Genomic DNA, 72089 nt, shown 5'->3' with positions numbered 1-72089 from the left:
ACCTATAGTGACTATATTTTCTATTAAGTTCGTCTCTAAAATAAAAGAAAATCTCTTAATTATTTACATGCTGAAAACGTAACTTATTAGTTATTAGTTTACGACTAATGCGATTGGAAAATTGCGATCGAGTTTGTACAAAGAAAAACTGCTTTCATTTTTATATTCTATTATTTACTAATGCTAGAACATGAGAGGGATACACAATAATATCAAAGTCGATTAACTATTCTTCAAATAATTTAAACTAGCATTATTAGATGAAGAAATCATACATATGCAGCCTCATTACTCATTAATTAATCGACTACATTTTTATACAAAGAGAGGAAAATTAATATTCAAACACAGATCCAAACAAAAGAATTCAACAGGAACAGGAGCCTGATTAATATTTCATTTTTCGCTTCAAGCCAAGAGTGTACAAATGTGTACCTGGAAACAGCAGTACAAGAACAAAAGAAGTAGGAGTCAGCAACAGTAATAACGCGGCAACAGCAGGTTCAGCAACACCGCAAAACCAGTAACAACCAGTAGAATGACCCAGTAACAGATTGAAAACTCAGCAGTGCAAAAGTACAATCACAATCAAAGCAGAAGAGAGAACAGATGCAAGAGGCAGTAGTTTCGGATTTTGAATAACCCTCGAGAAAAGCAAACGGAAATTATTCGAGTGAAAATTCAAATTGCATTTCTCTTTTACTCTCAAAATATTTCAAGTATGTCCGCTCTCAAAATGTAGAAAAATGTTTTATGTTCTACCTCACGTATTAAAACTCTCTCCCCAAAAATCCTCTCAATAAAATGAATTAAATTTGTTTTAAGCAACACACATGACAGATTCTAACGATTCAAACAACATTAATATTTTCTGGAAACAACATGAAACAAATTGAAGAAATAATTAATTAAATTTCAATTTGAATCTAACAAACATAACACTAACAAATATTCACTTAAACAACAATACAAACATGAAATAAACATGAAAAATAACTAATTAACTTCCATTTGAAATCTGAAAAATTAATTTAACAAACAACACATGAACATGAACTAAAAATTAATTCAAACGATAAACAAAACAAACATTTGCCGATTTTAGATTCGAAAATATCAAAACAAAATACGGACAAACATAAAATTCAAAAACTACTAACCGGATCAACACGACATATGTATGAACTGTTTTGACAAAACTCAAATGGGAATAAATCTGTCCGGACTCAACGACGAACTCACCTCCCTTGTAAACTTGACGAACTCAAAACGACGCTCGACGACCTCGACTAAAACTCAAACGAGCAGCTCGTCTGAAGATACAACAGCTGGGCGAAGGAGAAGTGATGAACAACAGCAGCTCGGAGGAACTGGACGTCGAGCAGCAGCAGTCCGGCGACAGCCTGGCCATGGTGATGCCCAAGCTCGGAGAAGCGAAGCAGTAACGGAGGTCGTTTGGCCATGGGGAAGATGAAGCCGTGAAGCTGGTCGACGCAGCAAGTAGAAGCAACTAGTCGACGACGTCCATGGCAAAACAGTACTGGACCCGATGGCAGCGTGCGAGCTTGGCCGTGACGAGCAGCGGCGATGGGAGCTTCGAACAACAGTTGACTCGTCGAGGCTGTGGTCGTTTGGTTGTTTGGACGATGAAGTAGAAGTCAGGAGTAGCAGGTTTTTTGGTTTGAAACAGAAGCAGCAGCGACATGGACGTCGAGCTCAAGCTTGAGCTCGACGAGCTTCATCAATGACGGATAAGGCTGGGGTCGTTTGAACGCGAAGGAGGTTGTGTCGTTTGGTGGTGTTTGGGACGGGAAGCTGGGCAATCATGGATGCTTGGTTGGAGCTTTGGAGGAGTTTTTTGAGTTTGGGGAAGAAGAAGATAGGGAAGGGGTGGATGGGTTAGTTTAGGTTTTTAGGGTTTTTGTTTTTTTTTTTTTATTTTTTTGTTTTGTTTTGTGTTTTGACAAAATGAAAAAGGGGTGTTGGGTATTTGGGTCATGGGGCGTACCGGGTCGACCCGGTCTGAAGTGGACTGGGTCGTGGAGAAGATTGGGCAATTTTTTTTGGGCCTTTGGCTTACAATTGAAGAAGTGGCCCAATCCGATTTTCTTTTGTATTTTTGTTCTCTTTTCTTCTTTTATTTTCTAAAACTAAATTATAAAAGTACTTAAATTATTATTAAGAACTAAATTAAGTTATAAAAGTGCAAATTAGCTCCCAATAACAATTAACGCACAATTAAGTAATAATTAAGCATAAAATTGTATATTTGGACATTAAATGCTAAAAATGCAAAAGGTGCCTATTTTTGTAATTTTTAATTTTTGTAAAACTAATTTAATTACTAACAATTGTAGAATTAAATTCTACATGCAAAATGCGACATATTTTTATATTTTTTATTAATTTAACAAATAAGCAAACACAAACAAATACAAATAATTATCCAAAAATATCACAAAAATACTCAAAATTGCACACCAAGGAAAATCATTTTATTTTGCATGTTTTTGGGAGTATTTCTCATATAGGGCAAAAATCACGTGCTTACAGCTGCCCCTCTTTGTCCGGAAACACGAAGGGTTTTTGTGCAAAGATAAAGCGAGCGATTTTTGCCCATCCGAGTACTCCGTGTGAAGCATTTTTTTTGAAAAAGATTTAACCGAACCTTTGCTTCAAAGGTTTCCTACATATCCCTGGCTAAAGAGGAATCAGGTTAATGTAGTTCGGGAAGTTTTGGTAGCTGGGACTACCGTGGGACTGCGATGTTACTGCTGTTGCATGTTGTTATCACTACTTACCGATCTCCTTGTTACACCGTGCTTAAAAGAAAACAAGAAGCTAGGCTAGATTGAAATTTGTTCTTGTTGCCTTGCTTTCTTGTCGACTTGTGTTTCCTCCGGTGCTTTTCTTCCGTGAATTTTGGAATGATACTGGCCATCTGCTTTTCTGAATACCAGTTTTCATCATTTTGCTCGGTCCGCTGGGGACATGGCTTTCTTCATTAAGCTTTTGGCGGTTCCTCTGGTGGGTACGACTTTCTTCATCAGACTTGTTATGCTGGGCATGATTTAATGTTCACCAGCTGCTTCTTTCAAGACGCGTCTTTTCTTCCTTTTGAGTCATGCGCCTGAATTTGTGCTGGGACCTCTTTGTTGCAACCTTCTGTTTCCGGTGCTGAGATTTTATTGTTTCCTGCTGGAGATTCTTGTTGTAACCCTCTGTTTTATTGTCTTCTGACTTGATCTTGAAATGTATGCCTCTGTTATTATGGGCGGGCTCCCAACTTCAACACTTGAAAAGTAAAGACTGGAATGTATGCCTCTGTTATCTGGGCGGGCTCCCAACTTCAACACTTGAAAAGTAAAGACTGGAATGTATGCCTCTGTTATCTGGGCGGACTCCCAACTTCACTACTTGAAAATTAAAGACTGAAATGTATGCCTCTGTTATCTGGGCGGGCTCCCAACTTCAACACTTGAAAAGTAAAGACTGGAATATATTCTTCTGTTATTATGGGCAGGCGCCTGGCTTCATCATCTTGAATTTAACAACCTCTATTCTCCAGGTGGGATCCTACAACCAAAACAAACAAAACAAACGAGAATTTCCTAACCCAGTTTGCACTGGGAAGATCTGTAAGTCGTTAGCAAAATTGTAACCTATTTATACTACTGATGCAATGACGAGAGTAAACTAAAGACTAGGCTAGGATGTGCATCTCCTACGAGTAAAACCAAAACTCTTGCTAGCAAATGTGTCTGCTAAAAAACCTCAATGACTCAAACTAGAAAGTGCTTCTTCTATGGTTGAATCGGAATGAGCTAAACTAGGAAGTGCGTCTCCTAAGGGTGAAAACTTCAAAGAACTAGACTAGGAATTGTGTTTCCTATGGTCGAACTCAAAATGAATCAAACTACGAAGTGCATCTCCTAAGGGTGAAATCTCAATTCTGGAAGTGCGTCTCCTGAAATAAAGTATAACCTGAAAAAGCCAAACTAGGAAGTGCATCTCCTAAAGTAAAAGTATAACCTGAAAAAGCCAAACTAGGAAGTGCGTCTCCTAAAGTAAACTTAATTCAGGAAGTGCGTTTCCTATGCACGAAATTAAACTTAGGAAGTGCGTCTCCTAGGGGTTAAATAGTCTTAGGAAGTGCGTCTCCTATGGGTGAAACCTTAATGATTTTGAACTAGGAAGTGTGTCTCCTATGAATGAAAATAATTTAGGAAATGCGTCTCCTATGCGTGAAATCTTAATTTAGGAAGTGCGTCTCCTATGGGATAAAAGTAAACTTAGGAAGTGCGTCTCCTATGGGCAAAACTAAACTTTAAGGAAGTGCGTCTCCTATTGGGTACAATAAACTTAGGAAGTGCGTCTCCTGTGGGTACAATAAACTTAGGAAGTGCGTCTCCTATTGGTAGAACTGAACTTGGGAAGTGCGTCTCCTATGGTAAAACTGAACTTAGGAAGTGCGTCTCCTATTGGTAGAACTGAACTTAGGAAGTGCGTCTCCTATGGTAAAACTGAACTTAGGAAGTGCGTCTCCTATGGTAAAACTGAACTTTAGGAAGTGCGTCTCCTATGGTAAAACTGAACTTAGGAAGTGCGTCTCCTATTGGGTACAATAAACTTAGGAAGTGCGTCTCCTATTGGGAAAAACTAAACTTAGGAAGTGCATCTCCTATTGGTAAAACTTACTTAGGAAGTGCATCTCCTATGGGTACAACTATACTTAGGAAGTGCGTCTCCTGTTGGTGAAATAAACTTAGGAAGTGCGTCTCCTATTGGTGAAATAAACTTAGGAAGTGCGTCTCCTATTGGTGAAACTTTTCTTAGGAAGTGCGTCTCCTATTGGGTAAAACTAACTTAGGAAGTGCGTCTCCTATTGGGTGAAATAACTTAGGATGTGCGTCTCCTATTGGGTGAAATAACTTAGGAAGTGCGTCTCCTATTGGTACAACTAAACTTAGGAAGTACGTCTCCTATTGGTGAAACTATTCTTAGGAAGTGCGTCTCCTATTGGTAAAACTTGGCTTAGGAAGTGCGTCTCCTACTGGTGAAACTATTCTTAGGAAGTGCGTCTCCTATAGGTGAAACTATTCTTAGGAAGTGCGTCTCCTCTTGGTGAAACTTATCTTAGGACTAACTTAGGATGTGCGTCTCCTCTTGGTGAAACTATTCTTAGGAAGTGCGTCTCCTCTTGGTGAAACTATTCTTAGGAAGTGCGTCTCCTTAGGATGTGCGTCTCCTATTGGTGAAACTTAGCTTAGGAAGTGCGTCTCCTATTGGTGAAACTTAGCTTAGGAAGTGCGTCTCCTATTGGTGAAACTATTCTTAGGAAGTGCGTCTCCTATTGATGAAACTATTCTTAGGATGTGCGTCTCCTATTGGTGAAACTGACTTAGGATGTGCGTCTCCTCTTGGTGAAACTTACTTAGGAAGTGCGTCTCCTCTTGGTGAAACTTAACTTAGGATGTGCGTCTCCTGTTGGTGAAACTAACTTAGGATGTGCGTCTCCTGTTGGTGAAACTAACTTAGGATGTGCGTCTCCTCTTGGTGAAACTATTTTTAGGAAGTGCGTCTCCTTAGGACGTGCGTCTCCTATTGGTGAAACTTTTCTTAGGAAGTGCATCTCCTCTTGGTGAAACTAACTTAGGATGTGCGTCTCCTCTTGGTGAAACTATTTTTAGGAAGTGCGTCTCCTTAGGACGTGCGTCTCCTATTGGTGAAACTTTTCTTAGGAAGTGCGTCTCCTCTTGGTGAAACTAACTTAGGATGTGCGTCTCCTCTTGGTGGAACTTACTTAGGATGTGCGTCTCCTATTGGTGAAATTGACTTAGGAAGTGCGTCTACTAATGGTGAAACTTATCTTAGGATGTGCGTCTCCTATTGGTGAAACTTAACTTAGGATGTGCGTCTCCTATTGGTAAAAATAAACTTTAGGAGGAAATACATCTCCTATGGGTAAAAAACAAACTTAAGAGGAAATGCATCTCCTAAGGGTGAAACTAAAACAAACTTAGGAGGAAATGCATCTCCTATGGGTGGACCAAAACAAACTTAGGAGGAAATGCATCTCCAATGGGTGGAACTAAAACAAACTTAGGAGGAAATGCATCTCCTATGGGTGGACTAAAACAAACTTAGGAGGAAATGCATCTCCTATGGGTGAAACTAAAACAAACTTAGGAGGAAATGCATCTCCTATGGGTGGACTAAAACAAACTTAGGAGGAAATGCATCTCCTATGGGTGAAACTAAAACAAACTTAGGAGGAAATGCATCTCCTATGGGTGGACTAAAACAAACTTAGGAGGAAATGCATCTCCTATGGGTGGACTAAAACAAACTTAGGAGGAAATGCATCTCCTATGGGTGAAACTAAAACAAACTTAGGAGGAAATGCATCTCCTATGGGTAAAAATAAACTTAGGAGGAAATGCATCTCCTATGGGTGAAATAACTTAGGAAGTGTGTCTCCTATGGGTAAAGCTTAGGAAGTGTGTCTCCTATTGGCAAAACTAGACTTAGGAAGTGCGTCTCCTATTGGTAAAGGCTAGGCTTAGGAAGTGCGTCTCCTATTGGTAAAGGCTAGGCTTAGGAAGTGCGTCTCCTATTGGAACAGACGTGGAATGTATTCCCTTGTTATACAGGTGGGCGCCTAATGGTAAAGACATGAAATGTATTCCCTTGTTATACAGGTGGGTGCCTGAAATATGAAATGCACAGACAAAAAGTATTCCTCTCGTTATTCAGGTGGGCGCCTGTCTATACTAAGACATAAAAGTATTCCTCTCGTTATTCAGGTGGGCGCCTATCTATACTAAGACATAAAAGTATTCCTCTCGTTATTCAGGTGGGCGCCTGTCTTCGAGAAAATTTTCACAATGAGAAAATTTTCTGCCCCGGTTTGATGATTTTCTTTATGGCCTGTCTTTCCGCCATCAATAACGTTCATTTTCCCTGTTTCTAAATCAAAGAAAAATTTGTTAGTTTAAAAACATGGTAAGCGGTCATGCCACTCTTGTTGGGGATGGTTTCCTCTTTCTCCTTTCCCAGCTTTGTGTTCCATTATGCTATCAAACTTGCTGGGGATGATATTAATTGCTGATACTGGCCCATCCCTTTTATCAATCTCATCTTGATAGGGATACCCTTCTTGACACGGGTTTTGCGCCTGTTCCTTGTACCACTTGGATGTACTAGTTGATGGCCTATTTTGAAGTCATTTCCCACTGGTTCCGACCAAACAGACTCTACTAGGGAATTTTCCTATGAAAGGAAAAAAAATAAAAAGAAACAAAATAAAGACAAAGGAAAAGATGACTCTTTAACAAAAGAAACTATAAATAAAAATCTATCAAACGCAGATACCGACTCTAATGGCCATGACATGCGTATGTGGCCTATCCTTTGCCGTCAATCGTCTATCAAGACCTTCCCTTGACGATTCCCCATCTGATTCCCAATCTTATTCGACTTGTAGTGCCCGAAGGGTTTTTTCACTATCAAGCCTCTCTCATTTTGGTTTTCTCTCAGCTTTCATCGCCTTAGGATGCCTGTGAAGGTTTTCACCGATAAGACTCTCTCATTTGTATTACTTTCCAGCTGGGGATTTGGAGTGTCGCCGGTATGACTCTTTCTGTTGGAGATTAGAGTCCTTTCTGCTGTGGAACAGAATGTTATGTTCGCCGGTAAGACTCTCATTTGTCTGACTTGGCATCTTTTGAAGACTGGTCAGAAGGTCTTTCTTTGGACCGTAATGTGGGTTTTGGATAGGCTAGAAAGAAAGGGTATAAAAGGCTAAAAAAAATACATTAATTTTGGGTTATTAGTTACAACCTTCGGAATTAGATTTATTCACAATAAACGCAACCTTTGCCCCAGTTTCTTGCTTGGGGATATCCTAACTGATTTTTTTTTTCATTTTTCAAAACTATGACCGAGCCGTGAAGCGCCTACGTATCCTCTTTGAGGAATCAGGTCAAACGTAGTTCCCAATTCCTCTTTTCATTCCGACTTTCTTTTGTTTGTTTTTTTTCTTTTCTTTTTTTCTTCTTTCATTTTTCTCTTTTTTCGTTTTTTTTTCATGCCATATGCTTGCGTTTTCTAGTCATTTTTTCTGATTCCGAACGAGGGGTATGACAAAAAATAAGTAAGGCTCAAAAGGGGTAACGAAGGATAAAGTGTTAAGGTAGCAGAACAAAATGCCTTCGTCATTCCAGTCTTCAAACTATGCCAAGTGCAAACAACACAATTTAAACAACGATTTGTAGCCTCTTCCGATGGTGCTGGACTTGACAATTATATTCAACATTTGCTTTTGCATTGGTCCTTTCTAAAGAACCGTTGGGCGACACTCTCATTATCATGAACGACCCTCATGCCAATTTGGCGAATCTTGCTTTTAACGATTTTTCTTCATATTTTACTTGCCCCAGTTCCATATGACTCGAGCTCTGAATAATCTCAACCGTCCTTATATCCTTTAAATGGTCTGATCGGGGTTTTATAATTAACTTTAAGATTAGGCCCCAAACTGTGTGCGCATGTCATGTCACTAGAATCGTCGTTGAAAAAATGATAAAAGGACTAAACAAAAGAAGATTGGAAATAATAAAAGACCGGATTTTGCATTAGACTATCGGCGAAATGGTTTGAATAACAAAACAAAACAAACCAGAACAAAATCCTAAACAACCCTGACAAAACTTAAACAGACCGCTATGACAAAAACGGAAAGATAAGCGGCATGATATTGACACAAAACAATCCGAATTACAATCCTAATGATCCGAACAACAGAAATGAAAACCAAATAAGCCACCACAAGCTTCTCTCCTGTTAACCAAGTAACAGAGCGTCCTTCCACTTTATCAAGACTGACATCTTAGCCACTGAGCTTCGCATCGATACTGCCAAGACCATTACCAGCTTCAATATCATCAACATCGGTCAACAAGTTCTCAAGAGGATTTGCATGCTCTTTGTCACTGTCATCGATCACAATTGCCCCTTCCTGAATCATTCTTTCTATTTCCTTTTTCAAAGAACGACAGTCTTCAATGCTATGTCCTTGGACATTAGAGTGATACACGCATCGAACAGCAGGATCAAATCCTTTTGCATATGGGTCTGGAGTATAGCCAAGGAGCGGCTCAATCAGTCCTGAAAGCTTTAGCTTTTCAAACAAACTCGCGTAGGACTCCCCAATTGGCGTGAAATTGTTTCCTTGCCTTTGTTTTCCCCCATGCCCCTATTTTCTAGGGTCGTTGGGTGCTTGAAAACGTTGTGAAGGCAAGAATGCATCACGTGGTGCTGGCTCTCGCCAGCGGGGGTGACCTAATGGTTGACCCTGCGACCGGACCTTTTTCGGAGGATAATACTGAGGAGGATTATATGGAGCTCGGGGGCAGGCTTGGGCATGATGGTCTGAAAAGAGTGGCTCTGATGGTGGGTAGTAGGGTTGTGGAAGGTTGTATGGAGTGTGTGGATAATTTGGATGACTGGGCCTGGGCTGGTAGTGAGGGGAAGGACCTCTGAATTTGGACCCAGTACCTGCTTCGACTGATGCGACCTCGAGCGCACCTCCCGCGCCGCTCTGAATAGCCTGGGTCATTGCCTTGAGCGCTGAGTAATTTAGGATTTTGTCAGACCTTAGGCCCTCCTCTATCATGACCCCTATCTTTACCACTTCATTGAAGGATTTCCCAACCGTTGTCACCAAGTGACCAAAGTAAGTTGGATCAAGTGTTTGCAAGAAGTAGTCCACCATTTCTCCCTCTTTCATGGGAGGATCAACTCTGGCCGCTTGTTCTCTCCAGCGGAAACCGAACTCACGAAAACTTTCCCCAGGCTTCTTTCCAGTCCTCAGCAATGTGAGACGGTCAGGGACTATCTCGAGATTGTATTGAAAATGACCTGCGAAAGCCTGCGCCAGATCATCCCAAGTGTACCATCTGCTGGAATCCTGCCTGGTATACCATTCTAGTGCCGATCCACTCAGACTTTGGCCGAAATAAGCTATCAGCAGCTCATCTTTGCCACCTGCCCCTCTCATTTTGCTACAGAATCCCTGCAAATGCGCCATGGGATCACCGTGCCCTTCATATAAATCAAACTTAGGCATCTTGAACCCAGCCGGGAGTTGGACATCCGGGAAAGGGCATAGATCCTTGTAGGCCATGCTGACCTGGTTGCCCAATCCGTGTAGGTTCCTGAAGGACTGCTCCAGGCTCTTGAACTTCCTCGTCACCTCATCTTGTTCGGGGATTTTAACCGGTTTTTCAATCTCTGTCGGTACCTCTAAGTGCAGGTTGTAGGTATGGGGTTCTGGTGCATGAAATGTGGGCTCAGGGGGATAGTATTGCGTATCAGGAGCCTGAAACAATGGCTCGATGGTCGTTCTTTGCAGGGTGACTGATGTGGGTCCCACAAAAGTGGGAACATTTGGTGTCGGGAGAGGTTTATGGGATGGTGGAGCTTGGGAATCATGGGGGCTTCTCTCCTGAAGACAACGATGATTTGGGAGGCTTGTTGAAGGGCCGGAGTGGGGGTATTCGGGCACGTGCCCTAGTGGCTCAGGGCTCCTTTGTGCTTTGGCTAGAGCTAGCTGCATTGCATTCATCTCTAGTCTCATCCTTTCTATCTTTTCCATCGCTTCCTTTAACAACTGGCTCACCGGCCTTTCTTCCTTGGTACTATTCTCTGAAGTAGTCATGCTTGTTGTTATCGGTCCTTTGGATCTAGTTTGGTAAGGGTGTGTTGCCAGAATTCTTTAACAACTAACTGTTTGAGATTCGGAAAACAAACTTGTTAGCGTTTAGAGTTTAACAAATTTGATAACAACACATTGAGGATGCAATGCTCCTAGGCAGTTAACCGTTTCTAACATGTTTTGCTTCAAACAACATGCGTCATCTTGGCTTGCTTATTTGCCCCTTTGAAGTACTTTGGGAACCCCTGTATTTTATTCTATTTTGTATTTTCTTTTTCTTTCGATTTTTCATTTTTTTTTCTCTTTTTTTCTCAAATTTTTTTTGTTGTGGTCGAATCTTATGGAAATTGCCTACGTATCATGACCCCGCATGAATCAGACCTTGCGTAGTTCGGCCCAATAAAGATAAACAATACTCAACATCTTTAATTATTTTCATATTAAAACAAAGTGGGTTTCAAAGGTTTAAAGATGACCTAAAAACTTGAAAATCAAACAACCCGCATATTCTAATAAAAAGATTTACAAACTCAAAAACAAACGCTAGCTTCCTTTCCCCGTTTGTCAAATGCAACCAAACGGCTATTTTTGCAAATGTGGCCCCTTCCAAATTTCACATGAATTTTGAGGCCGAGGAGGATTATTTTATGACACTTTACAAACTTGTCCATTCTTTTACGAAAATAGCCTTTCGACAACTGAAAGATACTCTAAGGCTATTTCGGCAAGAACGGTTTAAGACGCGGCTGAAGCTGGCTTGGCTTATTTTTGACAAAACCCAAAGGTATTCACCTGACCGCTGACTTTTTTTCCAAACTACAATAAAAACGTGGTGTTGCAAACACGGCCCTTCAGCGCCTCGGGGACGAAGATTTATAAGGCTGTGTGGGTCGACTAGACCAAAAATCCTAAACATGACCCAAAGGTGGCTATTTATGCAAAGTCAGCCTTCCGGCGTCCCTTTCGGGAACATTCGGCTATTTATGACAAAACAGCATCACCTGACTTATTTATGACTCTTTTTATCATTTTTCAAATTAGAAAACTCAATATTGCAACCACGGCCCTTCAACATCTCGGGGACGAAGATTTTTAAGGCTGTGTGGGTCAACTGGACCAAATCTTAAAATATGACCCGAAGGTGGCTGTTTACGCAAAGTCAGCCTTCCGGCGTCCCTTTCGGGAACATTCGGCTATTTATGGCAAAACAACATCACCCGACTTATTTACGACAAAAATCAATATTTGACATATTATTTATTTTTTATTATTATTATTAATTAATTGTTTTTGGCTTTTTAGCAAAAGATGGGGTTGGACCCGATGAGGGTTGCCTACGTATCTCACATCCGGTGAGAATCAAACCCGCGTAGTTCGGGCTGATCATGAATAAGTAAATGAACTAACATTTTTTATTTTTTTTAATTGAAATTTGTGAAAGAACTGCTTCAAAAGAAGAAAGGAAGTATTATTTTTTTTGATTGATTTTCTTTTGAAAGAAAGACTTGTAAAAATTCCTTTTCTTTTGATTTGAACTTTGAGAATTTCAAAAGTAAAAGGAAGATATTTGTTTTTCTGAATTTTCATTTGTTTTTATTCTAAAGAAAAAAAGAAAATATTTTTGGAATTTTACTTTTAATAAAAGAAATGCTTCTAAAAAGTATTTTTTGAATTTTGAATTTTCTTTTCAATTTAAAAGAAGAATCAAAATATTTTCGGATTTTTTTTTTTAAAAAAAGAAAGCATTTTTATTATTTTTGTTTTATCAACAATGGAAAATAAAGATATTTATATTATTTTTGCAAGACATATCTTTTTGGAATTTTACTTTGAATTTTCTTGGCAAGACAAATACCCTTTGCAGCAAATAAAGATATATATATCTTTCGGAAATAAAAAAACTTTTCGGATATATATATATATATATATATATATATATATTTGCGACAAATAATGAAAGACTCTTTTTCATTTTCATTTTCATGGCAAGACAAATTATTTTCCTTTTCTATTTTTTTGAAAAACAAGACAGAACAACGACTCTTTTTTTCTATTTTTCCTTTGCTTTTAATAAAACAAACTAATAAGACATTCTTATTTTCTCAAAATTTCGGCAGAGTTTTGACAGTATTGGGATATTGGTTTTTTTCAAAAATAAACAATTAATTCCCTAACCGCTATTTTTCGATTTCACAATATTCATAATATTCAAACACCGGTCAGCGAGACAAAATTAATGCACGGAAAACTAATAGGATGCATCAGGATGGTCTTTTCATATCAGGTTGCTAGTCCTAGACAGACCCAACCCCTGTGTTGAGTCCCCTAAGTCAAATGCAACGTGATGCAAATAAGCGTTCCTACTAGGGATCCAGCATGAAGTCACGTTATTCTATGTTCAAAACCTGGGTCGGTGTTCTAGATAGTGTACCCGAGCGGACAACTCGAGTTGAGGAAGGAGCTCCTTTCCGGGAACCAAAAGGCCAGCCGACTTAGAAACTTTCCGAGCCTCTTTTATTTAGGGTATGACACTAACAGAATAGGGAGTCTCAACCAGTGAGCACATCCCCGGAGGTAAGAAGAGAAAGGTTTCGGCACAATTTATATACAGTTCAGATAATATCAAAGCGGTAAAAGCATCATTTAGCACATTAGGCTCAAAACATGTAAAAATCAGATAAAGCCAAATATAACAATTTATCTAAGCTCGAATTCTTAACCCTGAACCAGTGGTTCTGGGTTTTGTCCCCAGCAGAGTCGCCAGAGCTGTCACACCTCCTTTTTCCGCACCCGATGGGGTGCAAGGGAGTTTTTTCCAATTAAAGGACAATCGAAACGAGATTGGTTTAATTATTTCAGAGTCGCCACTTGGGAGATTTAGGGTGTCCCAAGTCACCAATTTTAATCCCGAATCGAGGAAAAGAATGACTCCATATTACAGTCTGCGTACCAGAAATCCGGATAAGGAACTCTGTTAACCCGGGAGAAGGTGTTAGGCATTCCCGAGTTCCGTGGTTCTAGCACGGTCGCTCAACTGTTATATTCGGCTTGATTATCTGATTTTATACAAGTGTGAACTTATGTGCAAAATTTAACTTTTAACCGCTTTTATCATTTACTGTTTTTATCAAGAATTGCAACGTTGTGAAAATGTATCTCGAACCGCGTTACAATCAATGTACCCGTGGTCGTCGACACACTTTGACTCCGTTGAGATTTGGATTTGGGTCACATCAATGTGCACCCGAGTTTAAGGAAATTAAATTATTAAAGGCGCGCCTAAAGCGACTAGCGTATTTATTTTGGGTAGGACCGTGGAATTTTACTAAACGGTCCATCCCGAAGTCTAAACAATTTTTAAAGCAAATATTTACTGAGGGCCCCGCAATTTGTATTTTATTTGGCGAGGCTCATCTCATTCTTATTTTTTTTAAATGAATTTGCAACGTCATGGACACGCATCTCGAACCACGTCACAATCAATGTACCCGTGATTAGAAACACATTTCGACTCCATTGAGAATTGGATTTGGGTCACATAAATGTGCACCCGAGTTTAAGAAGGTAAGATTTATTAAGGCGCGTCCTAAAGAGTCTAACGTATTGTTATTTTAGGAAGAGGCTGTGAAGGTTCATTAAACGGCCAAATCCAAAGTCTAGTCAATGGTTATGTATTTTATTGAGGGCCCCGGCGGTTTGTGATTTATTTGGCGAGGCTCGTCTCATTTTTATTTTAAAGGATAAACCTATAGTGACTATATTTTCTATTAAGTTCGTCTCTAAAATAAAAGAAAATCTCTTAATTATTTACATGCTGAAAATGTAACTTATTAGTTATTAGTTTACGGCTAATGCGATTGGAAAATTGCGATCGAGTTTGTACAAAGAAAAACTGCTTTCATTTTTATATTCTATTATTTACTAATGCTAGAACATGAGAGGGATACACAATAATATCAAAGCCGATTAACTATTCTTCAAATAATTTAAACTAGCATTATTAGATGAAGAAATCATACATATGCAGCCTCATTACTCATTAATTAATCGACTACATTTTTATACAAAGAGAGGAAAATTAATATTCAAACACAGATCCAAACAAAAGAATTCAACAGGAACAGGAGCCTGATTAATATTTCATTTTTCGCTTCAAGCCAAGAGTGTACAAATGTGTACCTGGAAACAGCAGTACAAGAACAAAAGAAGTAGGAGTCAGCAACAGTAATAACGCGGCAACAGCAGGTTCAGCAACACCGCAAAACCAATAACAACCAGTAGAATGCCCCAGTAACAGATTGAAAACTCAGCAGTGCAAAAGTACAATCACAATCAAAGCAGAAGAGAGAACAGATGCAAGAGGCAGTAGTTTCGGATTTTGAATAACCCTCGAGAAAAGCAAACGGAAATTATTCGAGTGAAAAATTCAAATTGCATTTCTCTTTTACTCTCAAAATATTTCAAGTATGTCCGCTCTCAAAATGTAGAAAAATGTTTTATGTTCTACCTCACGTATTAAAACTCTCTCCCCAAAAATCCTCTCAATAATATTCAAGTTCTCAAAACTCTCTCAAAAAATCCCCCCTATTTCAAGTCAAGAATGACTCTATATATAGCAAGACAAGTCTTCCATTCCCAACCCCAAAATTATTCCCCCAATGGCATGCTTTGACCCACTATTAAATGTCTTCTTTATTTTAAATTTTGTCCCCCATGCCTACATTAAATAAATACCACATTCCCAACCCATTACAATATGTCCCCCATGCCTACATTAAACAAGTACAAGATTCCTCCCCATTATGTTTTGTCTTGTCCCCCATTACATTAAACAAGTACATCAAAAACCCCACCCCATTATATTTGTCCCCCATGCTTAACATAAAGAATCAAAATAATGTTCAATTACCAAACTACCCCTCCGACCTTATTGCAATTACAAATCTACCCTCGAATGCAATGCAATTTACCAAATTACCCCTCTGCTCTAAACAATCAATTAATCATAACTCCACCAAAATATAGTCAAGATGACCAATTTCTCAACAATCTTCAACAACAATTTACATGAACATGATGAACAACACAAACTCCAAATTAATGGAAATAAATCAACCATATCGGGAACCAATCCTGGTTAATTTAGACCATTAATGGATGAACAAAGAGGCAATAATACAAACAACAATATGCATGATTCAAATTAAACTAACAAATCAAAACAAACATAAACTCACATTAAATCACTGGATTTAAACATGAACTTCAAACAAAGATGAACATGAATTAAATTTGTTTTAAGCAACACACATGACAGATTCTAACGATTCAAACAACATTAATATTTTCTGGAAACAACATGAAACAAATTGAAGAAATAATTAATTAAATTTCAATTTGAATCTAACAAACATAAAACTAACAAATATTCACTTAAACAACAATACAAACATGAAATAAACATGAAAAATAACTAATTAACTTCCATTTGAAATCTGAAAAATTAATTTAACAAACAACACATGAACATGAACTAAAAATTAATTCAAACGATAAACAAAACAAACATTTGCCGATTTTAGATTCGAAAATATCAAAACAAAATACGGACAAACATAAAATTCAAAAACTACTAACCGGATCAACACGACATATGTATGAACTGTTTTGACAAAACTCAAATGGGAATAAATCTGTCCGGACTCAACGACGAACTCACCTCCCTTGTAAACTTGACGAACTCAAAACGACGCTCGACGACCTCGACTAAAACTCAAACGAGCAGCTCGTCTGAAGATACAGCAGTTGGGCGAAGGAGAAGTGATGAACAACAGCAGCTCGGAGGAACTGGACGTCGAGCAGCAGCAGTCCGGCGACAGCCTGGCCATGGTGATGCCCAAGCTCGGAGAAGCGAAGCAGTAACGGAGGTCGTTTGGCCATGGGGAAGATGAAGCCGTGAAGCTGGTCGACGCAGCAAGTAGAAGCAACTGGTCGACGACGTCCATGGCAAAACAGTACTGGACCCGATGGCAGCGTGCGAGCTTAGCCGTGACGAGCAGCGGCGATGGGAGCTTCGAATAACAGCTGACTCGTCGAGGCTGTGGTCGTTTGGTTGTTTGGACGATGAAGTAGAAGGCAGGAGTAGCAGGTTGTTTGGTTTGAAACAGAAGCAGCAGCGACATGGACGTCGAGCTCAAGCTTGAGCTCGACGAGCTTCATCAATGACGGATAGGGCTGGGGTCGTTTGAACGCGAAGGAGGTTGTGTCGTTTGGTGGTGTTTGGGACGGGAAGCTGGGCAGCCATGGATGCTTGGTTGGAGCTTTGGAGGAGTTTTTTGAGTTTGGGGAAGAAGAAGATAGGGAAGGGGCGGATGGGTTAGTTTAGGTTTTTAGGGTTTTTGGGTTTTTTTATTTTTTTGTTTTGTTTTGTGTTTTGACAAAATGAAAAAGGGGTGTTGGGTATTTGGGTCATGGGGCGGACCGGGTCGACCCGGTCTGAAGTGGACTGGGTCGTGGAGAAGATTGGGCAATTTTTTTTGGGCCTTTGTCTTACAATTGAAGAAGTGGCCCAATCCGATTTTCTTTTGTATTTTTGTTCTCTTTTCTTCTTTTATTTTCTAAAACTAAATTATAAAAGTACTTAAATTATTATTAAGAACTAAATTAAGTTATAAAAGCGCAAATTAACTCCCAATAACAATTAACGCACAATTAAGTAATAATTAAGCATACAATTGTATATTTTGACATTAAATGCTAAAAATGCAAAAGGTGCCTATTTTTGTAATTTTTAATTTTTGTAAAACTAATTTAATTACTAACAATTGTAGAATTAAATCCTACATGCAAAATGCGACATATATTTTTATATTTTTTATTAATTTAACAAATAAGCAAACACAAACAAATACAAATAATTATCCAAAAATATCACAAAAATACTCAAAATTGCACACCAAGGAAAATCATTTTATTTTGCATTTTTTGGGAGTATTTCTCATATAGGGCAAAAATCACATGCTTACACTTGGTATAAGTTGGAGGGGACGGTCCTCATGGGATGTATTCACGATCGTCCTACTATAGCATTGTATTTGGTGGTCTGATCCATTATGTGGAACATTGTCTCTAGAGTTATGTTGTTGGCCAAGAGGGGGAGTGTTATTTCACCCGAAGTCCGTTCAACTACATTATTAAAACCCGTTAGTGTAATGCAGCGTGACACTATCTTGTCCCTGAGTTTCATCTGGGTGAGGACTCGGGGATAGATAATGCACGCTCCACTCCCATCATCTACTATGATGCGTTTGACATCAGTATCTAAAATTTGTAAAGTAATGACGAGAACATCCTCGTGAGGGAAAGTCAAACTGTCGGCTTCTGATCCGTAGATGATACTTTCTTCGAGTCAAACATACCGTTCGTGCGTGATAGATCTTTTGAGCTTGTGAGTGGCAATGGATTTAATGCCGTTGATGGAGGTGTCGTCACTGCCGCCGATGATCATATCGATGGTGCGAGTAGGTGATGGTGGATTTGACAAGCCTTGACGTTCATGACCTCTAGCAAAGTTGTTTCTCCCCTTGTCGCTCAACAGCTCTTTAAGGTGTCCCTAATGCAGCATGTTCACAACCTTTGCCTGAGGGCAATGCAGTTTTCTATTTTGTGTCCGCGTTCCTGATGGAATTCACATATGGCGTCAGATTTTCTGGTGCTCGGATCAGGCCTCGTCTTTGGTGGCCACTTCTCCTTCGTTCCGAGATTCTCCAAGGCGTAGACTATTTCTGTAGGTGATATAAAAATTGTGAGCAGACAGTAAGGGGTCATATCTCTCTCATTCCGGTGAGTCCTCTTCCTCAGCCTAGACGGGCCATCATCGTAGTGGAAGGAAGATGGGGCGGGGGCCCTGACATATGGATGATGTCGCTCCCTATTTGATCGTGAAATCAAGTGATCCCTCCTTATGTTATCTCTTCGTTCTTTCCTGGGCTCATCTTGTACTGAGACGAGCCACCGAGTTGGTCCGTTGAAGTCATCATCATGTGCTCGGACTTCGGCACAGTAAGCATTGTGGATTTCATCCCAAGTGGTTGAAGAATACTTCATCAACTGGTTCATCAATTTTCTGGTTGCTCTTGAACCCTCTCTACTCAACCCGTTCTGAAAGGCCGCAATGGCCATCCCTTCGGAGACATTTGGTAAGGTTATCCTTACCCTGTTGAATCGGGCGAGGAAGTCCCTCAATCCCTCTCCCAAGGACTGTTTGATAGAGAAGATATCATTTACTCATGTTTCGGTTTTCTTTTCCCCGGCATGCGCTTACAAACTTATCGGCCATTTCTTCGAAAGTTTCTGTAGAGCAGGCTGGTAGCTGTGAATACCATGTTAATGCCCTTTCCGTGCGGGTTTCGCCAAATTTCTTCAACAAAATATAGGACACCTGTTCTTTTGTGAGGTCGTTGCCCTTCATGGCAGTGACGTAGGATATATCCTGAGATACGCAGCATTTTAAAGGCCTTCGATATAGCATGTGGGGCTGCTTCCTTGTTGTATGTCTGCTCTATGAATCTGTCGGCGTCCCTCTTTGGCGGTAGCTTAGGGGCGCCCAGTATCTTGTCAACTCGTTCTTGGTATTCTTTTATTTGATCTCTAAGCGTTTTGTTTTCATTCTCCATTTCTTCCATCCTCTTTAGGACAACGGCGGGGACGCTGTCATCTGCATTGTTAGTAATATTGTGAGTTATACCTAGTGTTGGAGGGTCTGGGTGGTCGCCCTGCTCGTTGCACGGCATGGGCTCTTGTGGTCTCCATGGTCGTGCATGGAGCAGGTTTGTTGAGAATACTAACTAGTTTATCGATCAACCACGCTTCGAGGAGCTCTTTCACGGCCGGTGGCGTCCCTTCTCCTGTAGACGTGGAGGCCACTTTTCCATTTGGTTTTATTATGCTACAAAGGGGGAAGGCAACCTCTAGCACCTGGGGGAGGCAGTGGGTGTCACGTTATCGCCCAACGTTTCATAGCTCTCGTTGATAGCGTTCATGAGGTTGCCAGGGAAGTCGTCTGCCACTTTAGTCTTATCTTCTTGGTTACCTGCCATGTAAGTATCCGTACGTGCAGAGAAAGAGAAAAACTTTGTGGTTTTGTAGGTTAGCAACTCATGTGAGTTGTAGATCTAAAGGAAACTAAAAAATTAGCTAAGAAATCCCCACAAACGGCGCCAAAGTATTTGATTAGATCCGGGTTCATCCAATTAGATTTAAATAAAGTAGAGTCAATCTTAACTAATATTAATATCCAAAAGACAAATAACTGATTTTGTAATAAAATAATACGTATATGTTAGGCCGAGTGGCAATAAATGTGAACAACGTCAATAATATTTAATGGCTCAAAGGGAATAAGATAGCATTAACTAACAATTAATAACAATTGATGGTATTTAAGTAAATAAGAATATATGAGTCACCCGTAAAAGGGTGAGATATGTTGATATTCATTCTGAAATGAATGATTGATGAGCCTTCGAACATTCAGGTTGTTCTTGGATCAAGTGGAAAAGTTAGACAAGAATCTTAGTAAAAAAAATATTTTTCACATGTTTGCAATACGGACAGATTCTCTCAATAAAGTCAATATGTTCTCTTATAAGTGAATATCTTATGTCCCATATCATTGTGTCTCTTTCTATTTATAGGGAATATATTCCTAAAAACTCTAATAGTACATGTGCACAAAATATTCACCAGAATATTCTTTTTTGTGTCTTATCTTAGAACTAGCTGTTGTAACTCTGTCTAAGATGCTCGACCTCGACCTTGATCTACGACAACTTTACGACAATTTCAAGCTGGGGCAGATCTTTATTGAAATCTTACTGATAACACGTGGCGGCCTTTGAAGGATATCATGATGCTGATGCGGCTTTCCTATATCAATGGTATATTTTTGGCCCATACACCACCCACAATCCCAATTACACTAAAGATCGTCCAAATGGCAAAAATTGAAGAGCTAGTAACTAATCAGTACTTGTTATGAAATAAAAACAATTTAGTAAAACATGAACAAGAAATAAAAGCAATTTAGTAAAACATGAACAAGAAATAGAGATAGAGAAAAGGAAGAGATTTTCTTCTTCAATTGTGTGTATTTTTCTATCTATTACAAGGCCTTTATATAGGCATGAAAAGTGAAGAAAATATGTCATGGAATATGTCATTGAACATAGAAAATATGTCATTGAATATGTCATTAATCATTTGAGAGAAAGATCATGGAGGAAGAGTAGACATCCACCATATTTTGATTTTTATCATAACACTCCCCCTTGGATGTCCATAAATAATGTGCCTCGTTAAAACCTTATTAGGAAAAAACCCTATGGGAAAAAAATCCTAATGAAGGAAAAAGAGTACACATATTTAGAAATACGCATTTTGGTTGTCTCGTTAAAAACCTTGCAGGGAAAACTCAATGGGACAAAACCTTGTAAGGGAAAAAGAGTACAACGCGTATTAACTCCCCCTGATGAGATCATTAGTTCACATCGTTGAGCCTTCGTATCCCAATCTTGTACACTAGTTTCTTGAAGGTTGACGCCGATAGATATTTGGTGAACAAATCAGCCATATTATCACTTGAACGGATCCGTTGCACATTAATATCACCATTCTTTTGAAGATCATGTGTGAACAATAATTTAGGTGAAATGTGTTTTGTCCTAACTCCTTTATGAATCCTCCCTTTAATTGGGCTATGCATGTTGTATTTTCTTCATACAAAACTATGGGTAGTTTATCACACTTCAAACCACATTTGTCTCGAATAAGATGTATAGTAGACCTCAACCATACACATTCTCGACTTGCTTCATGAATAGCAATTATCTCAGCATGATTAAAAGAAGTAGCCACGATTGATTGCTTAGTCGATCGCCAAGATATGACAGTGCCACACATGTAAACACATAACATGTTTGAGATCAAGCCTTGTGTGTATAAGATAAATACCTCACATCGACATAACCAACAAATTCGGTATTGCAATCATTGCCATAAAATAAGCCCACACCGGTAATCCCCCTTAGATAACGCAATATGTGCTTGATTTCATTCCAATTTCTCCTTGAATAGAGCTATATCTTGATAAGACATTAACTGAAAAAGTTATGTCATGCCTTGTAGTGTTAGCAAGATATATTAGTGCACCAATTGCATTAAGATATAGTACTTTAGGACCAAGAAGCTCTTTATTATTTTCATGAGGTCAAAGTGGATCTTTATTTATATCGAGTAATCTCACAACCATCGGGGTACTTAATGGATGTGCTTTATCCACATAGAAGCTCTTTAAAATCTTTTTAGTGTATGCTGATTGAAGGACAAAAATTCCATCTTTCATATATTCAATTTGTAGACCAAGACAAAATTTTGTCTTTCCAAGATCTTTCATTTCAAATTCTTTCTTTAAACAGTCTACTGCTTTAGGAAGCTCTCCGGGAGTTCTAATGATATTTGAATCATCAACATACATGGCGATTATAACAAATTCAAATCCATATCCTTTTATAAGGACACAAAGACAAATTGAATTATTCTTATACTCTTCTTTCAACAAGTATTCTCTCGGGCGATTATACCACATGGGCCCTGATTGTTTCAATCCGTATAAGGATTTTTGAAGTTTATTTAATAAATTTCTTGGAAACCTTAATATGCTCCAAGACAATTCAAATCTTTCAACGATATCCACTATACGCATATCAAGTTTTTTATATATTGTCAGATTAAAATCTGAAGTGACTATATACACTATAAGAGAACATGTCTCCATATAATCAATGTGAGGATATTTACTAATTTTCTTGTGCCACGAGTCGTCTTTATGTCTATCGACTTGAACCTTTCGCACAAGAACACATTTATACCTCAATTGACTTTATACTTTCAGGTGTTGGACTATCCGTCCAACTTCACATTTTCCAAGTGAAGTCAATTTCATTGCGTATTTTTTATTTGGCCAATCTTTTATCTGTCCAAATTTCATGACAGATTTGAGCTCAAGATCCTCGTCAATATTAATAATATTGAGCGCTACATTATGTTAACAGTATCGTCGACGATCATTTTATATCGGTTCAATTATTACACAATAAAGACATAACTTATTGAGATCTCTTTATCTCATTATTTTCAGGTACCTGAGCCTCTCACATGAGGTCTTACGAAGTGTTATGCCGTGGTGCTCTTCTAGAGCACTTGCTTCCTTATTATGACCATTTTGCCCCTCTCCTTCTTCAAGGAGTTTTATCTTTGGAACTGATTGGCTTGTTACGCTTCATGCATGCCATAGACTCTGTCCCTCATGGACTTTATTCTAGTTGGAGCATTAACAGCTGAAATATGACATTTAGCTTTGGGTTAGCAAATGCTTCTGGCAATAATTTATAAATTAATTATCACTTGAACTTGAAGTTCATATTTTCTTGTACGAGGATCTATATGTATGCATAATAATTCATTTCACGTATCACTTTCTCAGCTATCCATTTTCTCCTCCTAATGTTGGGATCACCAACACATTTCCCAACCTTCTTTGGGAACTCATCTTTGTGCATTTTGGTGGCATAATTAAATCATATAGCACATCCATATTTCTATATAGAAATTATTTGGTTCCTGACCCTGAACCGATTGTGATAGGGAGAAATTTTTATAACTTGGCTAGATGCGTACAAGTGCTGCTGTATATTAAATAATAAATCTCATACCAAATTTCGTTTTTGGGAGTTTTGTTCTCATAACCAATGATTTAGCTATAATTGGAGGCATACAATTTCTGCTAAACCAACTTGGATTTAAACCAGTATTATTAAGATAAATCATCATAATTTATATTCTGGAATTTTGCTCTAATAATTTGAGCAAACAATCTTGCAAAAACCAAACTGTAAGTTGATAACAAATGCACATGTGACCATAAAATAGATGCATCTATTAAAATCATATAATAGTAAACGGTCCACATGGCAGGTGACTGGGCCTATATATATCACCTTTTATTCCTTCCAGAAATCAAAGGATTCAATCCCAACCTTTAACTGGTATATCATGAGAATAAGCAGCACAAGAGGATTCTTGAAGAATCTTCTATTCTTCAATATGTGTCAATGTAATTCTTAATTAATTTTTCGCATCATAATTGAACCGATATGGTCAACCGGTCATGCCAATTAATATTTATTTTAGTAAATCTCTAGTTTAATCGTGGCATATTATTCCAGCATCATGCTTATATTTGTGTAGTACAAATAGAAAGAAGATCGGGTAACCTTTCATATTTACCCGGTATGATTATAGAAATATGAAGATATTCAATCTTTCTTTCATTTATAGTCTCAATATGCCAATCACTTTGACTTATATATTTGAAACTCAAAAAGTTTTTTTTTTAGACTTTACAATATCAATGTCATGAATAAGTTTATTCATCCGGGTAGTAACAAATTAGTTTTTCTGGAGTTCTTAACAACTTTTGTACTACAAGATCTTTTATCATACCATTCATATGGTAAATATCTCCTTGACGGAGAAAATTATATCATAATAAATTGTCATAGTCAAAATCATCATAAGCAAAATCATTTCTTGCTTTAATTTTGCCTTTAATAACTTTTATAAGGCATGACAAAATAATATTTGGCATATCACATGTACGCGACCAATGACATATTCATGTAACCACACAATAATATTTATTCTCTTTATTTTACTCAAACCTCCCTTAGAGGTGAGTTGTGTGGTATTCATATAATCATGAATTGCATGTCTTTATTCATTGCTTTTATCACATATTGTCACATTCAACTTTAGGAATGTGTTTGCATTCTCAATGCTTATCATAAGTCACATTCTCTTCACGGAATGGATCATAATCAGCGACGTGCTTTATTATTTTCATACCAATTTGATGATAAGCATTGCCTTCACATTTTGAAGGACTATTTTGAGAACCCTTATTGTTCTCCTTTTATAATCATAGTGATGATTATTATTATTTTGATATTTGAAACGCCCACGTTCATTGTTCAACCACTTGTCTTCATTGAAACTTATTATGCATTGTTATCACATTCACTTCAAGAATGGAGCAAATCAAGTGGGACAATTTTCATGTTTTTTCATGAAAAATATATTATTTTTCTTTAGTCATCATTATATCATCAATATGGTACATTGGGACTCAAATCCAATGTCTTACCAATATAAAGGCATGTTAGGCCATAATAAATTGGGACTCAAACCCAACTCTTATCATTATGGAGCATCAGGACTTGATCCCGATGTCTATTCCTCAATTAATGGCATAATAGGCTAAACAATATTGAGATTCATTCTCAAGCCTTAATTTCAATCACATGCCAAAAAAGTTATACACAACTAATTTGCAACTTAGCAAATCAAATTTGCTTTCTTAAATAAGTGTACAAATCTCAAATCAGCGTAAAGCTTTATTAATTATTTGTAGCATCTATATGAAATACAATCGTTTGTAGTCAGAATATTTTTTCTAAATTCTATTAGAGTTTAAAAGGATCATAAAATCATTGTCATAATATTTATTGAGTCTCTCTCAAAAATATTGTTGTTTTCGGGGTATACCCTACCTATTGGATTTGATTTAACGCCATGACTTTCCTTCACTCAATTCAACCAAGCAATTAGTGAATAAATTTATCAAAAGTACACCATATAGGTAACAACACATATATAGTACTAATACATAAATTCAGCATTTATATTACCTAAAAAGTGACATTATAGGTAACAACTTACCAGTTGTAGCTTGTGCATCATTCATATAAAATACTTAAAAATTGTAAGTTAGTAGCAAACATCAAGTAGGTTATGGATACTCAAAAATACCTCTTCTAGTAGTCATACTAATCATTGTTTGCTTTCAAATGATACGACCATAAATTATGAAGTATATTTTCTCAATAGCTGGTTTGTTTTCCAAACTTCAAAGAAGTAATTAATCAACCTAGATAAAGATGTGAAGTATTTATTATTTTCTTCAAGATGATTTATGCTTTTAATCAGTATGATCAATTTTTTTTTTTTTGGTACTATATGCAAGTGTAAAAATCCAAAAGAAAAAAAAATATTCATCCAAGTAAAAGAAAATGTTAAAAGCGGCATGACAGATTGAAGATAGTTAACACATAAATATGCATAAGACAATTTATATAAAATATCATTGGTTACCATGACATGCATCATATCAACAATTAACTGCTACTATGATTTTAACATATAAAACTTCGAAAATTTTATTCCATTCATGTGATATAAAAGATGTAATATTAATATGTACTTATGCAATACATGTGTAGTACAAAGTTGTGTGCATATGAGATTTTAAAGGAATGACAAGTATAAGATAATCATACCTTCTTACATTTCATTACTTACCATATGTAGTTTCTCTTTACATTTAACTATGTGATGATATGTATGGCTTCTAATTGTAATCTTTCTGGATGTAGGAAAAATTTTGTAGATATATATATACAATTGGTTAGAGCATCGTGCTGATAACGTGTTATGAAATAAAAGCAATTTAGTAAAACATGAACAAGAAATAAAGATAGAGAGAAGGACGGGATTTTCTTCTTCAATTGTGTGTATTTTTCTATCTATTACAAGGCCTTTATATAAGCATGAAAAGTGAAGAAAATATGTCATGGAATATGTCATTGAACATAGAAAATATGTCATTGAATATGTCATTAACCATTTGAGAGAAAGATCATGGAAGAAGAGTAGACATCCACCATATTTTGATTTTTATCATAACAGTACAAATATATAAACAAGAACGAGATTAGTAAGGACTCCATTGAAAAAAAATTTGACAGCAAAACAACCTAAGGAGTCTTTAACTACTTTCTGACTCATAATTCCAATTTCCATGAAATTTGACTTGCCATCCACCAAACACAAAAATGAAAGGCTCGTACCATCAGATTCCCATAATAATACACCTTCTTTATACTCCCATTCCAGTGCACCACTACTGCTACCTGATACATCCAATATAATATTACCAACTTTGAAGAAATTATTTTTAGCAGTTGCTTGAAAATTGACAACCCAACTAGCCCACCCCCAACCCACCCCACCCCACCCTCCACCCCCTCCTCTCTTTTCCTCTCTGTTTCTTGAAGCAAATTCTTAACCCCATTTCTCTATCAGTCTCGACTCGATTCTTCTTTCTGCTTGCAAGACAAGAATCACCAAGATTTCTATTTTTTCCTCTCATTTCTTAGCTGTCTTTGAAAGAACCCCAGTATCTAGAAAATATTTAGTAATATCAACTAACTCATATAATGACATTCTAACTATTGATTCTTCCTACCCATTAATAAAAGAAAGTTCCAAACTTTCTTTTGTCACTAAGGCATACCCATTAAAGTTCTGGTCTTTTTCTTGTTTTGAGTCCATTCAGACTTATTACTTTAATTAAAGATTTGTTTCCTGAAAAAGGGAGACAAAAAAAAAATGAGGAATTGGACTTGGGGTTTTGTTGGTCTTCTTTATCTTGCTCTCTTGTTGAAGATTGAAGCCTTGAAATTTCATAGGACTGAACAAACTGAGAGAATATCAGGTACATTTCCTTTTGGGTGCTAATTGTAGTGGTTTAGGTTGAAATTATAAGCAATTTCATGTCTTATTGAGATGGGAATACTTGTTTATCATAGTAAGTTAGGTTTTACTGATTTGGCTTTAATTGCTGCATAAGGCTTCTGTTTATAGGCTGCAAAATTATTGATTTCTTCAGCTGTTCTAATTCATGAATTGTTAGTTTTGTAGGGACATAATAGTCTTTAACCTGTAAGATCATTTCGATGAGGAATAGCATTCTTGATCGCGTTGTTTGTTTCGTTTGGTTAACTTGTAAATGTATGTTGAATGAAATAGTCTGGTAATGGTTGGTGTTGCTAACTGCCTAAGTAATGGCATTATCTGTATAGTTAATGTGTTTTTGGCCTCCAAAGATGTGTATCCTTCTTTGATGATGTTCATACTGTTAGTGAGATTCAGAATCTGTAGGTGCGATAAAACAGTATACTATTATTCAGGTAAACTGACCACCCTTTGCCGAAAAATTATACTACGAATAAGGTAAAATATTGCTTGTTATTGATTAAAAATAGACTTTGAATACCCTTGCATAGCTCACTGGCGAAGGGTGTTCAAAATTTGAACACCCATATTGAATTTCCTGGCTTCACCGTTGCTGTTATTAAATCCTGACTGTCACACATGTCGATTTTGCAAGTCTGTCTCATACAAAACGTGGGGTTTAATTAGCTAGAATGTAGGATAAGATGAGGTGGAGATGAATGGGCATCGTTAGCTGAATTATTTACCTATCTGCATGTTAGTCTGAATAATTCTTGATGCTGGAGCATCCGTGATTGATACTTAGAAGTTTAAATCCAGATCTAAGTTAAGATTGATGAAAATCAACTTTCACCTTAGAGCTAAGCCTGAATACAGATAAATGAGGTATTTTTTCTTAAAAGTTCGCCTGTCAAAGTGTGGTAGTAATCTAGGAAAATGATTGGCATATTATTCTATTGTTCATGTATATTTTCTGCCACTTGATGTTGACTATAGTGGGAGAATTCTGTAGAGGCACATTGAATGCATAATTGTACAGTGAACTAATGAAATGAGGACTAAAGTGTTTAGCCCCTTATTTTCAGACTATAGACATTGAGCTCTCACATGAGCTTCATTATTGAATTTGTATCAGATTTCAGAGTTCACATTAGACTGGTATCTCAAAAAACTTAAATATGTAGACAATTGACTCATAGCACATTGTACAATTGATTATAGTAAAGGGTGGAGGACAATTTGCATAATAAAATCGAGGTGGAGAGAAGTGATTTCATAGAAACTATGTATAATGGTCTTCTGCATTTGAACTTTTAAGCTAAATGAAGAACTTGATTGAAGACTTTGGCAGGCCGTAATTTTGATGTTTCGAGGGTTATCAATAATTCCAAGGAGTGTTTTCAGACTCCCATTAGAACAGATTGGTTCTTCATACATGTATTTTTTTTAGCATCATACATGTATTTAAGTCGAAATTCAGATATTTTTTTAATATTATAAAGGAGTGGAAATTCAGATATAAATAAATGTTGCAGCATCAGATATAACTTGTTGGTGAATAATTATAATGTCATTAGTGACACCATAGAACCATTCTTGTGATCACAAAGGAGCATCTTTTTACCTTGCCGTAAAAAAAGAAAAGAAAAAGAAGAATATATTTTTAACCAACTGAATAAGTTTAACTGTAATACAAAATACTAATCAAATTCTTCTGAGCAAATAAAAATTATCTTTTCACTTGCTTACACAGTTTAGCGTATAATGACATAGGATACTTGCTTAAAACGCTTAAGTATCAACTCCTTTATTTTCCTTCTATTTTCAAAATTCAGGAAGTGCTGGTGATGTCTTGGAAGATGATCCTGTTGGGAGATTAAAAGTTTTTGTTTATGAGCTTCCCAGCAAATACAACAAGAAAATTCTGCAGAAAGACCAACGATGCCTCAACCACATGTTTGCTGCTGAAATCTATATGCATCGTTTCCTATTATCTAGCGCTGTCCGTACCTTTAATCCTGAGGAAGCAGATTGGTTCTATACCCCTGTTTACACCACTTGTGACCTGACACCGAATGGCCTTCCCTTACCGTTTAAGTCACCACGTATGATGAGGAGTGCAATACAACTTATTGCTTCTAATTGGCCGTACTGGAATAGGACAGAGGGAGCTGATCATTTCTTCATCACACCCCATGATTTTGGTGCTTGTTTTCACTATCAAGTGAGTCTCTCTCTCTCTCTCTCTCTCTCTCTCTCTCTCTCAAACACACACATCCACAGAATTAGATAGACTCCAGGGAAAGGTTGCTAATAAATATCCCTTAGGTTCGTGATTATTGTTTTTTGTTATTTTCAACTGTAACTTTCAGTCATTACTTTCAAGGTCAAATAGGTTTTGGTTACACTGTGTTATTCTGTGCGATTGCAGGAAGAAAAAGCTATTGAGAGGGGAATTCTTCCATTGCTCCAACGTGCTACCCTGGTTCAAACTTTTGGACAACGAAATCATGTTTGTTTGAAAGATGGCTCAATTACAATTCCTCCATATGCTCCCCCACAAAAAATGCAATCCCACTTGATCCCTCCAGATACTCCCCGATCTATCTTTGTTTATTTCCGAGGCTTGTTTTATGACGTCGGAAATGACCCAGAAGGTGGTTACTATGCGAGGTATAATCAAGGCTCATACCTATGAATAAATCACATTTGGTTAAGTTTCTTTAACACTTAAATAGATTGAAAATAGCTACTTATCAAAAGGCCCTAGTATTTTTTTTCCCAAGTTGATTAATACGTGAAGTTAAATACAGAATTATCAGGATCTAGAATTAATGCATAGTTGATTGATTTATTTGATTGTAATTCTGAGATTATACTGTTTCTCTTTTCTCTGAAAAGTTGGATGAATATTGTTTAAATAGATGTTAGATGAAATCACTATTACTGTAAAAAGTTGACTGAAAATATTCTCATTTAGTCTACTGACCTCCAAGACATGGAAAGAGAGTAACTAACTCTGATTACTTTTCCCTTCAGAGGCGCCCGAGCAGCGGTGTGGGAGAACTTTAAAGACAATCCTCTCTTTGATATTTCTACGGAGCATCCAACTACTTACTATGAAGATATGCAGCGAGCTATCTTTTGCTTGTGTCCACTGGGGTGGGCACCATGGAGTCCAAGATTGGTTGAAGCAGTTATATTTGGCTGCATCCCTGTTATTATAGCAGATGACATTGTCTTGCCATTTGCTGATGCAATCCCCTGGGAAGATATTGGCGTGTTTGTAGCAGAGAAAGATGTGCCAACTTTGGACACCATTCTCACTTCTATTCCACCGGAAGAAATATTGAGGAAGCAGAGATTGCTTGCCAATCCTTCAATGAAGCAGGCAATGTTATTTCCACAACCTGCTCAATCAGGTGATGCTTTTCATCAGATTTTGAATGGACTTGCACGTAAACTGCCTCACGACAAGAGCACTTACTTGAAGCCTGGAGAGAAGTTCTTAAACTGGACTGCTGGTCCAGTTGGCGACCTAAAACCTTGGTAGAGGATGGTTCGTGAGATGATTTCTTTCACTTCTTAGTCCCTGGCTCCAAACCTTTCTACTGTACCAACGTTGTTGAATTTCATCCAAAGTGTAAATTTTTACCAAGTAGTTTTGGGATACGACACATTCATTTTGGACCTATAGTGTTTGTTGTAGTTATGCATGAGTCTTATGAAAAATAGGTATGTACTGATTTCTACTCTCATACTCGTGCCAGAAACTTATTGCCTTTTTTGTTACATATAGATGTTAAGCCATTAAGCATTCTTGGAAAAGTGGCTTTTCCTGTTGCATTCACTACTTATTAGGGAGTCCCTGCCCTGGGTGCCCGCCCAGATTGGGGAATAAAGATAGAGTTGTCCTGGAATTTTCGGAAATGCCCAGACCCCACTTTGTGGGATTTTACTGGGTAGTTGTTGTTGTAGTTGATATTTTCATAATGTAGTATCAGAAATTAGAGTGTTCATCAGCTTATCATACACTGCAATAATGATTTTGCTGAAGAAACTCCCAAGCTTGTGAGCTAGTTGTTGCTTTTGGGATCCTTCAATATTGAAAGTTAGTAGTCTTAGAAATATAAGCCCTCCGGTTCATAATAAATGACTTTTTCATTTACTTATTTTAGTCCAAAATAAATACGGCGGTTCATAATAAATGACTTTTTCATTTACTTATTTTAGTCCAAAATAAGTACGTAGTATCTTTTTTCATAGTCAAGAAAAAATTAACTTTATTTTTTCAAATTTGCCCTTATTTATATATTTTAATGTGTCAAGTTAATAATATACAAATTTTAATTCATGGTAATTTAGTCAAAACACCTTTTTCTCTTCTTCTAGGAGTTAATATTTTCGTAAGTGGTATATCAAAAGCCGAAGAGTCACTTATATGGACAAGATGAGTAATAAAGATCCATAAGCATTCATACGTGAATTATGTTCTTATATTGGTAAATAATGACATCACATCCCACGTGGCCTGTGAATAATCCAATTTGTCGGAGTGCAAATTCCAATCATCTTCGGCAAACACCAATTCTTAAAACTGAACCCATGAACATCTACAGAAGACTTTTCTTCAACTTAAACACTCACCAACTTCAACTCAAAAATTGTCCAAAACGCTTACTAGGTGGAATTTGATTTCCAAAATAATTTTGCAAAAACTTTTTTTCCAAGATGGATCAACTCCTACACCATTCTTAGACCAAGAACAGAAAATTCTCATACGTAACCCAATAAAGTAATAGTAGATTCTAAACATAATGTTAAATGAGTTCAATGATTTACATTGTTATGTATGGACATGTGAATATATAACAAGAAATCACTCCTGGAGGACAAACGAACCCTCTATTCTTTTCCCCACAGGTTGGGAAGCAAAACTCAAAGGATTAAATGCATCGTCAAAACTTGAAGCAGGAGCGGGCTTGAATTCATAAGGACCTCCTTTTACACCCCAAACCTGTAATATTGGGAGAAAAATACATGTCTTGTCAGAGGCTGTCGGTTCCTCAAACAAATGAATGAATAATTGAGATACGAATCACTAGGAGGCTTTTAAGGAAAAGGCAAGTTTGAAGCATATGGAACTAACTTGATTGCCATCAACATCATAGCCTCTATCCCAGGCATGTATCTCATTGTTCTTTAACACAGCTAGTTCGGAGGTACAGCGGGTTGCACCATTCTGCTACACAGGCAAAATAGACTTGCAGTACTTAATAGGAAAGGAGAAAACATCACAGGCTATCATGACGCGAATCTCGCCAGTAAAATTGCTGGAAAACTTAAGCAAATACCCATGAATTAGGAAATCCATCTGCAGGTGTTGAACCTTCATATAAGCATCGTTTCCCACGTTCACAGCGCTTTAGATGAATGGTAGTCAAATGTTCAGCAATGTCCTGTGCATGACAATAGAATTAAAATGACTTCCCAGCAGAAACAGTAAGTTCCAAACATTTTTCAGTAGCATAAATAACAATCAAACTAGGAATATATTAAACAGTTTGTCATGGTTGGCTTGGTTATTTTAAGCAGCAGAGACATGGAATGAGGGAGAACGTATGTATAAAGTTACACACCTGAGCCTATACTCAAGAGTAAAGCACACTAAAAGAAAAAAGAGATCCGATCTTAATGTGTTCAAATGTTTACCCCAATAACTTCTTCAGGTTCCGGACGTTGGTCCCTAGGGCGATCGCAGAAGTTCTTGTACTCCTCTGCATCTCTGATGGCATATGTGCCTACCTAGAATTTGGCACAGGTATAATGAAAACTGAATTTGGCACAGGTACAATGAAAACTTATTTGCGACGAAGAATGAAAATAAGGCTGCAAGGCTTGGTTTCTATCACCAACAATCAAAAAAACGTATCACCAACAATTAAAAGTAAGGATACTGAGAGTAGAGATGTTAAAGGAACTAGAATGTATTAGCATGAATACTAGACAAAAGGTATATCATTCCCACTACCATCAGCGCAAGTATTTTCCTAAACAACCAGCAGACCACCTTCATGCTACTTTTAAAGACACCCAAACATCCTCTCACCCACACCCATCATAGAGTTGAAACGAGTAATAATTCATGAGAACAGGCATGTAAGGGAAGTAGAACTGTGTCCAATCACATTATTATACATAATGCAAAAAGAAATGGTGATGGTTCTACATTAATTAGTACTAGATTACTAGTAAGTGTTATGCCACTCGTGCCAAACAAAAAGAAGAAGCTTAGCAAGGGGAGTAGAATATTAGAATTTAGAGAAAATTCCGGCCACAGAAAATATGAATCGGGACCAACCTCAACATCACATTTCAGCTCCTTTGCACAAGGCTTGACCATGAAAAACCTCTGCAACAGAATGTTATATTAGAATTGATTGAGCTCGAGTGCTCTTAACTATAAGAGCAGCTAAAATAAAATAGCTACTGCAATGTCATCTTATATGATTATCTGGGTTTTAGCAACCAAAGCAACAGAACAAAGAAAACTTAAATTAAGGTAGCAGGTCTATAATGCAACAGTCTTGATTATAACAAGAACAAAAAGAAAATAATATTGGATGTTACTCACCTGTCGGAAGGGTTTATGGGGAGTCCGCCAAAATGCCTACAAAAGAAGATCCATCATAAAACCGACTTTCATGAGTCCAAACCAAAAGCATGGAGGAAGAAAATAAAGCAAGATATAGACATACCTGTTCAAAATATAGAACTTTAGAGCCATCTACCATGTCGGCAGCAGGACAGGAAAGCCATCTATACATGGAAAACATGAATTTTGAATAAAAGATTTAAATAACAGAACTTCCACCAATTTTTTTACTACATCAAGAAATGATCATATGCTTCCAGAAGCAAAACTTCTGGAGAGAAACATGCTTACATGCCCGACGCGGTCATTGGAAGATTGCTATCCAAATTATCGAAAGGTATGCTGCATCCTAAAGATTGTAACTTCGCAGGCCAATCAAGCAACAGCATACAAATTGGACAATATATAAACATTTAATACGTAATGTTTTTTTTTTCCTTCTACACCTCCATTTATCAATCTACTAAGCCTCAACTCAGACTAGCTCGGGCTAATTTCGTCTTAAGAAAGTCAAATTAATAAGATTCAACACATATTACAGTTTTTAGCTAAACCTTCTCCCTGATAAGCTAATTTGGCAGCAATATCTCAACTCAATTCCAAAATCAAAACATGTAGCAGTGAAAATTATAAACGGAAAACATAATACCTGAAATTAAAATAATTATCAGGATCCCTAACAGCTTGCTCCTTGGAAAACTACAATAAAACTCGAAAAAAATCAGTTAACCTCACTTTCTTCACATTTCCAGGGGAGCAAAAGTAGCAGAAATAGAAAAACTGTAGCGTAGCAAAAAAATAGTACCTTTTCACCGCTAAGTGACTGTGCGACAATTCGAGCATGGTCCCAACGTGTGGTCGACTTAGTGAGCCGCCGTACCAACAAAGCGCCCCCGATAAGCACCAGCGACTTGAGAACCGCTCCACGAGCTCGGCTCCACCCGTTTGAGTTCGGATCCGACTTTGAGTCCGAAACCGAGTCCGAGCCCGGGCACATACTGGTCTTTAACACTTTACAGTGGACTCTCTAATAACAGATAATTTGACCTATAAATCATCCTCGAATTTTATAAACTTGAATTCAAATCAAATTCTTCAGCTTCTTTTTCTTCTCAAATTTTCTGCAAAATTACAAACTTCAGAAAATGTGGAAAATTTAGAAATATTTTTTGTTGGCGTAGAAGCATTGGCAATAGTAGTCTCATTCCGTCCTTTCAATCCCCACCACTTGTTTTTTCGAGTCCGACCACATTACTGGACTGAGAGATAGTAGAATCTTCTTCTGGGCTTGAAGCCCACTATTAGCCCAATCTCACTTTCAGCTTATGCCCACTGGACTTTGCGATTGGAAATATTAGGGAGAAATTCAAAAATAGCCAGATTTATAACTGGTCGTTCAAAAATAGCCTCGTTTCAAAAGTAATCGAAATTTAGCCACTTTTCATGTAAATATAAATTTGAGCGAAAATACTGTTCAAAATCCGGAAAATACGCTAGTATAATATACTTGAGTTCCAGCATAAATATGCTTGAACTCCAACATAATATGATGGAGTTCCAGCATAAGTACACTAGAACTCCAACATAATATACTGGAGTTCCAGCAAGTATAATTGTCCAGTATTATATACTGGTGTTTGGAGCACCGATGCTCTAGTCTCCAGTATATTATACTGGAGTCAACAAAGTATACCGGTTCAACATAATATGCTGGAGTTCATACACAGGTGCACCGAACTCCGGTATATTATGCTAGACCGGTCTCTGTTGCAGCAAAATAGTGGCTATTTTTTATTGACTTCGTAAATACTGCTATTTTTGAATGATCAGTCCGAAAACTGGCTATGTCGTGCTACTTTTATGAAACTTTACCTCCTATAACAAACCTTTATACCTTACTTAGTACTATAAATAAATATTTTTTAAAAAATTATTTTTTATAGCTACCTTTTAGGTTTTATAGCAAACTATTTATTTATGGTCACTTCCTATTGTTAAGTCTTTAAATACGATATGAAATATTTTTCTTTCTCTTACTTTCTATTCTTTCTCTCACACTAATACCGTATAGTATACAACTTTGCTAAACCCACAATCTCTCTCCACTATCTCTCTCCCAACCCAACATTTTCCCCATGAATACAACTACCATTATCAACTGATTCATCTCCATTTTCTCTCTCAAATTTGAGCATTTATGGATTGGTTCCACAAACAACATTGATGCCAATTTACTCTGGCAAAGATAGGGTGCCCTTATTTGGGACTATGCTTATAAGGAAGATACACGCCGATGCCATAAGCGACAATGAAGCACCCCGCAAAGATTGTTAGACGAATGACAGATTCAGATACTTCTGTGAAGATAGTTTTAGAATAGTTATCGCTGAATATAGTTTCTGAAGATAATTTTTTGAATATTGTTTTGGTAAAGATGGTTTTCTGTTAAGAACAACTCATATATTCACTTTATGCACTGTATTCAAAGTGTTTATTCAGTAGTTTATAATTTCAAAGCTTCACTTTGTTTCACTGTTTTGGCGCAACAGTATATATTGAGCAGTTTGTATTCATATGTATTCAGTAGATGTATATATGTATTCAACTATATCTGCAATATGTATTCAATATACATATGCAGTATGTATTCAGTAATTTACTAAAAATAATCCTTTAGTAAATTATGGAATGTATTCAGTTGATGTGTGTGTATATATATATATATATATATATATATATATATATATATATATATATATATATATTCAAATATATCTACAGTATGTATTCATATGTATTCCATTTATGTATTTATATATGTATCAACAGATTATAGTGTATATATACTGAAGTTTGTATTCATATGCATTCAAATATATCTACAGTATATACTCATATGTATTCTACTATATATTAAGCATTATGTATTCATATGTATTTAGCAGATTGTAGTGTATTGCCATATGTAAAATCGACTTATACCGATTGTTGTATATATTTGTATGAATTTCAAATTTTATTTAGTAAACAGAACTTCCACAAACGATAGCAACAAAGAAAGGCAGGAATGAATCTCTAGAGATTGCTCTGTTTTGGGGTATTTTTCGGCTGAGAATATTCTATAACTGGAAATATAAATTATGCGTGTTATAATTGAGTTAGTTGAGTTATATTAGGAGTCTATCGCATTAATTGATTCACTTACCCTTTTTAAACAACTGAAAGGACCATTTTTCCGCAGATTTATGTTGCTGTATTCACGAATACAGCTCGCGAATACAGTCGAATACATACTATGCTTAGCTGGACTCCCCTATTTTTCGCCGAGTTTTGCTACTATATTCATGAATATAGTAGCAAAAATATATTGAATACAATCTATAACAACTGAAAACATAACTATAGGAAGTAATTTAGTAAATGATAGATATAACAAGCTAATAACCACTAAACAATAGTGGTTTGTGAAAATTTCTCTTTGCGGTTAGTCTAGAAACTCTAAGGCCCACTTGCATGGAAAAATAGCATGGACTAACCACTTTTTTGAACTGTTAATCGAAAAATAGTCAGCATTTGCAAAATCATTAAAAAATAACTACTATTTTATGCGGATAAAATCTTGACAAAACTACCCTAGTCGAAACACGGAAAAGTTCCAGCATAATATGCTGGATTATGGAGCTCCTGCGCATAAATTTCCAACATATTATGTTGGAACTCCATCACATTATGAAATTCTAGTACATTATGCTGGAACCTCATGTGAAGAAAAAAAAAATCGAACTCCAACATATTATGCTGGAATTTTGCCAGATTTTAAGGGTATTTTTGTTCAAATTTGGTCTTTACATGAAAAAGTGGCTAAAATTCAATTACTTTTAAAATTGTGATTATTTTTAATTACTATTTGTAAATCATGCTACTACATTTTTTATTTTTTTTCCACAACAAATGAAGTCTCCAATACCTTTTTCTTATCTTGAAAATGGAGAAAGAATTAGCTAAAGGTGTCAAAAAAGGTAATTTCTAAAAAAAAAATGAATTGAGTAATCACTGATTGATATTTAAGAATGATAACTATTCTACTTTTTGCTCCTTAGTGATTTTAAACTTTGATATCATTGATCTATAATGATCATTAGGCTCCGACTTGCTACCTCATTTGACCAGATAGTGATTCAACTCATTGAACCATAATCCCTTAACATAATTTATTTAAGCGCCATTTGATTCGAACAAAATTGGTGAATATTTGGTTTATTCCATTAAAAATGAAATATATGATATACAAAGTAAAACTTTACAATCTTATCATAGTTTTTAAAAGTAAATAAATGATAAGGGCAGTAAAATTACTTTAAACTTTTAGGTATTTTATTTCGTAATGCTAATCGCAGTATAAGTTATGCCACATTGAATTTTGAAATAATAGAGTCAATATTGCAGTATAAAATGTAACGATATTGATTATATCAAAAAATGAAATACTAACCAAAGGCGATAAAAAATAATACTGAACCTTACATCGATTTTTATTATTACGCAGTGCGTATGAAACATACATACCGTTCTCAGAAATATCAGAGCATATGGAATTGCTTCATTGAAATTACACGAGGAAACTAGCTAATAGCACTAAAAACTCAAACCATGGCCATATATGCGCAAGTAGCATAGTCAGGCCTCTACATATATGGTTAATAATTTTGAAAATTATATTAATTTGTACTAAATACATACTCATGTCACCATGATATAAATTGAAGTGATGGCACTACGTGTACACTAACCAGAAATCTTGGTTCCGCCTCTGACTTAAAAAAAAGAATATAACGTCCCAAGACTTCAAACAAAAACCTCAGGGCATCCAAAAGAGGTGAACGAGTGCAGTTCCTTCTTGAGCCTTTTCTTTTTGACTCCTACCGAGAAGAGAAAGCGGTAAACCTCTCTTATTCGATCAGTCTAAGGTCAATTCTCTGTGATCGCCGAGTTCACGACATCAAGTTTTCTAGCAAAGATCTACTTTCTTTCTTGACCTCCTTGAAGCAGTAAGCAGGAGCTTGCCACTTTGAATCCTCTAGCACTTTTCCCACCTCAAATGTCATTATATGTTCAACCAAACCTGCATTGTTTCACACATTTCAAGCATTAAACTTTATCATAAGGGAAAAAAGAACACGAGAGAAAGACAGCTACATTACGTTTCTTACATGAATGTTTTGATTATTTTTTTCCTATTCGAGCCGTGAAAGTAGTCATTAACAGAGATGAAGGCAGAATTTCAAGCTTATAAGTTCGAGATTCTAATTACTTTAAGTTACTGGTTCTAAATTAATAATATATTTATGCACATTTAATGAATTTTTAAGACAAATATAGGGTTCGAATCAAAACTATTGGGTGAAATTTTTTACTTCTTTCACTGATGCAACTAAACTTTCCCCTTTGAACTAAACTCCGCGTATTTACTTTTAAATTTTTTTGAATCCCCTTTGGTGAAAATTCTACTTCTTTCACTGATGCAACTAAACTTTCCCCTGCACGAATACATAATACTTTGTGCACTAAACTATTCTTTATCAACAGGAATACAAGCGTCTATTCTAAAGAAACGGTTAGAGTGCTCTAATGGCAAAATCCAGTAGCAAAACCTTAAAAACCTTACTACCTTAAATGTGTCAGAAATTGAAGTTTATCTCATTAGTAGTGAATATATGCATAAAATAGTGAATTTCATTCTTAATTTCACTATCGAAAAGAACGGTCCTTTTTCTAATACAAGTAGTCTGTCTTAGCAGAAAATTTATAACCCAAGTATAAAGCATAAAAAAAAAAAACAATTCTTCCCTAAAATAGATGGTCTACGTAATTCAACAAATTAAAAGACATTTAAAAATAATATTTGCGTACCATCATAAAAATGCCAATAAACAGGAATCTTGGTAACAGCATCCTCGTAATACCGTAAGAAACCAACTTTTTCCCAAACATTACAAAGGAATCCATCCTTGTACCTTTGTCCTATATAATTTGAACCTTCAAGCCAATTAGGTCTAAGAATTCCCACTGGAAAATGCCTAACAGTACACTCTTGAGTAGAATCCAAAGTGAAATAAAAGGAAGTACCATTTTGCCATTCAACATCATACAAAGTCTTTCCTAATTGGTATTGGTTTATATGCATGTACCTTTTGTTTGGCCAGTCGTACCAAAGGTCCACTTTCCTAAGACCTTGAGTGTAGTTCATGATTGTAATTGCGTGGAATTGGTGAGGCCATGGAGCTGGAATTGGGTCTGTGGACTCTGATTCAAATGCAATTGAAGGAAACAAGAGAGTGTATGTAGTGACAAGGAAGATGAATTTGATAGTAGGAAACATTTTGTTCTTGTTCTGTGTTTTTGCTTTTCTTTTAGATGTCTCGGCAAAGATAAAAAGTAAGCAAATAAAATCAGCTAGAAAAATTCAGAAGCAAACATGTGGAACATAAACTGCCATGTAGATAAGGTCCATCTCACTTTATGATGCTTCATTTCTCAAGTGAAATTAAAAAAAAGAATTATTACAACAACGGTAATAACACATTTGGTGCGATCCCACAAATAGAGTCCGCAAAGGATGAAAAGTATGCAGACCTTACTTCAACCTTATGTGAGGTAGAATGAGTATGGAATATACGCAGATCTTACTTCTACCTTGTGTGAGGTAAAAAGGATATTTTTGATTAACTCACGGCTGAGAAGGGTGTAAATTGAAAAATTTATCGGCGAAGAAAAATATTTTACCATGGTCAAAGTGTCGAATTCTACTTAGAAAAAAACGTGTGGTTTGATTTAGTGATTTTTTATACAGTCAAGAAATATCAATTTACCCGACAAGAATTATAAAAAAGTCTTTCCATTTCAAAATTGTCTACAATCATAATAGAAATGGGATGAGTTGATATTGAGATTATAAATATCCTTTTATAAAAATCACTTCACATTAAAAACATAAATCATGATACAAGATAATGTTACCGTCCAAATTTTAAGTTTTTGGTTTGTGGAACAGAAAAGAAAACGTATCGTACGATGGACAATAATATCAGACCAGGTAAATATGCAAACGTGTAAATGTCTTAGAAATGGTTACCAGAAATTCTAAATTATCATAGAAGATACAATAAGAATTCAAGAATATCTCAAAATCTCAATCCCACATGGATCCCACCATTTGACTCAAAATGATCACATCATAATTCCTTTGGGATAACAACAACAATAACATACCTAGTATAATTTCACGGGTGGGGTCCGAGGAGAGTAGTGGATAGTGAGTACGCAAACCTTACCCCTACCTGGAGAGGTAGAGAGGCTGTTTCCCATAGAAAAATATATAATTTAGAAGTCGAACTCCTCAGAACTCATAGTTGCTTCATCCATTCCCTTCATTTGCTAGCTAAGACCTCTACGAAATCTGCCTCTTTCTTTATCACTTTGCAAACCATAAAGAATATTTCAATTAATCAAAGCATGATCTCCTGCAGAGCTACAGAAAACTGGAGTACGAATTGTACCAGAATGCTGCTCCTCTAATCTGTACTATCCCAAAGTTACAAATGGTACATGAAAACACAGATAATCTATCCCGAACTGGACTACTAGACACCAATTTTGATGCATCCTCCAGAATTTGAAGACTAGGTAGCCACTTTAACAATTTATACCGATAGCTATAGTTTCCCATAAGCAATATCAATTTTCAGTAGACAGTTGGGCAGTAAGCAAAGGCAGATCGTAACATAATTACCATGAAGCAGTATTATTGCTTCAACCTGCACTTGATCACATTCTTGTTCCAAAGCAAAAGAAAGTGAGCTGATTCTGGAATTAGTCCTCAATGCCCACTTTTAGAAGTTTATCTCACGTCTCTCAGCAAAGAACTTACCACTCACAAACTGGTCAGGGAGAAGAGCAAGCCAGACTGCAGTATCAGCAGCGTCTGGTGGAGACGTATGCCCAGCCCATGCGGTCATGGCAGTCTTCACCCAACCTGGGCAATAGCAATTCATATATATCTTATGACCATCTGGCCTGTCTGAAAGTATCTTCGCCATTAGTCTGGTGTAAGCATTAGCAGCAAGCTTTGACAATGAGTAGTCAGTGAACACTTGCGGCCATCCCCCAGATACCCAAGTCCCATCTTTTACTTGTTCCAAAAACGTGTTCACGGTACTATCAATCAGTTCCTCTGATAAGGAATTTACATCCTCCAGTTGTTGTCTCAAGTTGACATTTGCAATTCTCTGGTGGGCATCAAGCAAAAGCAGATCATTTTTCAGATGTGAATGAAATAAAAGATGTTTGCATGTTAGAGACCTCAAGTATTTTGTTTTTTTTTTTAACCGTGGTGTCCGGGGTAGCTTGCGCGCACCTCGACTAATTTCACGGGGTACCTGCTATCTCCCACTAGCAACAGGTTCTAGGTAACCTCAAGTAGTTATTGCTTGTGACGAATTGCAAAAATCTCCTAAGAAGCACTCCAATGAGAGTGAAGTATTGATCAAACTTGATTTCGAAGTAAACAAATGAAAAGAAGTACTCTTCTGCCACCCCAGGCCCCTTTTAAATAGGTGTAATAGGTGTATGAAACTCACAATCAATGATTCCATTTTGTTGAGAAAACCCACAGCATCTCTCTCTATACATAAAAGGGAAACTATGTACCATATATAATATTTGCTGCACTCAATCTATGCCATGCCAGCATAGGAACCATAATAAAAAATCATCCTAAAGAAACAAATTCCACTTTGGGAACCTTGAGGTATTGCAAAAAGAGTAAGCAAGATGAAAAAGGACAAATAGAGTGAGAAGAATAAACAAGAGTGAAAAGGAATGCTATGGCACTTACATTCCGTCTGCCATTAAGTCTTCCCAATCGTGAGGTCACATTAATAATACGAGCACCAAAAGGAGAAGGCCTCATTAATGGAATCATAGCTTTAATCATACTTTTGGTGCCAAAGTAGTTGGTCTGTATAACGGTTTCTGCAAATTCCACTGAATTATCTGAGCCGAAATTGAAGTTGACTCCTGCATTATTGATCTAAACACTTCCATATCATTAACTGAAGGGCCAGATTCGCCAAAATCAGTGAACAAACAAAAATGATAACAAAATGAAAGCAAAGCAACGGCAACTATAGCATAATTACCCCCTCTTGCTTCTCTTTACCCTCCTTCCCCCACCCAAAAAAAAAGGAAAATTGAAAAATAAAAACAGAGAGCACATTCAAACAAAGAAGTACCAGAAAATCTTGCACCAATTAATATCAGTAAGATACTGAAAACCAATCTGGTTGCATATGCTACTAGTGCTAGCCCATAATGAGAAAATAAAGTAGATGGAGTATCACTGTACCAGTATATTTAGACCACCATATTTTTCTTTTATCCAATCAGAAAATGTTTGAATTGATGCTGGGTCCACAATATCCAATTGATGAAATACCACATTCAAACCTCCTTCTTGCATGACTTTCGCTGCTTCTTCACCAACACGGGTGTCTCTTGATGTAAGAACAACCGTTAGGCCATGTGATGCCAGTTGGTGAGCAATTTCAAATCCAATTCCTCTATTTGCACCAGTCACGACAACAATAGTGTCAGTTGACCACCATCTGAAAATCATCCACCGTCTATAAGTGTAATGCTCAGAATCAACATCCTAAAGCAAACCAATTTTGACTGGATGAACCATATTCCATCTTGACAATTATGCAGCTGAACTAGTGATTATCTTGATCCCATAACTAAAAGGATTAACTAGCCAAAGTTATCAAAACGGCTTGGAGCATCATTTTAGTTCATGACCAAGGCTGATTGGAAAGTGAATCAAAGAACTGATTATTTTCCCATGATACAGTCAGTTTATAGCTTTCCTTGAGCAGGGGGGCTATCGGAAAAAGCCTCTCTACCTTCACAAGGTAGGGGTAAGGTCTGCGTACACATTACCCTCCACCCTTCACCGAACCCACTAGTGGTATGCTGTTGTTGTTGATACAATCAGTTTATGTTATGATTATAGTAAGTCTATTAATCTGTTGCATAGATGAAGACATGAAGTATAAAGCCAGATTGTAGAGAATGGAAGAAAACCAACTGTACACCAAATCAAATTATCTCCATAGTTCTTTTCTGAATATGTCATTAAGCTGATAAATGGTCACATTGTTTCCCATCTAAAAATGCTAGAGCAAAATGCAGAATAAATGCACCAGGCTTAGCAGGTTTAGGTTTCTATTCTTTAAATGTTGTTCTTAAAATGCCTTACATCTTTATAGTTCTAATCTCCTGGTAGCAAAAATATACATTAACAGAACAATATGGTCACTCTATTAGATTCCAAAACTGCATCATTTGCAGTGCAAAGCTGTTTGTCTAATAATCATAAGAACACACGAACAATCATTATCTAAAACATTTGACACGATACTTGCCAACTATATGCTGCAATGCGCTGCTTCGAGTTTGTCATCTTAACTTATTTTTGTATCTCATGTACTGATGCACGTCTATATGGAAAGCCTTCCTAAATAGTGAGCTCATGGAAACACATCTCCCTTCGAAGTTTGAACAAACTACCGAGTAAAGCATATCACAAGTAGACTAATTACTATAAAGACATATATTGGAAGCTAAAGTGCTTCAGCATCTGCAGTTTTATGCTTCAGAGCAAGTATCCAATGCCATCAAATATAACCATCCCAAGAAAGCATAAGATGCTACAATTGAAAATGCTAGAGTTTGCTCCATCATCTACACACTGTTTCCTCTTCATATGTTTTTTAATCTATAAGGGTCGTTTGGTAGAATGTATTAGAAAAAATAATACATGTATTAGCTTTGGTATTATTAATCCCTTGTTTGGTAGTATTTTTCAACTTATGTATAACTAATACTTGTATTAATCATACACCCTATTCAGTACTATTTTTATACATAGCAAACTATGACATTAGCAATACATTGGTTTTTAATACATGGATAAGCACGTATAAAGACAAAACTGCCCTTTTAAGACCTTTAATACACCAAACCAAACAGTCGATAAGAAATACAGTCAACCCTCTCTATAACATTCTCGTTTGTTCCGATATTTTTTGGCTTTTATAGTGAATGGTTGTTATACACCTATAACACCATTTGACGTTAAAATATTTTTTGGCTGTTATAAATAAAATTATCCAAAAATCAATTATTTTTCCTTTTTTAATATTACATATAAAAGAGAAGAAAATTATTCAAATTCAAAATTTCAAAAGATATGCATTTTTCACTAGTTAAATATTGAAGAAAGCTAATACATTATTAATAACTAAACGTATAAAGATGTAAACTCTAAGGCCGACATTTTAAACCTACCTAGAAAAATAAATTCTTTCAACTTTGATAGAATAACTTTGTAATTGTAGCTTTTTCGTAGATTTCATTCTTTCGCTAGCACGATATAACGCTTGAATTGACAAAGATTCATGTCCAAATTTTCAACAAAAAGGTATCCAATTATGAATTTAACAGTTAATTTTAGCTGATATCATGTGCAAATCTTCAAATCTTATATCTTATGCAAGATAGAAACTTTGTTTAATGGAAAAGATTGTGTGCATATTTTTAAAATTATTAGTAGTAATCTTAATAATTAGACTGATTGCAAGAGAACTTTTTTATGGATTAAAAAGCAAAAGGAGAGTCCAATTAGACTGTAATTAAGACTGCCTTTATAACAAAGTTAAAGAGGAGAAATTTGTGGAAAATAAAAATCGGACCTTTGGTGATCAGAATAAGGAATGGTACGGAGAAGAGAGATTTCTTGGCGTCGCTTCTCTCTTCTCTCTTGCGCTCTCTCATTTTTACCCATTAATCCTTCGGTTATTTGGGGTTCAGAGCTCTAGCTATTTGTTTCGCTCAGTACTCATTTCCAGATTTTGCTTTGGTTTTAGACTTTAGAGCAAACCCTCGCTTTCCTATGGTGCTACTCTTCCCAAAATAAATAACAAAACAAGTTATTTGTCCTTCTTTGATGCTTTTCTTTCAAAGTTTTTAAAGAAAGACAAAATTAAATTCAGAATAAGATTTACCAATATATTTAGTTTAAACCAGACCATATATTTTATATTATATTACCTCATATATCCTATTTTTAATTCAATAAACTAAACATATAACAATATAATAAAATGCATATTCAGAGAATAATTTTATTACTATTAATTAATCTTCATTATCATCGCACATTATTATTATTATAATCTTAAATAATTTATTTCCCAACTAAATGACCTTTCAAAATATTTTTCTAATATGGCAGAATCTTTTCGTTGATAATGCGTTAGTATAAAATAAAACTGTAAAGTAACACATTTAAAAGATTGATAAATTATTTCACTTTCAAGCTGAATACATAATTAATTAATTAATTTAGCTGCTTGCAAAGCTATTTGTTAATTACTTTAAGGAGCTGCGTTAAAACCTGCCTACAGAATAGTTTGTAAGCTTCTCACAAGCTACTTGTGAGCTATTGTAAATAAATATTTCCTTTTTTTGTTTGGGTGATAAATTGGATATATTAAAAAAATCACTATTTGTTATAAAATAAAGAGAAGTATAGAGAGAAACTAATATATTATTCAACTTCAAACTGGTGTACATAATGAACTGAAATCTCCTCTATTTATAGAAGAAAGGAAGCTGTTGTGTAAGCTGCTACTACAAAGTTGATGTGTAAGGTGCTACTACAAAGATGTTGTGTAAGCTACTACTACAAAGCTGCTGTGTAAGCTGCTACTACGAAACCGCTGTGTAAGCTGCTACTGTACTAGATATAGATAATCTTCTATCGAGGGTAATGTTTATTCATAACGGAGTTCCGAAAGGATAAGCTCATTGTACCATGTATGAATAATCTTCTACCGGTGGTAATGTTTATCTATAACGGAGTACCGAAAGGATAAGCTTATTGTCCTAGGTATGGATAATCTTCTTCAGGAAGCTTATTTATAATAGAGTACTAAATGAACATCCATAATATAATAGATTTATAACACTTCCCCTTGGATGTTCATTAAAAGATAATGTGCCTCATTAAAACCTTACTAGGAAAAATCCCGTGAAAAAAATCCTAGTGAAGAAAAAAAGTACACATATTTAGTAATAGGCATTGCTAGGTGTCTCATTAAAAACTTTATAAGGAAACCCTTATAGGAAAAAACCTTAGTAAGGAAAAAAGAGTGCATCACGTATTTTACTCCCCATAATAAAACCCTGTTTTAAATATTTGAGTCTCCGCATTCCAGTCTTGTATACCATCTTCTCAAAAGTTGAAATTGGCAAAGATTTAATGAATAAATCTGTCGGATTGTCACTTGAACGAATTTGTTGCACATTAATATAACCATTTTTCTGAAGATCGTGTGTGTAGAATAATTTTGGTGAAATGTGGTTCGTTCTATCTCCTTTTATAAATCCTCCCTTCAATTGGCCTATGTATGAAGCATTGTATTCGTATAAAGTTGTGGATCTTTTCTCACATTCCAAACCATATTTCTTTCGAATAAAATAAATTATTGATCTCAACCATATGCATTCCCTACTTGCTTCATGAATATTTAGCAATATCTGAAGAAGTAGCAACAATAGATTGCTTTGTGGAGCGTCATGATATGACAGTACCTCCATATGTTAACACGTACCCAGTTTGAGATTGTAATGGCTCGGTCAGTCGTTCTGAGAGTTATAGCCTCGTTTCCCTCATTTCTGCTTCTTTATGTGTTGTTCAGTTGTGTTGAGTTGTATCGAGTTGGTAGGTTTGGGTACGGAGTAGTTTTGGAGTGAAGTGAACACTTAGTCTCTTAGTTAGAAAAGTCAACCGGAAATTGACTTATGAGTAAACGAATTCCGATTTGGATTTTTATGATTCGATTAGCTTCGTTGGGTGATTTTAGACTTAGGAGTGTGTCCGGAGTATAATTTGGAGGTCTGTGGTAGAATTTGGCTTGAATTGGCTAAAGTTGGAAGTTTAGAAGTTCTTAGGCTTGAATTCGAGGTTGATTTGGTGTTGTTTTGGGGGATGTTCCGGAGGTTCGACTGAGTTCGGGTAGTGATATATGACTTGTTGGAATTATTGGTTGACTTATGAGAAATTCAAATATTGAAAATGTTTTGTTAAATTCGTATAATTAATCTACTAGTAATATTTTGGGAAATAGGTTTGCCTTGTAACAAGATAGGCGCCATCACGACCTGCGTTGGATTTTGGGTCGTGACAGAGATGGGGATCGGATCTGCATAACCAATACGATCTGCACCACCTTTGTTAGCATTAGCAAGATACATAAGTGCATCAATTACACTGAGATAGAGTATTTCAAGACTGAGAAGTTCCTCATCCTCTTCTGGAGATCGGAACGGATCCTTATTCACTTCAAGTGATAAAACACCCATTGACATACTTAATGGATGCTTTATCCATGTAAAAGCGTCTAAAAACCTTGTCTGTATATGCAAATTGATGGATAAAGATCTCGTCTTCTAGATACTCAATATGCAGACCAAGACAAATTTTTATTTTTCCAAGATCTTTCATCTCAGATTCTTCTTCAGATATTCAATTGCTTTTTGGAGCTCTTCTGGAGTTCCAATCATATTTCTGTCATCAATATCAACAGCAAATGTGGCAAATTCTGATGACATTTTCTTTATAAAAATACATGGATAAAAAATATCATTTATGTAACCTTCTTTGAGCAAATATACACTGAGGCGATTATATCTAGAGCTGTCAAAACGGGCTAGCCCAACCCAACCTAGCCCAAGCCTCGTGGGCTTTTAAATTTGGTGGGTTAGGGCGGGCTGGCCCTCTATATATATGGGCCTTAAAATGGCTAGCCCAGCCGAGCCCTAAGATGGTTGCGATCTAGGGTGGGCCAGCCCTTCAACTTTTTTAAGAAAAAATATTTCTTCAAATCATTAGATATTTTTTCGTGGCATAACCTCTTAATCATGTGAACGACTTTTGTTTATTTAGAGTGTACAAGAATCTTGATATTTGACAAGGAATCTCGTAATTGAAATGCAAATTTTCTATATTTCTAGCTCTTCTTTTTTAACGTTACATGAATATTTTTTAGTACTTTTCTTTCACTTTCCTTAGGTTCACGAATTACTTCAATAATTTTATATGTTAAGGTTTTATAATTTAGGTTTAACATTATTTGTTGATTTCATCATTATAGTCCATAAAAGTTTTAAAATTCATGAAATTTGTTAGTGTTGTCAATTTTATTGGGTATTAAAACTTAACTTTTTACTATACTAAAGAGCAATTTAATAATTAATAAATATATTAAAGTAACCAAACTGATCATTGGCCACTTAATATAATATTTTCTTTTGGAAAAAAATTATTATTAACCACTTAAAACTTTCATAGTTTGTTGTTAATTAAGCAAAAGAAAAACTAATCTTGTCATACTACATGCATATAAAAAATATTATTGGTGTCTTCTAAGCGCTAATATTTCCTTAAATCCCGTTTTTGTTGTCCTTTAATTGGAAAAACTCCCTTTTACGTGCCTTTGCGGGCGCGGGCGAAAAAGGAGGTGTGACAGCTCTGGCGACTCTGCTGGGGACCGAACCTAGAGTCTCTGGTTCAGGGTTCAGAATTCGAGCTTAGATGAATTGGTATATTTGGCTTTATTTATCATCTGATTTTATTACATGTTTTGTCCTAATGTGCTAAAATGTTGCTTTTTACCGCTTTGATATTATCTGAACTGTATATATAAACTGCTACGAAATCCCTCTCTTCTCTCTCTTGAGGAGTGCACGCTGGTCGTGACTTCTTTCTGTTAGTGTCATATCCCAAAATAGAACGAGGATTCAGAGGAGTTGCAAAACTGGATGATCTTTTGGTTACCGGTACGCAATTCCCATCATCGGTTCGAGTTTTCCGCTCGGGTAAGCCAGGTCAAGAACAAAACACCAAGGATAAACCTAGTATAACAAAACCTCATGCCGGATCCCTAGTCGGAACGCTTATTTGCATCATGTGCACTTGACTTAGGGGACTCAACACAGGGGTTGGGTCCATCTAGGACAAGCAACCTGAAATGAAAAAGACCATCCTGCTGCATCATGTTTGTTGACGCATTTATTTGCTACAGACTTGCATGCTGACCGGCTTCTGAAAATACTGGAATAAAAAAAAGAGAAAATAGCGGTGTAGAGAGATAATTCTGAGTTACCGGCAAACTCTGCCAAATTTTGTGAAAATGAACAAAAAAAACATTTTTTAGTGTAATTTGTTTAAACAAGTCTTGTTGTTAGAATCAGTTTATTGTCGTGGCCCGAACTACACCGGTTTGATTCTCATAGGATGCGAGATACGTAGGCAGCCCTCATCGGGTCCAACCTCCCCTTTTTGCAAAAATAGCCAAAAAATGTCAAATTTTAATTGTCAACATAAATAAGTCGGGTGATGTCGTTTTTTGCAAGAATAGCCGAGTGTTCCCGAAAGGGACACCGGAAGGCTGACTTTGCATAAACGGCCACTTTTGATCATCCTTTAGAGTTTTGGTCGGTTGACCCTCACAGCCTTAAAATCTTCATTCCCGAAGTGCTGAAAGGCCGTGTTCAGAACCGGATCTTTCTTTCAATCTGTGAATTTTTTTTTTTAAAAAAATAGCCAATTGGTTGAGTCAAATAAATTTTATTTTTGCTTAGTCACCTTAATAAATGTGCAGGATGAGCACAATGCAAAAGGAACCTTTTTGTTTTCAATAAAGATTTATGTCCACCAGATCATGGAAGATTTGAAGGATCTGCAAAGGGGCCTTGCACCAAAGCCTGCGGTAAGGCCGAACGATGCCTCGCGGGCACCAACCTTTGGAGCTTTAATGTATTCATAGTTCGAGTCAGTGTTTTTGTTTTTAGAGTTTGTTGTCTGTCTTTATATTCTTTTTTGCATCAAAATGGTCAGTAGTTTTTTAGTCCATAATTGGTTTTACTTCGAGTTTGTTCTCCTTTCCAAAAAAAAATGTCTAGTTTGTATTATAATATTTCAATAAAGAAAATGGAAAATTCCCAAAATTTGCTTTCACATTTATGTGGCAGAACTACGCCCGGTCTGATTCATGCGGGGACATGATACGTAGGCAATCCACATAAGATTCGACCACCATCAAAAAAGAAAAATATATAGAAAAAAGAAAAAATATTTTTTAAAAAGGGAAGACATTCAAAAGGAGAACAATTATGAGAAGCCGGAATGACGCACATTACTGAAGCAAATGCATGATAGAAAGGGTTAACTGCCTAGTTGCATTGCATCCTCAATGTGTGATTTTTCTATCTGTTAAAAAACCTAACGCTAACCGGTTGCTCTCATTTTTGTTCCTTTTTAATCTTTAGAAAGGTGGTTGGTTGTAGTCCTGAAAGTAACGCTTCCCTGCAACACAAAGGCAAAAGACAATGGCAGAGAACAACAGAATTGAGTGGGTTGGTACCGATGCCCGAAAGTAGTTGGTTGAACAGGACTACGGGTTGGAGGAAGAGGTAAGAATGTTGAGACAGCATGTGGCAGACATGTATCAGGCATGGATGACTGGTAAATCACCACCCCCACCACCGCCTAGCTTCTTGAACTCTGTCCTTACTCAAGCACCTAACATAATAACGGATGATCCCCCATACTCTCCATATCTACCCACTTATAACAGCTTTCCCAGCCACCCGAGTAGCTCCATCACTCGTCATCCAACTATATTCTCCCAACGCTACTCCCCTCCCCAACGCTACTTCTCTCCACAGGACTCCCAAAAACATGCTTCACTTTCCCAGTACCCAGCTCCACAAAATGCCTATCCACCCTCACAAACCTATCGAAATCCCTCTGGATCAGGTTTCCGGCCCAATCAAGCATTTAAGAATGAGAGTTTGTTGAAGAAAGAAAAGGCTTTCACCCCTGTTAGAGGATCATATGCCAGTTTGTTCCAAAAGTTGAAGCAATTGGACATGCTGAAGCCGATTCATATAAAAATGCCAAACCCTCTGTCAAAGAAGCTTGATTTTTCTCAAAGGTGCGCATATTGCTCAGATGCCCCGGGGCATGACACAGATAAGTGTTGGAAGCTGAAGAAAGCAATTCAGAAGCTTATTGATGCAGGTGACATTGTCATGCAAAATCCAGATGCAATAGACACTAGCCAAAGTCTGTCGCCTGTTGGTAATGAGATGCATATGTTGAATATGACTTGTTTTGAAAAGGAATATGAGACGTCTTCTGAGATACTCGAAGGTCCGCGTGTTGCATAGTTTTCAGTGCTATCAGAGGTGGCTCTTAAGAACGAGCCCGCAAAGGGAACCCAAAAGCAATTTGTTAAGAACAATGAGATGGAAGCTGGTGGAGGTCCCAGTAATGTTGATGCCAAATTCAGTGGCTAAGATGCCGAGCTTGGCAATTGGAAAGATGCTCCTTTCTTGTTTGGTCAGGGAGGAGTTTTGGTGGTTCATTTTGTTATTATTTCTGTTGTCCGGGTTATTGGCAGGGTTGTAATCCAGACATTGTCTTGTGTCAAATCCTCTTATCCTTCCACTTTTGTCATAGTGGTTTGTTTAGTGTTGTCTAGGTTCGTTTTAGGTTTGTTCCTAGGTTGTACCCCAGTTGTTTTTCTTCTTTCGTTATACAAACCGTTTCACCGCTTATCTAATGCAAATTCCGGTCTTTTGTTACCTCCAGTCATCTTCTTTGTTTAAATTCTTTTATCCTTTTGTCTTGTCTTTGTTCAACGCCGATTCTAGTGACATGACATGCGCGCACAGTTTGGGCCTAATCTTAAGAGTTAATTATAAAGCCATTGGGAGATGATCGGGACACTTAAGGAAAATATGAACAGCTTGAGATCCTTTGAAGCCCAAGCCACGTGAAACTGGGGCAAGTAAAACATAAAGAAAAACCATAAAAGCAAGTTAGCCATAGTGACAAGAGGGCCGTTCACGGTAACGAAAGTGAGAGTATTGCCCAACGATACTTTAAAAATGACAAATGAAAAGGCGAATGTATGGATATGGTTATCAAGTTTGGCACAATCAGAAGATGTGGCGAATATTTAATTGTGTTGTTAGTGCTTGGCATGTTTTGAAGATTGGAATGACGAAGGCATTTTATTCTGCTATTTAAACACTTTATCTTTCGTTAACCCTTTTGAACCTTGTTGGTTTTCTTTTGTACCCCTCGTTCGGAATCAGTAACAAAGACTAGAAAACACAAGCATAAATAAAAAGAAAAAGAAAAAAAAGAGGAAAAGAAAACAACAGAAACAACAAAACAACAAAATGAGAAATGATAAATAAGAAATGAGAAATGAGAAAGAGAAAGAAAAGAAAAGAAAATAATAAATAAATGAAAAAAGAGGAATTGGGAACTACGTTTGACCTGATTCCTCAAAGAGGATACGTAGGCGCTTCACGGCTCGGTCATAGTGTGCATAGGGTAACATAGTGTAAAAAAATCCCCAAGAAAGAAACTGGGGCAGAAGTTGTGTTTGATGTAAAGAAATCTGGTTCCGAAGGTTGTAAATTTTGAACCCAAATTGATTCGTTTTGAGCCGCTAATACCTTTTCTTTCTAGCCCTATCCAAAACCCCACGTTACGGTCCAAAGAAAGACCTTTTGACCAATCTTTAAAAGATGCCGAGTCATGCAAATGGAAGTCGAGAATAACACTCTGATCCCCGACAGAAAAACCAAAATGAGAGAGTCTTATCGGTGGAAACCTTCACAGGCACCTTGAGGCGGCTATAAGTTGAGAGAAAAAAATCAAAATGAGAGAGGCTTGATAGTGAAAATCCTTCGGGCACTACAAGTCGAATAAAGATTGAGAATCATACAGGAAAGCACCGGACGAAGATTGTGAAAGGCGATTAGCGATAGAGGATAGGCCACGTGTGCATGTCATGGATAATAGAGTTGGTATCCATATCTGATAGATTTTACTTCGTAGTTTTCTTGTTAAGAGTCATCTCTTTCTTTTTGCCTTTTACTCTGTTCCTTTTACCTTTGTCATTTCCTCTTCTTGGGTCTTTTTGGTCAGAACAAGCGAGAAATGATTTCAAAATTTGCCATCAGCTTTCCAATTATGCAAGACGAGATCTGACTAGTACGTCAAAATGGTATAAGTCAGGAAAGAACAAGCACAATGAGCTGGTAGTCAACGTGCTTTGAGGTTCGCACAAAATACCCAAGATTGGTCCATATCAATTCAGGGGCATTGCAACAAAAAGAGGGCCAGGGGGTTGAACCAAGGGTATATTCTATGATGAGATTGACAAAAGGATGGACCGGTGTCAAGAAGGATATACCTAGCAGAAATCGAGGGCGATAAGGCCAAGGCCAGCGGAAAATCAAGAAAAAATAACGTAGAAAGCAATGGACATAATTGGGAAATTCATAGGAGACTCAAAGGTTGGGGAAATGCCAGTTCACGGACAGTACCGCAAAAGAAGATATTGGGTCTGCACCGCGAAAAGGTATTTCAGTAACACAGACGATAAAGGAAGTGGTTAATCAATGAACATGCAAGATCTTCAAGTGAAATCAGTTGGCATGAAAATACATGAGGTCAGATAAGAAGACTGGAAAAATGGGTAAGAGGTTTGTGAATAAGGAATCGTCAAGAAGGTCGGAAGGTATCAGCCCAGTTCAAGATGGTCAGACAACGCATAGATGGGAAAATGGTTGATAGCATCCCCAGCAGGAGTATCGCAACCAACCACCACATTTTAAACTAACCAAATTTTCTTTGATTTGAAGCAGGGACAGGGAATATTACTAACGACGGAAAGACGCACCACAAGAAAGATTGTCAAACTGGGGCAGAAAATTTTCGTTCATTTCGAAAAATTTCGAGAAGTCTAACCCAAGTTTAGTGAAAAGCGGTATCCCCAGCGATTTTTCGGGAAAGGCAAAACAAGTTTTAGAGAAAGCAATGTTAGAAGGAAGATAACACGAGTTTTAAGGGAGGTAGTCTTCGAAGGAAGAAGATAAAAAAAATGAGAAAAAAGAGGAAGACCAGTTTTGCAAAAGGAAACGGTTTGCGGAGGAATGAAACATCAATCTTAAGGGAAGTAGTCTTTGAAGGAGTAAGATAACATATTTGTGAAAAATGTTATCCCCAGCAGTTCGCATAGAAGACAGTACAAGTTTTGAGGGAAGTAGTTTTGAAGAAAGATAATTCAAGTTAGATGGGAAAATGGTTGATAGCATCCCCAGCAGGAGTATCGCAATCAACCACCATGTTTAAACTCACAAGTTTTCTTTGTTTGAAATAGGGATGGAAGCTATGTTCATATCAAAGCTTGGAAGGTTGAAATTTTCAGGTGTAATGACCCAATTCTGCTTACGCAAAGGCTATTGAGAAGATCACACATCACCACTAGGAAAAGCATTTCCTAGTCTGGGTTTTCAAGTTATATTTTGTTGTAGGAGATGCACTTCCTAAATTGAGAGTTCATTCATAGGAGACGCACTTCCTAGTCTGGGTCTTTCGGGTTATATTTTTGCTTTAGGAGACACACTTCCTAAATTGAGATTTTCTCCTAGGAGACGCACTTCCTATTTATTTCATTTAAGTTCATTCGTAGGGGACGCACTTCCTAGTTTGAATCATTAAAGTTTCACCCCTAGGAGACACGCTTCCTAGTCTGGGTCTTTCGGGTTATATTTTTGCTTTAGGAGACGCACTTCCTAAATTGAGATTTTCCCCTAGGAGACACACTTCCTAGTCTGGATCTTTCGGGTTATATTTTTGCTTTAGGAGACGCACTTTCTAAATTGAGATTTTCCCCTAGGAGACGCACTTCCTAGTCTGGTTCATTTAAGTTCATTCATAGGAGACGCACTTCCTAGTTTGAATCATTGAAGTTTCACCCCTAGGAAACACACTTCCTAGTTTGGGTCTTTCATGTTATATTTTTGCTTTAGGAGATGCACTTCCTAAATTGAGATTTTCTCCTAGGAGACGCACTTCCTAGTCTAGTTCATACAAGTTTTACTCGTAGGAGACGCACTTCCTAGTTTGGTTCATTCAGGTTTTATTTTTAGCAAACGCATTTGCTCGTTAGAGTTTTGGGTTTTACTCATAGGAGACGCACATCCTGGCCTAGTCATTAGTTTACTCTCACCATTGCATCAATAGTATAAGTGGTTTATAATATTGCTAGCAGTTCACAAATCTTCCTAGTGCAAACTGGGGCAAAAACTTTCCTTTGTTTTGTCTATTTTATAGCAATCAGGAGCCCCGCCTGAAGAACGGAATGACGATTTATTTTTCGAAGTTGTTGTTGAGGTTAGGATCCCCCATAAAGAACAGAATGACGATTTATTTTTCGAAGTTGTTGAAATCTCGCACGCCTGAAGAAAGGAATGGCGATTTATTTTCGAAGTTGTTGTTGAGGTCAGGAGCACCCCCTGAAGAACAGAATGACGATTTATTTTTTGAAGTTGTTGTTGAGGTCAGGAGTCCCCCTGAAGAACGAAATGACAATTTATTTTTGAAGTTGTTGTTGAGGTCAGGAGCCCCCCCTGAAGAACAAAATGACGATTTATTTTTCGAAGTTGTTGAAATCTCGCCCGCCTAAAGAAAGGGATGGCGATTTATTTTCGAAGTTGTTGTTGAGGTCAGGAGCCCCCCCTGAAGAACGGAATGACGATTTATTTTTTGAAGTTGTTGTTGAGGTCAGGAGCCCCCCTGAAGAACGGAATGACGATTTATTTTTCGAAGTTGTTGTTGAGGTCAGGAGCCCCCTGAAGAACGGAATGACGATTTATTTTTGAAGTTGTTGTTGAGGTCAGGAGCCCCCCTGAAGAACAGAATGGCGATTTATTTTTCGAAGTTGTTGAAATCTTGCCCGCCTAAAGAAAGGAATGGCATTTTATTTTCAAAGTTGTTGTTGAGGTCAGGATCCCCCCTGAAGAACAGAATGGTGATTTATTTTTCGAAGTTGTTGTTGAAGTCTCGCCCGCCTGAAGAAAGGAATGGCGATTTATTTTCGAAGTTGTTGTTGAGGTCAGGAGCCCCCCTGAAGAATAGAATGGCGATTTATTTTTCGAAGTTGTTGTTAAGATCAGGAGCCCCCCCTGAAGAACGGAATGGCGCTTTATTTTTCGAAATTGTTGAGGTCAGGAGCCCCCCCTGAAGAACAGAATGGCGATTTATTTTTCGAAGTTGTCGAAATCTCGCCCGCCTGAAGAAAAGAATGGCGATTTATTTTCGATGGTGTTGATTGAGGTCGGAGCACCCCTGAAGAACAGAATGGCGATTTATTTTTTCGAGGTTGTTGTCGAGGTCAGGAGCCCCCCCTGAAGAACAGAATGGCGATTTATTTTTCAAAATTGTTGTTGAGGTCAGGAGCCCCCCTGAAGAACAGAATGACGATTTATTTTTCAAAGTTGTTGTTGAGGTCAGGAGCCTCCCCTGAAGAACGGAAAGACGATTTATTTTTCGAAGTTGTTGGTTGAAATTGGGAGCCCGCCCATATAACAGAGGAATACATTTCAGTATTTACATTTTAAGTTGAAGAAGTTGGGAGCCCACCCATATAACAGAGGAATCCATTTCAGTCTTTAAATTTCGAGTCCAGAAGTTGGGAGCCCGCCCATATAACAGAGGAATACATTTCAGTCTTTACATTTTAAGTTGAAGTTGGGATCCCGCCCATATAACAGAGGAATACATTTCAGTCTTTATATTTTAAGAAGTTGGGAGCCCGCCCATATAATAGAGGAATACATTTCAGTTTTTACATTTTAAGTTGAAGAAGTTGGGAGCCCGCCCATATAACAGAGGAATACATGGAAGTTTGAAGTCAGTGAAGAAGAGGGTTACAAAAAAAACCAACGGAAATCAGAAGGAAGACCACAAGTCGAGCCAGAAGTAAAGAAACACGAGAGAGGAATACAACCGAAATCCCCAGCAGGAAACAACAAAAATCCCCAGCAGAGGAAGGAAGTTCAAGATTCGATGGAAAAATAATGCGAAGCTCCCGAGAAGGACATAAGTAGTTCGAGATCGATAGTCAGGGAAAATACAAGACAAGAAATACCAGAGGAGTCACCGAGACATCAAAGCAACAAGAGATACAAGAGCACGACTGAAGATCTAGATAAGATTTTGTAATTCATATACTATAGTTTAGTCTAGCTTTTGTTTTCTTTCAGCATGGTGTAATAAGGAGGTCGGCAAGCAGTAATAACAGCATGCAACAACAGTAACATTGCAGTCCCATGGTAGGCCCAGCTACCAAAACTTCCCGAACTACATTAACCTGATTCCCTTCTAGCCAGGGATATGTAAGAAACCTTCGAAGCAAAGGCTCGGTTAAAGCTTTCAAAAAATTGCTTCACACGGAGTACTCGGATGGGCAAAAATCGCTGGTATCTGCTCACTTTATCTTTGCACGAAAACTCTTCGTGCACGTGATTTTTGCCCTATGTGAGAAATACTCCCAAAAATTTAAAATAAAATAATTTTTCTTTGTGTGCAATTTTGAGAATTTTCGTGGCATTTTTGGATAATTATTTGTATTTGTCCGTGCATGTTTATTTGTTAAATTAATAAAAAATATGTCGTATTTGCATTTAGGATTTAATTCTACAATTAGTAGCAATTAAGTTTGTTTTACAAGAACAAAAAATCATAAAAATAATGTACGTTGCATTTTTAGCATTTAATGTCCAAATTGTGTGATTTTATCGTAATTACTATTTAATTGTGTGTTAATTGTTATTAAGAGTTAATTTGCATTTTTATAAATTAATTTAGTTCTATAGGATAATTTAGGATTTTTAGAATTTAGTTTTAGTCTAAGCAAAAATAAAAGAAGAAAAAAAAGAAGCAATGGAAATAAGAAGAAAATCGGATTGGGCCACCTTTTAATTTAAATCAACCAGACCCAAACCAAATAACCCCCACCGGGTAGACCCGACCCAGTCCGCCCCATAACCCAAACGAATCTCATCCCCTCATTTTCATATTTTCATTTTCCCAACCCCAAAACCCTAAAACCACCCGCCCCCTCTCCTCTTCATCTTCCCCAAACCACCCCCTTCCCCCTCACGTCCCATGGCTGCCCAAACCACCACCATCTACTCCAAGCGACGCAGCCACACCTGCCCGCCCCCTCTCCTCTCCTTCTCCAAACGAACCACCTTACCCAAGCGACCCCTCCAGCTCAAAACCACCCTCCCGTGGTTGCCTTTCTCTTCTGCTTCGTCTTCAACTCCAGCCATGAACGACCACGTCGCTTCAAACAACCCCACTGCCATCTCCAGCAACCACGGCTGTTGTGTCTTCTTCTTCGTCAGTCCGGCGACCAACACCTGAAGCCATCGATCCTCCCAAACTCTATTGCCAAACCCTTCAACCTCACTCCAGTAGCGTCGAACCACCCATCAGCTTCCAACAGCCTCCCGTCACCCATAACCCCGCCCAGCAGCAACCAGTCCGTCATTCCAGCAACGAACCAACATCAATCGTCCCCAGCCCCATCGTCGTCACGTCCAAACGACCATCGTCACCTCCATCGCCCCCAAACCAGTAGCAACTTCCACGACTAGCCACCAACAACCAACTGTTGTTTCCCGATCGTCTTTAAGCTTTGCCATCATCGTCGCTTCTTCTGCCGCTTCCCATTCACAACAGTGTAGCCATGAAACCACTCTAGAGGTTCCCGTTCGGCGTTGTTCGTCGAGGTTCCGTTCGAACCCGAACTTCAAACTAGTAGGTTTTCGTTCTCTTTTCTTTTTGTTTTCGTTTAGTGAATTCATCTTCCGCTCTTTTTCTTCTTTCTATGATTGTGTTTGTGTTCCGATGGGTTGGTTTGAATTCGAACCCACGTCTTTGTTTGTATTAGAGATAATTCGTGTTCATTTTTGTTTGAAGTTCGTTAGTTTTTCATCAAGTGATTTAATGTCGAATGTCGAGTGATTTAGTTTGAATCATTCATCTTTGTTATAATGTTGTTGGATTTAATTCGTGTTCATTTTTTGTTTGAAGTTTGTTAATTTTTCATCAAGTGATTTAATGTCGAGTGTTTATGTGTTGGTCTTTAGTTTTTGATTTAGTATGAATCATTCATCTTGGTTATGTTGTTGTTTGATTTAGTTTGAGTTCAACTGATGTTGAGTTTAGTGATTTAAATCTACTTGTTTGTCCTGTTAAGTTTGTTGATATGAATCTGACTCTGTTGTTAATTCATGAATGTTGTCGATTAGGAGTTTGTTTGGCGAGTTTGTTTATTCAGAGTTTGTTTGTTAATTGGATCATTGATTAGGTGAATTGGTTATAGCTGATATGGTTTTGGTACAGATTGAAAGGGATGGGGGTAGAATGGTAAACAATATTTTCAGGGGTAGAATGGTAATTTTAGTAGTTTCAGGGGCATTTTCGGGTTTTTAAGTTTTAGTAATTGATTAATTTGAGTGTTCTGTCCACTAAGCGCTAATGTATTAAAATAATACATAAAATAATACGTAGTGGAGGACAAGACATAATGGTGGGAATTAATACATTGTTTAATATAGTGGGGGACAAAGCATACTGTAGTGGGAAATAAGGGAATTAAATAAAGAAAAGATATGTGGTAGTGGGAACTAATATATTTGTTTAATATAGTGGGGACAAATCATTAAGTAGTGAGATTCAAAAAGGGGATGGGGAGAAGATGGTGAGATTTAATTTAAGTGCTTCAAGTTTGGCTATAAATAAGAAGAGCTTGACACAAGTTAAAGGGGGGATTTTCTGAACATTAAGAGAAAATTAGGAGATTCGAAGACGGATTTTTGAAGAGAGTTTAGGGGAAATTTTCTGAACATTGGGTCAGAATTTTAAGGGTTAAACATTAACTGGTCTTTCAATCTAAAAAAGGGTGTTGCTGGAATTCTGCTGGTTTTATTAAACTCTGTTACTGGGTTGTTCTATTTCCGTTACTGTTGTTGTTGCTGTGTTGTTGCTACTGCTCCTGCTGATCCTTTTCTTCCTTTTCCTTGTGGTCCCTTTTCAGGTACACATTTCTGAGATTAGTACTGATGTGACTTCAAACTGGAAAAATGCTGAATTAAAAGGCTTAACAGATTGCCTATTAAAGTGTGTTCAATTAATGTATTAGAATGTACATTATGAAATATTGTATATGTTTATGCTCATCTTAGACATGTATTTACATTGTACCACTATACTGAAAATTGGACTATACCTAGAACTATTCTAAGTAGTTTGAACTGTTTTCTATATGCCTATAGGTACATGAATTGATAGATAGTCATTACTGAAAATTATTTTGATTTAGTTTAATTAGTGAAGTATAATTCTGAATTCATGCAAACCGGAATAGAAATGAGTCAAAGCTTGTGAATTTTTAATCATGTTAGTAATGCAGATCTATAAATATTAGGCAGAATAAAAAATGGCTAGTAATTTCGTAGAATCAGTAGGCCCACTATATTTTAAGTTAGGATTGTAGTAGTAATTGCTAAGATCATTAATCCAATAGGCATGATTTGAGTTCAAACAAGACGAGTTAACGATTAAGTTTAACAAACTTTCGAATAAGCATTAGTGATTAAGGTTAATTCCAGTTTCAAATAGTTGTAAACAATTAATTCTAACGGTTCAATTCATCTAACAATGTGGGTCTAAATTAGTTATAGGATAATTAGTTTATTTTGGTAATATTATTTGTAAATTCCGTATTCTATTTATAATTTCAATTTTAGTAATATTCAATTATAAAATAAGGCATGAAACAATCTCCCTTTGTCTCGATTGTAATTTTCAGTTTGCATTTGTCTTAATCCGATAAATAAGTAGCGGCCTTTTCAAGCATGTAATTAATTAGAATTTTTCTCTTTTTTTAGAGACAAACTTAAATGGAAAAAATGTAGTCACTTTAGGATTATCCTTTTAAAATAAACGAGATGAGCCTCGCCCAATAAAATGCACAAGTTGCGGGGCCCTCAATAATTGGTTAATAATTGTATAGACTTCGGGATCGACCGTTTAACAAATTTCACGGCCTTACCCAAAAAATAATGATACGCTAGTTGCTTTATGCGCGCCTTTAACAATTTACTTTCTTAAACTCGGGAGCACATTTATGTGACCCAAATCCAAATCTCAACAGAGTCGAAATGTGTCGATAACCACGGGTACATTGATGTGACGTGGTTCGAGATACGTTTTTCACAATGTTATAATTCTCTGTTAAAATAATAATAATAATATAAGCGGTAAAGAGTTTAAAGTTTGCACATAAGTTCATAATTGTATAAAATCATATAATCAAGCCGAATATGATAGTTGAGTAACCGTGCTAGAACCACAGAACTCGGGAATACCTAATACCTTCTCCCGGGTTAACAGAATTCCTTACCCGAATTTCTGGTGCGCAGACTGTTAAACAGAGTCATTCTTTTCCTCGATTCGGGATTCAACCGGTGACTTGGGACACCATAAATCTCCGAAGTGGCGACTCTGAAATAAATAAATATATCCCGTTTCGGTCGCTCAACTGTCATATTCGGCTTATTTATCTGATTTTTAATACATGTTGAATCTATGTGCAAATTTTAACTGTGTACCGCTTTTATTATTATTATTTTTACCAAGAATTGGAACATCGTGAAAATACATCTCGAACCACGTCACATCAATGCACCCGTGGTTATTGACATATTTCAACTCTGTAGAGATTTGAATTTGGGTCACATAAATGTGCACTCGAGTTTAAGAAGATAACATTATTAAATACGCGCCTAAAGCGACTAGCGTATCATTATTTTGGGTAGGACCGTAAAATTTTGCTAAACGGTCAATCCCGAAGTCTAAGTAATTTTACCAACACGTATAGAGGGCCCCACAACTTGTGTATTTTTGTTTGTCGAGGCTTGTCTCATTCATTATTTTTTAAAAGGAATTTGCAACGTCGTGGAAATGCATCTTGAACCACATCACAATCAATGTACCCGTGATTAGCGACACATTTCAACTTCGTTAAGATTTGGATTTGGGTCACATAAATGTGCACCCGAGTTTAAGAGAGTAAATTATTTAAAGAGCGCCGGAAGTGATTTGTGCGTTGTTATCTTTTGGGGAAGGCCGTGAAATTGGCTAAACAGCTCGTCCCTAAGTCTAAGTATTTTAAAACAAATATTTATTGAGGGCCCCGCAATTTTGTATTTTTTATTCGGCGAGGCTCATCTCATTTTTTATTCAAGGATATCCTAAAGCGACTATGATTCCTATTTATTGGTCTCTAAGAATAAAGAAAAATCCTAATCAATTAGCATTAATATTTCGGGCTTCAAATTCAAATCCGGGTCCAAACAAAAAGGAAACACCTTCTAGTTTGAACCCGCTACCTAACTTAAGATCTGCCGCTTGCCGTTGTAAATATTAACAAACCAGCTATCATTTCGATCCAGTTCAACTTTAGCTTTATTATATGAATTGGATTATTGGAGTTAATCTATGTGGAATACAAAGCCATTTTTTTTCTTTTACGGTTTTGTTGAAAAATGCATCAATGCTTAAAACTGACACCAAGCTAACATTAATCGCTATGTGTATATCGAGTGTATACCGCTCTCTCCGCCCCCTTTTTTTTTCTTCTCTCTATCTATTTTTTCCTCTTTTTTGAACCCCCTTCTTCCTAAATTTTCTCTTCTATTTATAGCAAAATTTTTGAAATTTTCAGATTTGTTTTTTTATTATTGTTTTATTTTTTAATTAAAAGAAATCCCACTTACAAATTGCTTTTATTTTTTTAGAAAACTAAATCCCACATTTATTTACTTTTATTTTTAAAATTCCAAATTTAATTATTTTTATTTTATTTAAAATCCCACTTTTTATTTTTTTTTAAAAGAGAATCTCACTTTATTTAATTTTTCTTTAAAAAAACAAACCACTTTCTTTTAAAAATGCTACTTTCATTTACTTTAAATTTTTTAAATTTTCATATACCTTTATATTTATTTTTTAATTCCAACCTTCTTTTACTTTTTAATTTTTCAAAATTTCCACAAAACGTTTTTTTTTTAATTTTCTACATTCTTTTACTTTTTTTTTAAAAGAGAATTCCACCTATTTTGACTTTTATATTTTTTTTATTCAATACTTTCCTTTTTCTTATTTTTTAAATCATTCCCGAATTTTATTTTGTTTTTAAAAAAAATTATATTTTCGGATTGTTTTTTATAAAAAAAACAAAAAACAATAAAAAAAATATTAATAGTGATAATTCCCCTTTAATTTTTTTTGGTATTTTTATCCTATAATAAAAAGTGTAATAAAGCTAAAATAATAGTAGGTTAAAACCCCCTAAAATATTTACATAAAAGAAGTGATAAAAAATTAAATATTGTCAAAAATTAGGTGTTCACAATTATAATAATAAACAATTAATGAAAACAAAACTTTTGGGCAAAGATAATGTGAACAATGCGACTAATTTTTGATCATATCGTTATTCAAAAGAGGAAGAAAATAAAAAGGAAAGGCGCAACCGAGTCCTGGTTTTGGACAGCCTACATATCCTTGGTTTTAAGGGAATCAGGTCGCGTGTAGTTCAGAAAGTTTTGGTAGCTGGGACTACCATGAAGCTGCGGTTTTGCTGTTACTGCTGCTGATACTGCCTACTGACCTCCTTATTACACCATGACAAAAAATGAAGAAGCTAGACTAAACTATAATCTATGCTTTACAAAGATTTATTCTCAAACTTGGTCATGGGACTGTTGTTGCCTTGTTGCCTCGCTGTCTTGTTGCCTTGTGTTTCCTCTGATGTTTCTTTACTTCTGGCTCGACTTGTGGTCTTCCTTCTGATTTCTGCTCGGGATTTTTGTTGTAACCCTCTGCTTTACTAACTTAAAACTTCAATGTATTCCTCTGTTATATGGGCGGGCTCCCAACTTCAAAACTTGAAATGTAAAGACTGAAATGTGTAGACACCGGATTTTTGACCCTCCCCGAGAATTTTCACATTTTTAGCGTGAATATGTGAAATCGGGTCTAATATAGTTATTTTAACTATTTTTACTTAATTTTCATCGCAAAAGAAAATTACAAAAAATATATATATATTTTAGTTTATGTATTTCTCATAAACTTGAAAAATACAAAAAATAGTACCTTATTTTGTTCTTTACATAATTTCGAAAATTACCAAAAAATGTAGTTCTAATAATGTTTTGTAGTCATTTTAATTGTTGAAAAAAATAAGAAATATTACTTTATGTTTTATCTTTATATAAAAAACGAAAATTACAAAAAAATAGTTTTATTAATATTTTGTAGCTATTTTAAATCTTGAAAAATATTTAAAAAAGATATAGTTTTGTTTAAATATTAGTCTTATTTTTGGTAGTTATTTTGCTTACATAGGACTAGTTAAGCAACGTCGTGTTCTTATTCTCGGGTCCAGGCAAAAGAATAATATTTGGGTTTTAACTTACCCGCTTTTAGGCCTAATTTTCGGACCTAGCCCATAATAATCCGAGTCCACCACGCGTCGGGAATACGGACGGAACAACGTACACGGGGAACCCCACCACGCGTGGGGGACACAAACCTTGAACCCCACCACGCGTGGGGCTCATTTTTCTTAGCAAGGGTATCAAATACACGGGCAAAACACATTTGGCAGAGCAGGACTTTTGGAAATTTTTTTGAACGGACACTATTGATTCATCTTCTCCAAAAGGAGATGAATAAAAAACCCTAGGAGCCTACCCCAAAAGGAAAGGTGAAACCACCATTTCCTCACCTTCCCGACAGCCCAAAACCTCCATCAACAAACACCACCTCCATCTACACTACCCAAACCGTCCGCAACCCCCCCAGCTCCGTCGTCGTCGACCACTGTCCACCAAGCCTCCAGTTCAACCTCACACCCAAACCAACCCAGCAACAGCCTCAACCGTTGACCACTGCCCAATACCACCACCCAAACACCAGCACCAAACAGACCACCAAACAGGCCCGTCGACAACCACCCAACCCAGCTCCTTCCATCGCGTCGTCACTGCCCCCTCGCCGGAACTCGAGCAGCTGTTGCTGCGTTGTCAAGCTCTCCATCACGTCCGGCGACCATAACCCAAAACCAACCACTCTCTCGCGTCTGAGCTCCAGCCATTAACCACTGCCCAAACGACCCTCCATAACCTGTTTCCTCCTCATATCCGAACGACCCCTTCTGCTTATCTTCACGTACCTGCTGCGTCGAGAAAATCCAGCAGCAGCCGATATCTCGTGCGTTGATAGTTTTGGCCGAGCTCTCTGCTTCCATCGAGGTCGTCATTGTTCAGTGAGGTCCGACTTGAGTTCCGTCGGAGTCGTGTTTGTCGTTCTGAGGTGGTCGAGGTTCGTTTTCTAATCTTTGTTTGAGTCGCTATCGGTCACTATAGTGTCCGAGCTTGAATAAATGTTATGTTGAAGATCTTGTTTAAATCTGTCGAGTTTTAGTTTTGTGCTTACGTTATTGCTATCTCAAATTGGCATGCTAGACGAAAGTTGTACAAAAGTCTTCATGTTCGTGACTAGCTCGCCGAATTGGTAGTCGGATTGATTTAATAAGTTCTATCATAATTTTATTAGTCATTGTTCTGTTGTTTACCATATGGGTTAGTTCTAAATGTAAGTTCATGTTTAATTATAATTCGTCAAGCTCGAGATACTCTTCATTAGCCGTGTATCCTACTAGCTTCCATTGTTTGATTAATAAATTAGGATTTTCTTTTTAGAGACGAACTTAATAGAGAAATGTAGTCACTGTAGGTTTATCCTTAAAAATAAAAATGAGACGAGCCTCGCCAAATAAAAATGCAAATCGCGGGGCCCTCAATAATTAGTCATAATAAATACTTAGAATTTGGGATGGACCGTTTAGTGAATTTCACTGCCTTCCCCAAAGATAATAACGCGTTAGCCTCTTTAGACGCGATTTAATTAAATTACTTCCTTAAACCCGGGTGCACATTTATGTGACCCAAATCCAAGTCTCAACGAAATCGAAATGTGTCTCTAATCATGGGTACATTGATTGAGACGTGGTATGAGATGCATTTCCATGACGTTGTAAATCCTTTTAATAATGAAGGAGACGAACCTCGACAAACAAAAAATGCATAAGTCGCGGGGCCCTCTAAATGTATATATATTAAACACTTAGAATTCGGGATAGGCCGTTTAGCTAATTTTATGGCCTTCCCCAAAATAACAATACGCTAGTTGCGTTAGGCACGTCTTTAATAATTTATCTTCCGTAATTCGGGTGCACATTTATGTGACCCAAATCCAAATCTCAACCAAGTCGAGATATGTCAAACAACCACGGGTGCATTGATGTAACGTGGTTCGAGATATATTTTCACGACGTTGCAATTCTCGTAAAAAATAATAATAAAAGCGGTCAAGAGTTTAAAACTTGCACATAGGTTTAACATGTATAAAATCAGATAATCAAGCCAAATATAACAGTTGAGCGACCGTGCTAGAACCACGGAACTCGGGAATGCCTAACACCTTCTCCCGGGTTAACAAAATTCCTTATCCAGATTTCTGGTGCGTAGACTGTAATATAGAGTCATTCTTTTCCTTGATTCGGGATTAAAATTGGTGACTTGGGACAACCTAAATCTCCCAAGTGGCGACTCTGAAATAAATAAACAAATCCCGTTTCGATTGTCCTTTAATTGGAAAAAACTCCCTTGCACCCCCGCGGGTGCGGAAAAAGGAGGTGTGACAGCTCTGGCGATTCTGCTGGGGAAGGCGACCCAGAACCACTGGTTTAGGGTTAAGAATTCGAGCTTAAAATAATTGTTATTATTTGGCTTTATTTATTATCTGATTTTTACGTGGTTGAGCCTAATGTGCTAAGTGCTACTTTTACTGCTTTGATATTATTTGAACTGTACATATAAACTGTGCCGAAACCCCTCTCTTCTCTCTCTTGAGGAGTGCACGCTGGTCGTGGCTTCTTTCTGTTAGTGTCATATACCAAAATAGAACGAGGATTCAGAGGAGTTGCAAAATCGGATGGCCTTTTGGTTACCGGTACACAGCTCCCATCCTCGGCTCGAGTTGTCCGCCCGGGTAAGCCAGGTTTAGAACAAATACCCAGGTTATGAACTTAGTATAACAAAGCCACATGCCGGATCTCTAGTAAGAACGTTTATTTGCATCATGTGCATTTGACTTAGGGGACTCAATACAGGGGTTGGGTCCGTCTAGGACAAGCAACCTGAAAGTAATAGACCATCTTTGGCATCCTATGTGCTACATGTTGTATTTATTCAAGGGTGAATGGGTCATTTGGCGGACCAATGATATTTGCGGACAAATGACACTCCTTATCATGCTGATCACGTTAAATAAGAAAGTTGCACTATTTTTGATAAGCATGCTATTATGTTAATTAAGCACATGGGGAACATTGTGGAATTCAAGAAACCTTGGTATTCCACATGTCCCCCACGCTTCATTTTTGGGAAAAGCACATGGGGACCATTTGTGGAATCCAAGAAGTCTTGGGATCCCACATGTCCCCCACGCTTCATTTTTGGGAAAAGCACATGGGGAACATTGGTGGAATCCAAGAAGTCTTGGAATCCCTCATGTCCCCCATGCCACATTTTTGAAAATAATAATAAATATAAAAAATAAAAATGCATATAAAAACAAAGCATGAAAATTCAAAAGATTTTGTATGTTTTCATCATTTTCCACAGATTAAAAAAAAACCGTGAAAAGGAGGAGAAAATAACAGTGTAGAGATATAACTACTTATTTTTAGAAGAAAAAAAACCAATGTCCGAGTAGTATCGAAACTCTGCCGAAATTTTGAGAAAATGAAAAAAAAACGTCTTATTAGTTTGTTATATTAAAAGCAAAGGAAAAATAGGGGGGAAAATAATCATCATTGTTCTGTCTTGTTTTTTTCAAAAAATATAGAAAAGAAAATAGTTTGTTTTGCCATGAAAATGAAAATGAAAAAGAGTCTGGTTTTTAAAATGTTTTATTTTATTTTTGTTTGTCTATGAAAATGCCAAAAATAAAAATAAAAAGAGTCGGGCGTTGAACGTGATTTTATTATTTGTTCCAAAATGAATATATATATAATCCAAAAAAAATTCAAAATTCAAATTTTTTTAAGCATTTCTTTTATTAAAGGTAAAAATTCCAAAAACAAAATTTTTTTCTTTTTCTTTAGAATAAGAAAAACAAATGAAAAAAAAAGAAGGAAATGTTTTATGTTTTACGTTAGTTAGTTTGTTTGTTATGAATAAAAAATAATAGTTTGTTTGTTTGTTATATAAAAAAAAGAAAACAATAGAAAATGGAAAAGGGTCTTCTCAAAAATAGTTTATTTGCCCGAATTACGCGGGTTTGATTTTCACCGGATGTGAGATACGTAGGCAACCCTCATCGGGTCCAACCCCCATTTTGCTAAAAATGCCAAAAATAAATGAATAACAAAAAATATATGTCAAATTTTAATTTTGGTGATGTTGTTTTGTCATAAATAGTCGAATGTTCCCGAAAGGGACGCCGGAAGGCTAACTTTGCATAAACAGCCACCTTCGGGTCATTTTTAAGATTTGGTCCAGTTGACCCACACAACCTTAAAATCTTCGTCCCCGAGACGTTGAAAGGCCGTGTTTGCAATATTGAGTTTTCTAATTTGAAAAACGATAAAAAGAGTCATAAATAAGCCAGGTGATTCTGTTTTGTCATAAATAGTCGAATGTTCCCGAAAGGGACGCCGGAAGGCTGACTTTGCATAAACAGCCACTTTTGGGTCATGTTTAGGATTTTTGGTCTAGTTGACCCACACAGCCCTATAAATCTTCGTCCCCGAGGCGCTGAAGGGCCGTGTTTGCAACACCAGATTTTATTGTAATTTGAAAAGAAAAAAAAACAAAGAGTCAGCGGTCAAGTGAATACCGTTTGAATTTTAGTCAAAATAAGCCGAGCCAGCTTCGGCCGCGTCTTAAACCGTTCTTGCCGAAATAGCCTTAGAGTATCTCAGTTGTCGAAAGGCTATTTTCGTAAAAGAACGGACAAGTTTGTAGAAGTGTCATAAAATAATCATCCCCGGCCTCAAAATTCATATGGAATTTGGAAGGGGCCACGTTTGCAAAAATAACCGTTCAGTTGCATTTGTCGAACGGAGAAAGGAAGCTGGCCATTTGCTTTGGAGTTTGTAAATCTTTTAATTAGAACACGTGGGTTGTTTGATTTTCGAGTTTGTAGGTCATCTTCAAACCTTTGAAACCAAGTTTGTTTTAATATGAAAAAAAAAATAAAAAAAAATGTTGAGTATTGTTTATCTTTTATTGGTCCGAACTACGCAAGGTCTGATTCATGCGGGGACATGATACGTAGGCAATCCACATAAGATTCGACCACCATTAAATAATAAAATAATAAAAAAAAAATGCGGGGGTTCCCAAAGTACTTTAGGGGGCAAGTAAGCAAGCCGAGATGACGCATGTGTTTGAAGCATAGCATGTTAGAAACGGTTAACTGCTTAGGAGCGTTGCATTCTCAATGTGTTGTTACCAAATTTATTAATCTCTAACGCTACCAAAGTTTGTTGTTGTCTGAATCCAGACAGTTAGTTGTTAAAGAGTTCTGGCAACACACCCTTACCAAACCATATCCAAAGGACCGGTAGCAACAAGCATGACAACTTCGGAGAATAGTACCGAGGAAGAAAGGCCGATGAGCCAGTTGTTAAAAAAAGCGATGGAAAAGATTGAAAGGATGGGACTAGAGATGAATGCAATGCAGCTAGCTCTAGCCAAAGCACAAAAGAGCCCTGAGCCACTGGGACACATGCCGGAATACCCTCACTCCGGCCCTTCAACAAGCCTCCCGAATCCCCGTTATCATCAGGAAAGAAGCCCACATGATTCCCAAGCTCCACCACCCCATCAACCTCTCCCAACACCAAATATTCCCACTTTTGTGGGACCCACATCAGCCACCCTGCAAAGAACGACCAGTGAGCCATTGTTTCAGGCTCACGATACGCAATACTATCCCCCTGAGCCCACATTTCATGCACCCGAACCGCAGGCCTATGACCCGCACTTGGAGGTACCGGCAGAGATTGAAAAGCCGGTTAAAACCCCCGAACAGGATGAGGTATTGAGGAAGTTCAAAAGCCTGGAGCAGTCCTTCAGGAACCTGCACGGATTGGGCAACCAAGTCAGCGTGGCTTACAAAGATCTATGCCCTTTCCCGGACGTCCAACTCCCGGCTGGGTTCAAGATGCCTAAATTTGATTTATATGAAGGGCACGGTGATCCCATGGTGCATTTGCGGGGGTTCTGTAGCAAAATGAGAGGGGCAGGTGGCAAAGATGAGCTGCTGATAGCTTATTTCGGCCAAAGTCTGAGTGGATCGGCACTAGAATGGTATACCAGGCAGGATTCCAGCAGATGGTACACTTGGGATGATCTGGCGCAGGCTTTCGCAGGTCATTTTCAATACAATCTCGAGATAGTCCCTGACCGTCTCACATTGCTGAGGACTGGAAAGAAGCCTGGGGAAAGTTTTCGTGAGTTTGGGTTCCGCTGGAGAGAGCAAGCGGCCAGAGTTGATCCTCCCATGAGAGAGGGAGAAATGGTGGACTACTTCTTGCAAACATTGGATCCAACCTACTTTGGTCACTTGGTGACAACGGTTGGGAAATCCTTCAATGAAGTGGTAAAGATAGGGGTCATGATAGAGGAGGGCCTAAGGTCTAACAAGATCCTAAATTACTCAGCGCTCAAGGCAACGACCCAGGCTATTCAGAGCGGCACGGGAGGTGCGCGCGAGGTCGCATCAGTCAAAGCAGCCCAAACCCAGTCATCCAAATTATCCACGCACTCCATACAACCTTCCACAACCATACTACCCACCATCAGAGCCACTCTTTTCAGCCC

General features: G+C 37.0%; 4 protein-coding genes across 7 annotated transcripts; 1 reads left to right on the top strand and 3 right to left on the bottom strand.

Moving 5' to 3' along the window:
* The first annotated feature begins 26692 nt into the window (after positions 1–26692).
* Positions 26693–31413, top strand: LOC107793917 (putative beta-1,4-xylosyltransferase IRX10L). The gene is made up of 4 exons (XM_016616366.2): positions 26693–27386; positions 29242–29630; positions 29838–30079; positions 30446–31413. Exons 1-4 carry the CDS (start codon positions 27281–27283, stop codon positions 30957–30959), a joined length of 1251 nt encoding a protein of 416 aa, XP_016471852.1. The 5' UTR covers positions 26693–27280; the 3' UTR covers positions 30960–31413.
* Positions 31414–32185: 772 nt separating this feature from the next.
* Positions 32186–35299, bottom strand: LOC107793916 (chromophore lyase CRL, chloroplastic). 4 transcript variants are annotated; one of them, XM_016616364.2, is made up of 9 exons: positions 34867–35299; positions 34711–34760; positions 34165–34225; positions 34041–34076; positions 33768–33818; positions 33119–33211; positions 32761–32865; positions 32556–32651; positions 32186–32423 (listed from the first exon to the last, which is right to left on the bottom strand). In XM_016616364.2, exons 1-9 carry the CDS (start codon positions 35056–35058, stop codon positions 32286–32288), a joined length of 822 nt encoding a protein of 273 aa, XP_016471850.1. In that variant the 5' UTR covers positions 35059–35299; the 3' UTR covers positions 32186–32285. The 4 variants fall into 4 exon arrangements, with proteins under 4 accessions (XP_016471850.1, XP_016471851.1, XP_075075088.1 ...); XM_016616365.2 differs by having other exon boundaries at positions 32556–32648; XM_075218987.1 differs by lacking the exon at positions 33119–33211.
* A 3273-nt stretch (positions 35300–38572) lies between these two features.
* On the bottom strand, positions 38573–41042 carry LOC107793915 (uncharacterized protein At4g14100). The gene is made up of 2 exons (XM_016616363.2): positions 39972–41042; positions 38573–39183 (listed from the first exon to the last, which is right to left on the bottom strand). The coding sequence occupies exons 1-2, from the start codon at positions 40438–40440 to the stop codon at positions 39053–39055; spliced, it is 600 nt and encodes a 199-aa protein (XP_016471849.1). The 5' UTR covers positions 40441–41042; the 3' UTR covers positions 38573–39052.
* A 144-nt stretch (positions 41043–41186) lies between these two features.
* LOC107793914 (short-chain dehydrogenase/reductase 1-like) lies at positions 41187–46091 on the bottom strand. The gene is made up of 4 exons (XM_016616362.2): positions 45872–46091; positions 43465–43723; positions 42955–43149; positions 41187–42346 (listed from the first exon to the last, which is right to left on the bottom strand). The coding sequence occupies exons 1-4, from the start codon at positions 45961–45963 to the stop codon at positions 41951–41953; spliced, it is 942 nt and encodes a 313-aa protein (XP_016471848.1). The 5' UTR covers positions 45964–46091; the 3' UTR covers positions 41187–41950.
* Positions 46092–72089: the final 25998 nt, after the last annotated feature.

Source organism: Nicotiana tabacum, chromosome 8 (assembly GCF_000715075.1).
Source record: "Nicotiana tabacum cultivar K326 chromosome 8, ASM71507v2, whole genome shotgun sequence".
Taxonomy (NCBI): domain Eukaryota; kingdom Viridiplantae; phylum Streptophyta; class Magnoliopsida; order Solanales; family Solanaceae; genus Nicotiana; species Nicotiana tabacum.
The sequence above is the reverse complement of the archived record's forward strand: the minus strand, read 5'-3'. Positions and strand labels throughout refer to the sequence as shown.

What these genes read in the sequence shown, in the direction of transcription:
- LOC107793914 (XM_016616362.2), bottom strand. Translation starts at nt 45,963, where the DNA reads ATGGGTAAAAATGAGAGAGCGCAAGAGAGAAGAGAGAAGCGACGCCAA. An exon ending in ATGGTGGTCTAAATATACTG is followed by an intron (nt 43,150 to 43,464) that starts GTACAGTGATAC and finishes GGAAGTGTTTAG; the next exon opens with ATCAATAATGCAGGAGTCAA. An exon ending in GACTTAATGGCAGACGGAAT is followed by an intron (nt 42,347 to 42,954) that starts GTAAGTGCCATA and finishes GATGCCCACCAG; the next exon opens with AGAATTGCAAATGTCAACTT.
- LOC107793917 (XM_016616366.2), top strand. Translation starts at nt 27,281, where the DNA reads ATGAGGAATTGGACTTGGGGTTTTGTTGGTCTTCTTTATCTTGCTCTC. An exon ending in ACAAACTGAGAGAATATCAG is followed by an intron (nt 27,387 to 29,241) that starts GTACATTTCCTT and finishes TTCAAAATTCAG; the next exon opens with GAAGTGCTGGTGATGTCTTG. An exon ending in GTGCTTGTTTTCACTATCAA is followed by an intron (nt 29,631 to 29,837) that starts GTGAGTCTCTCT and finishes GTGCGATTGCAG; the next exon opens with GAAGAAAAAGCTATTGAGAG.
- LOC107793915 (XM_016616363.2), bottom strand. Translation starts at nt 40,440, where the DNA reads ATGTTTCCTACTATCAAATTCATCTTCCTTGTCACTACATACACTCTC. An exon ending in TTATTGGCATTTTTATGATG is followed by an intron (nt 39,184 to 39,971) that starts GTACGCAAATAT and finishes GAAACAATGCAG; the next exon opens with GTTTGGTTGAACATATAATG.
- LOC107793916 (XM_016616364.2), bottom strand. Translation starts at nt 35,058, where the DNA reads ATGTGCCCGGGCTCGGACTCGGTTTCGGACTCAAAGTCGGATCCGAAC. An exon ending in AGCTGAAATGTGATGTTGAG is followed by an intron (nt 33,212 to 33,767) that starts GTTGGTCCCGAT and finishes GCCAAATTCTAG; the next exon opens with GTAGGCACATATGCCATCAG. An exon ending in ATGATGTTGATGGCAATCAA is followed by an intron (nt 32,424 to 32,555) that starts GTTAGTTCCATA and finishes CCAATATTACAG; the next exon opens with GTTTGGGGTGTAAAAGGAGG.